Source organism: Eriocheir sinensis, chromosome 5 (assembly GCF_024679095.1).
Source record: "Eriocheir sinensis breed Jianghai 21 chromosome 5, ASM2467909v1, whole genome shotgun sequence".
Classification (NCBI taxonomy): domain Eukaryota; kingdom Metazoa; phylum Arthropoda; class Malacostraca; order Decapoda; family Varunidae; genus Eriocheir; species Eriocheir sinensis.
Window position 1 is genome coordinate 10,848,533 of NC_066513.1, and position 72,089 is coordinate 10,920,621.

General features: G+C 40.9%; 1 protein-coding gene across 1 annotated transcript; it reads left to right on the forward strand.

The window, feature by feature from the left end:
- Positions 1-687: 687 nt before the first annotated feature.
- On the forward strand, positions 688-55,962 carry LOC126984273 (uncharacterized). Its single transcript, XM_050837899.1, has 6 exons — positions 688-715; positions 16,039-16,191; positions 16,742-16,852; positions 20,688-20,881; positions 43,251-43,361; positions 54,616-55,962. The coding sequence occupies exons 2-6, from the start codon at positions 16,039-16,041 to the stop codon at positions 54,695-54,697; spliced, it is 651 nt and encodes a 216-aa protein (XP_050693856.1). The 5' UTR covers positions 688-715; the 3' UTR covers positions 54,698-55,962.
- The last annotated feature ends 16,127 nt before the right edge of the window (positions 55,963-72,089 follow it).

A 72,089-nucleotide genomic window follows, 5' to 3' on the forward strand; every position in this document is an offset into this window, starting at 1 on the left:
TACATCAGGAATGAAGGGCAATGATAAAGGAAGAAACATGGAAAGCATAAGTAAAGGAATAGTGTGGAGGCGTGCAAGAAAGGTCAAATGTAGGCAAGAGTGGAGACTGGAGTTAATGGAAATAATTGAAGGAAATAACGAACACAAGAGACAACAAAGAAAATAAGCAGGAAAAAATAGAGCATGGAAAACGAATGAAAACAGTTGGGCAGGGAATGTATTGGAGGAGTGAAAGGAAGGCAAAGGGAAAAATAAAACGGTAGGAGTAAATATTTTTTTTCGGGAATTGAAACAGCTCAAGGGCAAAGATAGGAAACAAGATAGACCGCTGCCGTTGCTCTTGTAATTGGTGTATCAAAAGAGTTCCAAAGCAAAGAGGCCAGAAGCATTTGCAGAGGTGCCTTTATACAACACCCCTGATGGAAGTGTTCAAGCCGTAAGTCGGAGGATTAAGTATAAGGAACAGGGAGTTACAGAGTTTACCAGCGATGAACGTATGAAGGTGGTAAAGCTGGAAATTACAGGTGTAGGCAAGTCACTAGGTCAGTGTGAGCGGAGGACGATCACCTGAGCACCAGAGCGACAATTTATATTCACGGGGTATCGCGTATTGCGCCTCACCGATGCACCAACAAGAGGCCGGGGGGAAGAAATGGTCCAGGACGCCTCGTATCAGTACAGCGGCGATCTTCTGACTGTAAACATCGAAGGCAAGGTGAGCGGTGTGTGAGCGGTGTGTGTGTGTGTGTGTGTGTGTGTGTGTGTGTGTGTGAAGTGTGTGTGTGTGTGTGTGTGTGTGTGTGTGTGTGTGTGTGTGTGTGTGTGTGAACTGTCTTTCCCTGAAGAATATAACATGACAAAATCGTTGAGTTCATTTTCTTTCTTATATTTCTTTAAATCATATTAGTATTACAACCCTTCTCCACTGATCACCTTGATTAATAAATTATTATTTATTATTCCTTTAACATTTTCTGACGTTCTTTTAATAATAATATTCAAAATATAATTGATTTACTACTATATATTATTTTATAATCATGCTATGTCTTTTGCGGGTAGTAAATTATCTTTATCTCTATTAAACAATCTTCAAAACATACTAACTATGCATTTTCGTGCCTTTTGTAACAATCAGAACACCTTGGTCGAGAGTTTTCCTCTTTCCGGATTTGGTTCAATCCGCAATCCGTTCAGTCCCTCATACATGCCCCCTTCAAACGTGGCTTTTTACTATCGCGGCATATACCGATAAGCAATGCGAATTAACCAAGATTTAATTGCTTCCAATGTTTAAGGTGTATAATATTCATTGTAGCATAATACATATGTTACAGTCTTCATAAGCTTTGTTCATATTGTAATTTCTTCTCTTGTCTGTAAGACATGATATATCATATGTGTGTGTGTATATATATATATATATATATATATATATATATATATATATATATATATATATATATATATATATATATATATATATATATATATATATATATATATATATATATATATATATATATATATATATATGTGTGTGTGTGTGTGTGTGTGTGTGTGTGTGTGTGTGTGAATATATCTTCAGCCAATATCACTCCTATGCAGGACATAGGTTTTCATTCCTTTCTACGATGTGCATTCAGTTTTTATTTCGATGTAGACGTTCAACAAAATTCTTCATTTCATCACACCATGTGCTGAATCACCGTCTCTTGGGTCTTTATATTTTCTATACCAAGAAAACAACAACCTGGCGCGGATAATCTTTTAGTGAGGAACTCGTAGACTTCGGGATCAAGGCATGGGTGATGGTCTCGGGCGTTTATTAGCATATTCTTAACTTGTTCTAACGTGCATTTTGTCTATTTTTTTTATTATCCTTGCAGTCAGGGCTAATAAAAGTAAAATAGATGTTTGCATATAATAATAATAATAATAATAATAATAATAATAATAATAATAATAATAATAATAATAATAATAACAGGTAGACTACTATCTAGTGTTGATGAGACAATAGGAAAAGGAGGGCTTCAGCACCCTCCTCACTTCCCATATTTTCCCATATTTAGGGGAGGCTGTGGCTGAGTCGACAGCGTGACGGCGTTGCGTTCGGGACGACGCGAGTTTAATTACCGCCCGGTGCCACCAAGCTGAGATTTTTCAGCCGCCGCCGAGTGGCTCAAAACTACCCACGTGCTGTCCAGAAGACCACCTATCAACCCGGACTCTAGATTCTAGGATTAAAGATCTCCGGGAGGGCAGCATGAGCCATTGCAAGATGGCGCCAATATAAACACTGGCCTGCGCCACAACGGGCTGGACCATACCACCAGGCCCCTTCAAAAACAAGCCTACGGGCGCCACAGGCGAAGATGTAAAAAAAAAAAAAAAAAAAAAAAAAACTCACCGGGAGTGGCTTGCGCCCGTTCGGTAGGTGTCTTCCTACCTACTCCAGCCTTTAATGCCTCAAAAAACCCATATATCCACTTATGAACTCGACACAATCTTCCAGAAAACTACCCTCGATTCTTCGACAACACTCACCAGTCACCTTCCTCTACATACACACCCTCGGTCTATCTTAACTCAAAATCTTAAAAGGAAGCTTCGTATCCCTTCTCTCGCTAAATCAACCTTTTCGAGGTTGGGCGTTCTTTATCGTCTCCGCTAGGTCTTCTTCCACGCACAGATGCTGTCCATATACAGTGGTTTTGTCCGTCCTCGTATTTAGTAGTAGAACAGCGTAGGCTCCACCCACGCCGTTCTACTAGTGGAGTCAAAGGCTCTTCGTCTCATTAACTCTCCTCTTCGTACTAGTAGTGTTCTTCCTCCTGAATTCCGACTCAATGTTGCAACTCTTTCTATCTTCTAATGATATTTTCACTATAACTCCTGTTCTGAACTTGCTAACTGCATGCCTCCACCCTCCCACGACCGCGCTACACTCGACTTTCTACTCTAGTTCATCCCTTTACTGTCCCAGCCACTTATGCAAAAGTTAACCAGCATCTTCATTATTATATCCTTTTTGCTGGCAAACTCTGGAAAAGCCCCCCTTCGTCTGTATTTGCTCCTGCCTGTGACTTGACCTCGTTGAAGACGAGAGTATCAAGACATCTCTCCACACGAAATTGACCGCACTTTTGGCTACTCTCTACTTTCATCTATTGTAAGAGCAGCGATTAGAGAGTCTTTTTTCCTCCACTTTGCTTTTATTGTTGTTGCCCTTGAGCTCCTTTCTTTCCTGTAATATAATAACACACACACACACACACACACACACACATATATATATATCTATATATATATATCTATATATATATATATATATATATATATATATATATATATATATATATATATATATATATATATATATATATATATATATATATGTATACTCCCAAACTCCCGATAACCATGACCTTTACATTTCCCCCCGGAATCGTGCCAAATCTATTCTTCGACTTACCAAAAACTCCTTTATCCATAGCAAATGTCAACACCTTGCTTTCTCTAATTCTTCCAGAGACTTCTGGCACTTAGCCAAAAATATCTCCTCCAATTTTAATTCTTCCTCTTTCCCGCCTCTTCTTAACCCAGACGGCAGCACTGCCGTCTCTTCTATCTCTAAGGCTGAACTCTTCGCTCAAACTTTCTGTAACAACTCCACTCTGGACGATTCTGGGCATATTCCTCATACTCATCCCCCTCCGACTCCTTTATCCCTGTTATTAAGATTCTTCCTAATGATATTTTCTATGCCCTCTCTGGCCTCAACTCTCAGAATGCTTATGGATCTGATGTAGTGCCTCCTATTGTCCTTAAAAATTGTGCTTCCGTGCTGACACCCTGCCTGGTCAAACTCTTTCGCCTCAGCCTATCAACATCTACCTTTCCTTCCTGCTGGAAATACGCCTTCGTTCAGCCTGTGCCTAAGAGGGGTGACCGTTCCAATCCCTCAAACTATCGCCCTATAGCTTTACTTTCCTGTCTAACGAAAGCTTTTGAATCAATCCTTAACCGGAAGATTCAAAAGCACCTTTCCTCTTCTAACCTTCTATCTGATCGCCAGTATGGGTTCCGCAAGGGGCGTTCTATTGGCGATCTTCTTGCTCTCTTAACTGACTCTTGGTCATCCTCTCTTAGCCGTTTTGGTGAAACTTTCTCAGTTGCACTAGACATATCGAAAGCCTTCGATAGAGTCTGGCACAAGTCTTTGCTTTCTAAACTGCCTTCTTTCGGATTCTATCCTTCTCTCTGTTCCTTTATCTCCAGTTTCCTTTCCGGCCGTTATGTCTATGCTGTGATAGACGGTCACTGTTCTTCTCATAAACCTATTAACAGTGGTGTTCCACAGGGCTATGTCCTATCACCCATTCTCTTCCTGTTATTCATCAATGATCTTCTTTCCATAACAGACTGTCCTATCCACTCATACGTCGACGACTCCACTCTGCATTATTCAACTTCTTTCAACAGAAGACCCTCTCAACAGGAATTACATGACCCCAGGCTGGAGGCTGCAGAAAGCTTAACCTAAGACATTACTATCATTTCCGATTGGGGTAAAAGGAACCTTGTGTCCTACAATGCCTCAAAAACCCAATTTCTCCACCTATCAACTCGACACAATCTTCCAAACACCCATCTTTAACACTAAACATCCTCGGTCTATCCTTAACTCAAAATCTTAACTGGAAACTTCACATTTCGTCTCTCACTAAATCAGCTTCCTCGAGGTTGGGCGTTCTGTACCGTCTCCGCCAGTTCTTTTCCCCCGCACAGTTGCTATCCATATACAGGGGCATTGTCCACCCTCGTACGGAGTATGAATCTCACGTGTGGGGGGGGCTCCACTCACACAGCTCTCTTGGACAGAGTGGAGTCTAAGGCTCTTCGTCTCATTAGCTCTCCTCCTCTTACTGATAGTCCTGATAGTCTTCTACCTCTTGATTTCCGCCGCCATGTTGCCTCTCTTTCTATCTTCTATCGATATTTTCATGCTGACTGCTCTTCTGAACTTGCTAACTGCATGCCTCCCCCCTCCCGCGGCCCCGCTGCACGCGACTTTCTACTCATGCTCATCCCTATACTGTCCAAACCCCTTATGCAAGAGTTAACCAGCATCTTCACTCTTTCATCCGTCACGCTGGTAAACTTTAGAACAATCTTCCTTCTTCTGTGTTTCCTCCTGCCTACGACTTGAACTCTTTCAAGAGAAGGGTATCTGGACATCTCTCCTCCCGAAATTGACCTCTCCTTCGGCCACCTCTTTGGTTTCTTTTTGTGAGCAGCGAGTAGCGGGCTTTTTTATTTTTTATTGTTGTTTACTTTTTTGTGCCCTTTGTTGTACAAAAAAAAAATATATATATATATATATATATATATATATATATATATATATATATATATATATATATATATATATATATATATATATATATATATATACATATATATATATATATATATATATATATATATATATATATATATATATATATATATATATATATATATATATATATATATATATATATATATATATATATATATATATATATATATATATATATATATATATATATATATATATATATATATATATATATATATATATATATATATATATATATATATATATAAATATATATATATATATATATATATATATATATAAATATATACTATATATATATGCTCTTAAAAAGAATCCAAAGAGGTGGCCGAAAGAGTTGTCAATTTCGGGAGGAGAGGTGTCCTGATACCCTCCTCTTGAAAGAGTTCAAGTCGTAGGCAGGAGGAAATAGAGATGAGGGAAGATTATTTCAGAGTTTACCAGCGTAAGGGATGAAAGATTAAAGATGCTGGTTAACTCGTGCGTAAGGGACTTGAACAGTAAAGGGATGAGCCTTAGTAGAAAGTCGTGTGCAGCGTGGCCGCGGGAAGGGGGGAGGCATGCAGTTAGGAATTCAGGAGAGAAGTCAGCATGAAAATAACGATAGAAGATAGAAAGAGAGGCAACATGGCGGCAGATTTTAAGAGGTAGAACACTATCAGTAAGAGGAGGAGAGCTGATGAGACGAAGAGCCTTAGATTTCACTCAGTCCAAGAGAGCTGTGTGAGTGGAGCCCCCCCCCCACGTGAGAGGCATACTTCATACGAGGGCGGACAAGGCCCCTGTATATGAATAGCAACTGTGCGGGGGAGAAGAACTGGCGGAGATGATACAGAACGCCCAACCCCGAGAAAGCTGATTTAGTGAGAGAGGATATTATGAAGTTTCCAGTTAAGATTTTGAGTTAAGGATAGACCGAGGATGTTTAGTGTTGAAGATGGTGACAGCTGAGTGTTGTCGAAGAATAGGGGCTAGGTGTTTGGATGATTGTGTCGAGTTGATAGGTGGAGAAATTGGGTTTTTGAGGCATTGAAGGACACGAGATTCCTTTTACCCCAATCGGAAATGATAGTAAGGTCTGAGGTTAAGCGTTCTGCAGCCTCCAGCCTGGAGTCATGTAATTCCTGTTGAGAAGGTCTTCTGTTGTAGAAGTTGAATAATGCAGAGTGGAGTCATCAGCATATGAGTGGATAGGAAACTTTGTTATGGAAAAAAATATCATTGATGAATAATAGGAAGAGAGTGGGTGATAGGACAGAGCCCTGTGGAACACCACTGTTGATAGGTTTAGGGGAAGAACAGTGACCGTCTACTTCGGCAGAGATTGAACGGCTGGAAAGGAAACTGAAGATAAAGGAACAGAGAGAGGGATTGAATCCGAAAGAGGGAAGTTTAGAAAGCAAAGACTTGTGCCAGACTATCGAAAGCTTTCGATATGTTAAGCGCAACTGTGAAAGTTTCATCGAAACTGCTAGGAAAAGATGACCAATAATCAGTTAAAAGAGCAAGAAGATCGCCAGTAGAACGCCCCTTGCGGAACCCATACTGGCGAACAGATAGAAGGTTGAAAGTGGAAAGGTGCTTTTAAATCATCCGGTTAAGGATTGATTCAAAAGTGAAAAGTAAAGCTATAGGGCGGTAGTTTGAGGAATTGGGGCGGTCACCCTTCTTAGGGACAGGCTGTATGAAGGCGTACTTCCAGCAGCAAGGAAAGGTAGATGTTGATAGGCAGAGACGAAAGAGTTTGACCTGGCAGGGTGTCATATTATATATATATATATATATATATATATATATATATATATATATATATATATATATATATATATATATAATATATATATATATATATATATATATATATATATATATATATATATATATATATATATATATATATATATATATATATATATACACACACAGAGAGAGAGAGAGAGAGAGAGAGAGAGAGAGAGAGAGAGAGAGAGAGAGAGAGAGAGAGAGAGAGAGATAGATATATATATATAGATATATATATATATAGATATATAAATATATATATATATATATATATATATATATAATATAATATAATATAATATACTCGTATATAATATGACACCCTGCCTGGTCAAACTCTTTCGTCCCTGCCTATCAACATCTACCTTTCCTTCCTCCTCTGGCTGGAGTAGGTAGGAAGACTCCTAGCGAACGGGCGTAAGCCACTCCCGGTGAGGTATATATGGGAAATGAGGAGGGTGCTGAAGCCCTCCAAAGACCCTTCCCATTACCTCACTAACCGTTTCACTATTGTCTCATCTACACCAGAGAGTAGTTCAGCATGCTCTCTAAAGACAGATCCTCCCTCTTTCTACACCACACTACATTCACACAACACACACACCTTTTCCTAAAATTCAAAATTCAAAATGGCGTTCAACAACAGTGCCTCCCCGCCTGGGGGGGGGGGCATAAATTCCCCCAGGGAGGGCTTCCCTTCTGGCTGCCGATCTGAGAGATGCCTTGATAACTCCTCGAGCCTTTCTCTTCTCAATATCTGCAACATTCGCGGTCTTCGTTCTAATTTTCATTCAGTGGAACACCATTTCTCCTCCTCTAAACCCCACCTTTTCTTCCTCACCGAAACACAGGTTTCTGAAGCTACTGACAGCAATCTGTATTCTGTTCCCTCCTACAATCTCCATCCTAAATTTCAATCCAAAGCTGGATGTTACGTCTACGTGTGCAACGACATCACTTGTTCTCGTGCCCACGACCTTGACTCTTCAGAATTTTCCACCATCTGGCTAAGACTTCATTGTCATTCTATCACTAAATACATATGTGCTCTTTATCTCTCACCTAACTCTACTGACTATGTAAAATTCTTTGACTATATGAACTCTAAAGTGGAGCACATCTTGACCCACTCTCCATTCGCTGAAATCTCCATCTTGGGAGATTTTAATTTTCACCATCAGCTTTGGCTTTCATCCTCTTTCACTGACCAGCCTGGTGAACAAGCCTACAACTTTGCTCTCCTCAACGATCTAGAGCAGTTGGTTCAGCTCCCTACAAGTATCCCCGACCGTTCTAGGAGACAGGCCCAACATAGTAGACCTCTTCCTTACCTCTAACCCTTCTGCTTACTCTGTCAAACTGTTCTCTTCGTTGGGCTCATCCAATCATAACCTCATTTCTGTTTCCTGTTCTATCACTCCTGTACATCCTCTGGAGTCTGGACACACCGAAGAGGCGATGCTTTGGCATTTTGCTTCAGCTCGGTGGGACGACATGAAGATGTACTTTTCCGATTTCCCGTGGAATGATTACTGCTTCCAGAAGGGAGACCCCTCTTTGTGTGCCCAACGCATCACAGAGGTGATTGTCTCTGGAATGGAGGCATACATTCTACGTTCTTTCTCTACTCCTCATGCTTGTTCTCGTACTATTAAAGATAGAGAGGCAGCTCACAAAAGGTTCCATTGCCTTCGCGCTTCTGCTAACCATCATCTTTATATTTCAGCCCGGAATCATGCCAAATCTATTGTCCGACTTACCAAGAACAATGCCAAAACCTTGCTTTCTCTAATTCTTCCCGTGACTTCTGGCATCTAGCCAAAAATATCTCCTTCAATTTCACTTCTTCCTCTTTCCCTCCTCTCCTTAACCCTGACGGCAGCACTGCCGTCTCATCTGTCTCTAAGGCTGGACTCTTCGCTCAAACTTTCTGTAAGAACTCCACCCTGCACGATTCTGGGCATATTCCTCCTACTCATCTCCCCTCTGACTTCTGTATGCCTTTTATTAAGATTCTTCCTAATGATGTTTTCTATGCCCTCTCTGGCCTCAACTCTCAGAAGGCTTATGGACCTGATGGAGTGCCTCCTATTGTCCTTAAAAACTGTGCTTCCGTGCTGACACCCTGCCTGGTCAAACTCTTTCATCTCTGCCTATCAACATCTACCTTTCCTTCCTGCTGGAAGTATGCCTTTGTACAGCCTGTGCCTAAGAAGGGTGACCGTTCCAATCCCTCAGACTACCGCCCTATAACTTTACTTTCCTCTCTATCTAAAGGTTTTGAATCAATCCTTAACCGGAAGATTCAAAAGCACCTTTCCACTTCTAACCTTCTATCTGATCGCCAGTATCGGTTCCGTAAGGGGCGTTCTACTGGCGATTTTCTTGCTCTCTTAACTGACTCTTGGTCATCCTCTCTTAGCCATTTCGGTGAAACTTTCTCAGTTGCGCTAGACATATTGAAAGCCTTCGATAGAGTCTGGCACAAGTCTTTGCTTTCTAAACTTCCCTCTTTCGGATTCTATCCCTCTCTCTGTTCCTTTATCTCCAGTTTCCTTTCCGGCCGTTCTATCTCTGTGGTGGTAGATGGTCACTGTTCTTCCCCTAAACCTATCAACAGTGGTGTTCCACTGGGCTCTGTCCTGTCACCCACTCTCTTCCTGTTATTCATCAATGACCTTCTTTCCATAACAAACTGTCCTGTCGCAGACGACTCCACTTTGCATTATTCAACTTTTTTCAATAGAAGACCCTCACAACAGGCAGTACGTGACTTCAGACAGGAGGTTGCAGAACGCTTAACCTCAGACCTTGCTATCATTTCCGATTGGGGTAGAAGGAACCTTGTGTCCTTCAATGCCTCAAAAACTCAATTTCTTCCGTGCTTCCGTGCACGGAAGGGCCTTGTCCCCCCTCGTATAGAGTACGCATCTCACGTGTGGGTGGGGCTCCACTCACACAGCTCTTCTGGACAGAGTGGAGTCTAAGGCTCTTCGTTTCATCAACTCTTCTCCTCTTACTGATAGTCTTTTACCTCATAAATTCCGTCGCGATGTTGCCTCTCTTTCTATCTTCAATCGATATTTTCACGCTGACTGCTCTTCTGAACTTGATAACTGCATGCCTCCCCCCCTCCTGCGGCATCGCCTCACACGACTTTCTGATCAAGCTCATCCCTATACTGTCCAAACCCCTTATGCAAGAGTTAACCAGCATCTTCACTCTTTCATCCCTCTCGCTGGTAAACTCTGGAACGATCTTCCCTCATCTGTATTTCCTCATGCCTATGACTTGAACTCTTTCAAGAGGAGGGTATCAGGACACCTCTCCTCCCGAAACTGAATTCTCTTTTTGGCCACTTTACTCTATTTAGGAGCAGTAAGTAGCGGGCTTTTTTTCCCATATTTTTTTACGCCCTTTCACTGTCTCCTCTTTTAAAAAAAAAAAAAAAATATATATATATATATATATATATATATATATATATATATATATATATATATATATATATATATATATATATATATATATATATATATATATATATATATATATATATATATATATATATATATATATATATATATATATATATATATATATATATATATATATATATATATATATATATATATATATATATATATATATATATATATATATATATATATATATATATATATATATATATATATATATATATATATATATATATATATATATATATATATATATATATATATAAGAACGTAAGGAGTCTGCAAGGCCGGTTGGACTATACAAGGCAGCTCCTGTACACTAAACCCACCTTACCTCACCATCCATGGCTTTATCTAACCTCTTCTTGAATGTATCTATGGTATTGGCACCCACAACATGGCTCCCAAGCCTGTTCCATTCGTCCACCACTCTATTAGTGAACCAATCCTTGCCTATGTCTTTGTTGAATCTGAATTTGTCTAACTTAAAACCATTGCCACGCGTCCTACCTGGCTCTTTCACTCTCAAAATTTTATTGACATCCCCTTTATTAAATCCCTTCATCCATTTATAAACTTCGATCAAGTCTCCTCGCACCCTTCGCCTTTCTAGAGAGTGTAGATTTAACTGCTTTAGCCTGTCTTCATAGGGCAAGTTCCTCACCCCCTGAATCATCTTCGTCATCCTCCTCTGTACAGATTCTAACATCTTGATATCCATTCTATAATAGGGGGACCAGAACTGAACTGCATAATCGAGATGAGGTCGAACTAGTGCTAAGTAAAGTTTGAGGATGACTTCAGCGCTCCTATTGCTCACGCTCCTTGAGATGAAACCTAGTACTCTGTTTGCCCGATTTTTAGCCTGAATGCATTGAGCCCTAGGACGGAGGTCAGCGCTCACTAGGACTCCTAAGTCTCTCTCCCGCCCAGACCTGCTTAGAGGAGTGTCATTTAAGGAGTAATTGTGAGGGTTATTCCTACCTACGCTCAAAATGCTACACTTCCGACATTGAATTCCATCTGCCACTTCCTCGCCCAATCATATAGTCTGTCAAGCTCATCCTGGAGAACGGTAGCGTCGCTGTCTGATTGGATTACTCTACCGATCTTGGTATCATCTGCGAACTTACTGACATCGCCACTGATTCCTGTGTCCAAGTCATTGATGTAAATAATAAAAAGCAGAGGGCCCAGCACCGACCCCTGTGGGACTCCACTCGTAACACTGCCCCATTCAGATTTCCTACCATTGATTTGCACTCTCTGCTTCCTACCACTAAGCCACGCCCTGATCCAGCTCAAAACTTTCCCATCTACGCCGTGAGCCTGTAATTTTAGTAATAGCCGGTGATGAGGGACTTTGTCGAACGCTTTACTGAAATCTAGATATAATATGTCATAGTTTTCATCTCTGTCAACCGCCTCGATTACTTTAGTGTAGAAGGACAACAGGTTAGTAAGGCAAGACCTACCCTTTGTGAACCCATGTTGTGAGTCATGAATTAAATTATGCTTTTCTAGATGGTCCCGAATGCTCCTGGCTATAATCGACTCTAACATCTTTCCCACAACTGATGTTAAGCTAATTGGGCGATAGTTTGAGGTGGCTGACTTGTCTCCCTTTTGAAAATCGGCGTCACATTAGCTACTTTCCATTGATTGGGCACATACCCAGAATTTACCGACATTTTAAAGATATCGGCAAGAGGGCCACTAAGGACTTCCTTGCACTCTTTCAGAACCCTTGGGAATACTTCGTCTGGGCCCGGCGATTTGTTTTTCTTCAACCTACCAATCTCATCCTGGACTACTTGCCTAGTGATGATCACATCCCTCAACTTGTCGTTCTCGCCACCCTCATATATCTGAACTCTCTCCGGAATGGTTGTTAGATTTTCCTGCGTGAAAACTGAGAGGAAATAGTCATTCATCATTTGGCTCATATCTTCTCCATTCTCAACGAGCTCGCCCGTGTTTGTTTTCAACGGTCCAATTCTGTCCCTTGTTTTCGTCCTGTACAATTTGAAGAAGCCCTTGGGATCGCTCTTGGCCTCGTTGGCTACCCTAATCTCATAATTTCTTTTTGCAAGGCGGGTGTTCTTCTTCACCGACCTGGCTAGCTCAACATACCTACCCCTGAGGTGGATCTCTCCGTTCTTTATTTTCCTATAAATTCCTCTCTTCAAGCCTATTTCATGCTTGAGTCTGCGGGTCATCCATTTGGGGTCGTTATTTTCCTTCCTACGTGCTTGGTAAGGGATATGCTGTCATTTCTACATGGTTCCCCTGTCTTTCCGGTTCCAGCCCTGAGATCTGGCCCTCATCCAGCCCTAAGGTTTCCCAATTTACCTCCTCAAGGTGTTTTCTGAGCCCCTCATAATCAGCTCTTCTAAAGTCGGGCACCAACACCGGGTTGAGTTCATGGGTCACCGCCCAGTCTAATTTAAACCTAATTTCCTTGTGATCACTGCCACCTAATTCTCCCCCAACATCTAGCTCGCTGATCATGTACTCGGTGTTAGTTAAGACCAAGTCCAGAATGTTGTTACCCCTGGTGGGCTCTGTTACTGTCTGCTTGAGAAAATTATCTTGTATTACTTTCAGAAAATCCTCAGACTCTAGATCACCCACCACGCCTTCCCAATCTATATTCCTATAGTTAAAATCCCCCATTATGCAGACATTTTTGCTCCTGCTCGCCCTGCCTACCTCTTGTAGTAATATATCAGTGTCCTGCCTGCTGAGGTTGGGTGGCCTGTAAAGAATCCCTAGAATTAGTTTGTCCTTCCCTTTGTGGACGTCCACCCAAACTGATTCTGAGTCGCCATTTGTTTGAATAGAGTTGTTAGCGGAACATTTAAGTGTGTCTTTAACATAAAGTGCCACCCCCCCTCCCCTTCTTCCCTTTCTATCTTTGTGAAACATCTGGTAACCATCTATTTCATACTCAGACATGAAGTTTTTGTTGGCAGTATCTACCCATGTTTCCGTGATAGCTATAATGTCGAATTTCTCGACACATGCTTTCCCCCTCAGTATATCTATCTTGTTCCTGAGACTCCTACTGTTGGTGTAATAAGCCGTTAGCCCATCCTTTCTTATATCCTTTCGATTTCTCCTGCGCCCCCTAGTCCCAGTCTGCGATGCACTGACAGGCCCTCCCCCCTCGCCTACTCTAAAAAATCCTGTAGGGTGCTAAGTGATCGCTCGAGGGAGTCTGCGAGAACCTCCACCCCCTGGAGTGATAGGTGCACGCCATCCTTGGCATACAAGGTGCCTTTATTGTAGAAGAGGTCCCAATTGTCAAGGAAAAGCCAACCATTTCGCTTACAGTGGGCCGCCAGCCTGCTGTTTACTGCTAAGGCTCTGGAAAGCCATCCCTCTCCCAACCCTCTCCTCGGCAAAACCCCACAAACAGCCGGCACCCCCCCGAAGTCCCTCACTTTAGCAAACGATTCCCTGAAGCGCCGAAATATCTCTTCGCTACCCACCTTACCGATGTCATTACCACCGTAACTGCAGAAGACGATTGGCTGTGTCCCCTCCCTTGCTAAAATTTCCTCCATTCTGTCAGATACGTGCTGGATGCCTGCCCCAGGAAAGCACACTCGAAGCCTATTTTCCTTATCCCTTGAACAAAAGTACCTGTCAATGAACCTGACTTGAGAGTCCCCAACCACCAGTACTTTCCTCTTATTAACTTTGTCAGTAGACGGAAGGGAAGCCGCTACAGGAGGAGAGGGAGGGGCGGCAGCAGGGGAGTGGGAGGAGGAGGAGGAGGAGGAGGAGGAAGAGGAGGGGGAGGAGGAGGAGGAGGAGGAGGAGGAGGAGGAGGAGGAGGACGATGAGTGGAAGAAGGAGAGAGAGGAAGGGGATGACGTCGAAGGGGGAGGGGGGGAGGAGGAGGTGGCTGAGGTGGTGGCGGAAGTGGTGGGGGAGGCAGGGGAGGAGGGGAGAGGGAGGGATGCGGGGGAGGAGGAGGAGGCGGGGGAGGTAGTGGTAGCAGAGGAGGGGGGAGGTGATGTGGGGGAGGACAAGGAGAGAGAATGCGAGGAAGAGCAGGAAGAGACGGAAGGGAGGGAAGAGGTGGAGGAAAGGGGAGAGGGGGGTGATGAATGAGAGTCAGCGGCGGCAGAAGGGAAGGGAAGTATGGTGGGTGTGGAGTGGGGAGATGGCGGGTGAGGAGAGGGGAGAGGGGAGGAGAGGAGAGAAGCGGTTGGAGGAGTGGAAGGGAAGAGGGAGATGCAGGAGGAGGGGGAAGTGAAGGGAGAAGGCACTAGCGAGGAGGGGGAGGCAGGCAGGAGAAGGGAGGCTGCTGTATGGGGAGAAACAGGGTGGAAGGGGGGGTGAGGTACCCCCGCGAGTAGATGAGCAGGAACACCTGCTACACGCTGTGACTCGCTCCGCCAAATATTTCATGTCCCGCGTTAACGAGTGGATCGTGGATTCCAGGTGCTTGATTTTTCTTTCATCTTGCTCTGCCTTGATGCAGAAACGGCAAGTCTCGCTTGCCCCGTTACTTGTCCTAAAGTACTGCGGAGCTTGGCGAAGGCCACAGTTAGAACAACGTTTCAATTTTGAGGGCATATTGGCTGATCCTTCCGCGGAGCGTGGTGAGACAGAGGGTCCCGGGTGAAACAAAGGGTCCCCTGGGAATACGGCCGGCGAGCGGGGTGTCTGGTGGCCTGGAAATTTCCGTTTAACAAGGAAAATCACAGCCTGAAACAGCACCTAATATGAACACTTCCTGGAAAATGAATAGGAAAAAAAAATACGTGTAGAACGTTTAGAAGGAGCTTGCGTGCACCACTGTGAGGTTGTGAGATGTATGGGGTTAGTACAGCGAAGGAAAGCAAGTGTGTTAAGGTGAGGGTGATGGAATGTAATGAATCAGAAATAACACTTAGCAGAGCAGAGTGTTGGGTAGTAGCAGAGTGTTGGGTAGTAGTAGTTGTTGTTCAGTCACTGCAGCACACTACAGCAACAAAACAGCCTCAGGAACCGCTGGGTAGCAGATAAGGAGCCAAAGCGTCGAAACACTGAGGAGCAAGGTGACACGTGTACCCCCGGCTGAGGCAGGGTCAACTGAAGGCTGGGGCAAGGCAACTATATATATATATATATATATATATATATATATATATATATATATATATATATATATATATATATATATATATATATATATATATATATATATATATATATATATATATATATATATATATATATATATATATATATATATATATATATATATATATATATATATATATATATATATATATATATATATATATATATATATATATATATATATATATATATATATATATATATATATTTATATATATATGACTATCTCAGATGGCTCGTTGGCATCCCCTCGGGGTTGGTGTGGTGGCGGTGGTGCTGTCGTTCGCCTCGGCGCTGGTCACTTATACATTCGTCCCGATGGGCAACGAGGCGCTCGCCGTGGACGATACCGGCGGCCTCATAATCATGCTGGTTCTGGCCAAGGTGAGGATGCCGTGGTGCTGAAAGGCGAGCGGGGCACGTGAGATGAAAGGGCGGGGGAGAGGATGATGGTGATAGTGGTGATGATACTGATAATGAATGGTACTAATTATTATTATGATAATAATATGAGAAAGAATGATCATAATGATAAAGGAAACAATTTAGATGCTAATGATAAAATAATAATAATAATAATAATAATAATAATAATAATAATAATAATAGTAATAATAATAATAGTAATAATAATAATAATGATAATAATAATAGTAATAATAGTAATATAATAATAATGATGATGATAATAATTAAAATAATAATAATAATAATAATAATAATAATAATAATAATAATAATAATAATAATAATAATAATAATAATATTATGTAATAATAATTAATAATAATAATTATTATTATATTAATATTAATAATAATAGTAGTAGTAATAATAATAATAATAATTATAATAATAATAATAATAATAATAATAATAATAATTATCTGGTGTGTGTGTGTGTGTGTGTGTGTGTGTGTGTGTGTGTGCGCAGCTGCTTCTCTTGTCTACTCAAGGTATCTTCCCGGTGGACCTGAACAACGTTTTGTACGACCTGGCGTACCGCTCCCCGCGAGACGCCGACAATAGGAACTCCCTTTACCAGGTGAGGTGAAGGGGTGATGGGAGGCAGGGGGGATGTGAGTGGGAGAGGAAGATTTTAGGGAATAAATACTCGTAAATTTCAAGTTACGGGCATAGGCCAAGGTAAGCGTGGCTCATGTGTTTATTTCCTCCTCATTGGCATATTTTGCTGTGGTGGGAAGGAACTCACTATCCCGGGACATAAGGCAAGTGAGGCACCCGGGCAATCACAATTATTCCCCTCCCTAAACTCTCCCAGCTATCCATTTATCAAGCAGCCCATAAATGAGGGCTGGATGAGCAGGGCGGTGACTGCCCCGGGATGAGGCAGCTGATTGATAACCAGGTGAGATAATAGTGCTGCACTACGGAGCGTATAAGGAAAATGGCAGAGGAAAAGGGAGGCATAAGGACAGAAGTATAGAGAAGACAAATAGCTTGAAGGAAGAAAATTTTAATGATGGGGGGGAGAGTTGAAGATCTGGCTAGAAGATAATGATGATTGGTGCGGTAGGAAAAGCAGGGGAGTGAAGGGGTAGGTAATGGCGCGTGGGTAACAAGTGGAAGGAAGGTATAGACCGTTTAAACCATTATTTCCCAACCTGGGGGAAAGTTCCCCCAGGGGCGAAATTTTATGATTCCAAGGGGGAAATTTAACCTGAAGGAAATATAAATTACTAGCAATTAGTCGGCGGAAACGGGGCGTCAGAGCTATTGATTGACTGATTTGTGTTATTAAGTAAATATTGTGTTTGGCCACTATTTATTAATTATATTATTTGTGTTTTAAGGAAGTAAGTCTCGTGTTTTGGCTACTTTTTTCCTTATCCACATAAAGGGGGACATCCGGGTGGTTGAAGCTGATGGAGGGGGAAGCGACAGAAAAAAGGTTGAAAATCACTGGACTATAAGCGATAAATAGGGAAATGGTTCGGAAGGGAGGAGATAGAAGAGGAGGGGCATTGGAGGGTACGGATGAAATAAGCAATGAGATAGGAAACATTTAGGGAGAACAGGGGAGGGATGGCAAGAACATGCTGAGTCTGGCGTTCAAAAATAGCTAAGATTGGTGTTTTCTTCGTCATTGAATATGTATTTTTAGGTCAAATTCAGGCACACAAAGTACAGCGTATCGCAGTACAAAAGCAATTGAATTAATCTGTCTTGTATTCAGGTAGTATCCGAATACAGGAACAGACAGACAAATAGACTGAGAAGAAGTGACATCAAATTCCTGACACGAAACTTTAATAGACATAAGATGCGAGTGTGGAAAGGGATCCTTTTTTATATATTATTGAAAGTCTCTCTTCAATAAAGATGCCCTTATTCTAACCATACCACGTTTCTAATAATATAGTTATAAACTACACTTTTCTGAGAGCAATTCGCAGCAGTAGGCTATAAAATTATTCACTTGAATTACAACAAACAAACATTCTTTGCCGAAAACACGTGGCGCCCATCAGGTATAATACACCGTATAATGCAATGAGAGACTGGACATGGTTACCTTGGTAACTAATAAGTCTACAGTACACACATGAGCACCTCGGGAGTGTATAAGACATACATAATAGGTTGTATAGTTATACCAATAGGGAAGAAAACCTGTCTGGCGTTGGGAGTGGTAAAGAGGAAAGTGTGTGTAGATGGCGGGGCTGCCTTGCACGTGGCACATGTATGGCATATAAGGAAGGAGGTTACGGTAACCCTTTAATGTGAGAAAGAAGAGGAGGGTGAGCGTGTGCTTGTGTCCCTCTCAGTAGAGTCCCTTGATAGAGAGAGTCCCGACAATCTAAGATTTGGACGCCATTATTGGCCCTGTTTTCGCCCCGCTTTTCAAATGCTATAGCACACGCTCTCTTTTGTATTTGTTTCACAGCCATACGGGTCGTCCAATGAAACTGAGCACACTTGTGTCAGACCTGCACACCTTCCTCTAACAGCCAGCAGGGAGCCAGCAGGGAGCCAGCAGCCAACGAGCTCTGGGAAAGTAAATAAGAGACAGTTTGTGTCTACATCAAAAGGTATCACCAACCCACCATTACGCCCTTATACTTTACTATAATTTGGTCACCAGCCGTTGTAATGTGCCGTAAGAAGGTGACAGGAGATTATTATTAGCCCTACGATCAACCACTGTCTCAGTATAGGCACTCAGTAACCCACGTAGCCTGTAATATATGCGTGTCACGGCGGGCTGCTGACGACCTTGAAAGGCGGCAGCGCTCAGAGGGTACTGAGAGACTTCAAGTCTGGGTGTTTCTCTTTGAGTGTTGCTGCTGTGATGGATGGATTTAACAATACTTATCGCTGTAAAACAGTATCAGCAGCAGCTGGGGAAGTCTTTCTATTATCTACATATCCCGTCATCGCCTGACCCTTGCCTGCAGGGAGGGACGCTACCTCCTGAACTTCATGAGCCTTGATATACTTGCCATGGGCCACGTGGCTGACACACTACAAAAGCTCCATCAGTGCAAAGGCACTTTGCTTCCTTTCCATTACCTGCTTGCAGTAAACTTTAGCATATGGAGAGAAAATTAGTGTAAACTAATTATCTGGGGGTGGAGGGGACCCTGATTTCATTACTCGCCGTGCTGCTCTCTTTATTGTGTTAACAACTTAACACACACACACACACACACACACACACACACACACACACACACACACACTATTGCTGCAATAAATGTTCTGTGCGAGCCCAAGGTATTGTGGAGATAAGTCATCAATGATTATAATTCAATAACATTTAATTTAATTTAAATACTTACTGTTGATTAAAAAAAAAATAATACAGTAAAATACTAATGCCATGTAAACGTGTTTCATTTTGGTTGAGGGTCAAAATAGCTAGGTTTAGAGAATACTGTACGTAGGAAAATGCACGTCTTCAACATATTATAATGACATTGGTACCCATGAAAATGAAGACTGCAACCGTATATATTAGGTTATTAAATAAAGATGCACTTATAACCTAACCTATAGAGGAGTTTCTAGCTGAAGACCCTTGACGTACGTACATGAGCAAACAGTAACCTAACCTATCATTGCTGAAATAGTAATATTTCCCCGCATTTTAAAATCTCATAAACGAGTAATAATAATGGAAACGGTTACCAGAGTGATGATTAGCAAATACAATCTAAACATATTGTATTAACTTTTAGGGTGAGTTGGGTGTGATTCTAGAGCTTTATCAAGACAGGTATGGCTCACCAAAAGCTAGCTCCTGTTCATTAAATTCTTGTAACACGTCCAGTCTATTAGACTGTGGCCTTGATGAGTGTGAAATATCCATTGTGAGTCTGTAATAACAGCTAGAGCCCTGTGGGAGAGATCACATCCAATGATTTTGGCCATAAGGGCCATAGCTTCCCTCATCAGCTTCGATGGTTGAACCTGATGCGAACGATTGTTTCAGTCCTTGTAGCTGTGCCTCTCTCACAAAGATTTCCAATTTTCCATAGACAGTACAAAGGGAGGGCGGTTATGACAGCAAGACACACACAATGGAAGTGTGTGTGTTTTGCTGTCATAACCGATGGTTTCCTCCCAAGACGACTTAACTGTTAGCACACCGCTGTCTGAATTCTCATCGCCCTTGCAGTTAAATTATACACTTTGTATCCCCTCTGTGGCATGTTGCTACAGCCGAAAGCTAGTCAGTAAGGCATTATTACATTAAAAAGCAGCCGAATTCGCCTCCAAAATAGGTAAAATTATGTTTTTATTAACTCAGTTCAAAGTCGGCGCGGTGCTCGAAGGGCCAAAAATGGCGCCCAGCAGCCTTATACACAGGGCCGCCTATGTCGGGACTCTCTTTATAAAGGGACTCTACCTCTCAGGTGCCCAAGGTGGAGGGGCTGCCGTGCACGAGGAGGCTCCTCTGTGAGTTGGAGGCCGCGGCGCGGACAAGTGACAACTACCTGCCTAGGACACCGAAGGAACACGAGGGACGAGACCCCAGCGAGGAGGAGGCCCCGGAGGAGGTGGACCCCATCACCGAGATGCAGATCGAGGCCGTGCGTGCGCTGTTCAGGTGAGTGTACACACACACACACACACACACACACACACACCACATGATAATCTATTTTGACCTAAGAGGGGAAGACAAAGACATTTAGAATGACCCCGTTTATTTATTTTACCAAATCAAGTAATGCACTTCACGAAGGGGCTTCAGATGACTTGGATCCCAGTTTGTTCCTTGTTATGTAAACTCACGTTAATTACAAAAGCGTCTTTTGGAGAGAGAGACTCAAGAGTTTCACGTCCTTCACGCTATCAAGGTTCCTACCTGAGAAGCAGTAACCAACTGAATTGCTTTTTTCACATGTGTCCGAAGTGACAACGATCAAGAAAATATTGCTCGTGCATGTGAAGTGTATATGATTTGACTAAATGAACGGTGTGTCCGCCATACTTACCTATTCACAAATTTTGTTTGTGTCCTGCAGAGATAATATCACTAGTTATATAGAGACAAAAAGATATGTATATATATATATATATATATATATATATATATATATATATATATATATATATATATATATATATATATATATATATATATATATATATATATATATATATATATATATATATATATATATATATATATATATATATATATATATATATATATATATATATAGATATATATATATATATATATATATATATATATATATATATATATATATATTCCCCCAGGGTGGACTCCTCTTCTGGCGGCCGACCTGAGAGGTGTCTTAATAACTCCTCGAGCATTTTTCTTCTCAATTTCTGAAATTTTCGCGGTCTTCGTTCTAATTTTCATTCTCTGGAACACCATTTCTCCTCCTCTAAACCTCACCTTCTCTTCCTCACCGAAAAACAGGTTTCTGAGGCTACTGACAACAATCTCTACTCTATTCCCTCCTACTATCTCTATCCTAAATTTCAATCCAAAGCTGGCTGCTGCGTCTACGTGCGCAACGACATCACTTGCTCTCGTGCACACGACCTTGACTCTTCAGAATTTTCCACCATCTGGCTAAGACTTCATTGTCATTCTATTACTAAAAACATCTGTGCTGTTTATCTCTCACCTAACTCTACTGACTATGTAAAATTCTTTGACTATATAAACTCTAAAGTGGAGCACATCTTGACCCACTCTCTCTTCGCTGAAATCTCCATCTTGGAAGATTTCAATGTTCACCACCAGCTTTGGCTTTCATCCTCTTTCACTGACCAGCCTGCTGAACAAGCCTACAACTTTGCTCTCCTCAACTATCTAGGGCAGTTGGTTCAGCACCCTACACGTATCCCCGACCGTCTTGGAGACAGGCCCAACATACTAGACCTCTTCCTTACTTCTAACCCTTGTGCTTACTCTGTCAAACTGTTCTCTCCGTTGGGCTCCTCCGATCACAACCTTATTTCTGTATCCGGTCCTATCGGTCCTGTACATCTCTCGACCCCCCGAAGATGCGATGCTTCTAGCATTTTGCTTCAGCTCGGTAGGACGACCTGAGGATATACTTTCCCGATTTCCCGTGGAATGATTACTGCTTGCAGGAGAGAGACCCCTCTGTGTGTGCCCAGCGCATCACAGAGGTGATTGTTTCTGAAATGGAGGCATAATTTCCACGTTCATTCTCTACTCCTCATGCTAAAAAGCCTTGGTTTAATCATGCTTGTTCTCGTGCTATTAAAAATAGAGAGGCAGTTCACAACAGGTACCAGAGCCTTCACACTCCTGCTAACGATGATCTTATATTTCTGCCCGGAATCGTGCCAAATCTATTCTCCGACTTACCAAAAACTCCTTCATTAATAGAAAATGCCAAAACCTTGCTTTCTCTAATTCTTCCCGTGACTTCTGGCATCTAGCCAAAAACATATCCTCCAATTTCACTTCCTCCTCTTTCCATCCTCTCCTTAACCCTGACGGCAGCACCACCGTCTCATCTGTCTCTAAGGCTGAACTCTTCGCTCAAACTTTCTGTAAGTACTCCACCCTGGACGATTCTGGGCATATTCTTACCACTCATCCCCTCCCTGACTTCTTTATGCCTATTATTAAGAGTCTTCATAATGATGTTTTCTATGCCCTCTCTGGCCCCAACTCTCAGAAGGCTTATGGACCTAATGGAGTGCCTCCTATTGTCCTTAAAAACTGTGCTTCCGTGCTGACACCCTGCCTGGTCAAACTCTTTCGTCTCTGCCTATCAACATCTACCTTTTCTTCCTGTTGGAAGCCTGTACCTAAGAAGGGTGACCTTTCCAATCCCTCAAACTACCGCCCTATAGCTTTACTTTCCGTCTATCTAAAGCTTTTGAATCAATCCTTAACCAGAAGATTCAAAAGCACCTTGCCACTTCTAACCTTCTATCTGATCGCCAGTATGGGATTCGCAAGGGGCGTTCTACGGGCGATCTTCTTGCTCTCTTAGGGGGGGGGGGGGGGGCTGTACAATCTCAAATCCCATGTTAAATTCCTTATGTTCTAAGTGTATCTCCTCCCTTATTTCTGGGCCGATTTCTTTCATTTAAAAAACATTTTAATCAGGAAGGAGAGGAAAGTAAAGGATACTCTCTTTTGATTTTATACAATAGTAAAATTTTTTTTTTTAAGTTCGATGAAATAATACAAGATTTTTGACATATAAATAGTTTCGAGAGTAGCCTTTATTCCTTACACATACTTTCATAAGCTGCAGTGGAAAATATGTGTATAACAAGAAGTGGAAAATCATGGTTTTGAGATATCAAGCGATGGTGTTTAAATATTTTTTTTTAATTTTACCTATTCCACCTAGGGACTTGAAATCCACAGGATATATACATCAGGATATGAAGAAAAAAGCAGACATGGTTTCCCTTACTTAATTTCATTGATTGTGTACACAGGCTGCTTTGTTTACCCAAGGTTACGTCACGTTTACAGGTCATAAATCCATGTACTCGAATTTTACCATATTTCGCCATATTTCAAAGTTAAAACCAGTGTTCTACTGTGTAAAATCAATAAATATAATGAAAAAAGATATTTGAGGCGGATACATAAAGTATTTTGTTGGATTTATGAAAAAAAATTATTGTTATGGATAAAAATAAAAATATAATAGTGAGTGCTAAAATTTTCCATTTCTCTAGCCAGTGATGAGAGAGAACCTAAGAGTTTCATGACAGACCAGGGAAAAAAATACTATAATTAAAAAGGGGAGAAAACATGGATTGTAGCCTTTAGCGCCGCGCGGAAACTCATTGCAGCACGTTGCATTGCATGTTGCATACCACTGTATTAATTTTTCATCAGATTCATTCATATACCAAAAGAAAGGTAAAAATTCACAGAATGTTATAAGCCAAAGTAAAAAAAAAAAAAAAATTTTCAGGCCGACCATTTACAACCCCACCTTACCTAACTCTTGGTCATCCTCTCTTAGCCGTTTCGGTGAAACTCTCTCTGTTGCGCTAGACATATCGAAAGCCTTCGATAGAGTCTGGCACAAGTCTTTGCTTTCCAAACTGCCCTCTTTCGGATTCTATCCCTCTCCCTGTTCCTTTATCTCCAGTTTCCTTTCCGGCCGTTCTATCTCTGCGGTGGTAGATGGTCACTGTTCTTCCCCTAAACCTATCAATAGTGGCGTTCCACAGGGCTATGTCCTATCACCCACTCTCTTCCTGTTATTCATCAATGATCTTTTTTCCATAACAAACTGTCCTGTCCACTCATACGCCGACGACTCCACTCTGTATTATTCAACTTCTTCCAAAAGAAGACCATCCCAACAGGTAGTACATGACTCCAGACTGGAGGCTGTGAACGCTCAACCTCAGACATTGCTATCATTTCCGATTGGGGTAGAAGCAACCTTGTGTCCTTCAATGCCTCAAAAACTCAATTTTTCCACCTATCAACTCGACACAATCTTCCAAACACTTATGCCCTATTCTTCGACAACACTCAGCTGTCACCTTTTTCAACACTAAATATCTTCGGTCTATCTTTAACTCAAAATCTTAACTGGAAATTTCACATCTCTCTCGCTAAATCAGCTTCCTCGAGGTTGGGCGTTCTGTATCGTCTCCGACAGTTCTTCTCCCCCGCACAGTTGCTATCCATATACAGGGGCCTTGTCCGCCCTCCTATGGAGTATGCATCTCACGTGTGGGGGGCTCCACTCACACAGCTCTTCTGGACAGAGTGGAGTCTAAGGCTCTTCGTCCCATCAGCTCTCCTCATCTTACTGATAATCTTCTCCCTCTTAAATTCGGTCGCGATGTTGCCTCTCTTTCTATCTTCTATCGATATTTTCACGCTGACTGCTCTTCTGAACTTGCTAACTGCATGCCTCCCCCCCTCCTGCGGCCTCGCTTCACACGACTTTCTGATCAAGCTCATCCCTATACTGTCCAAACCCCTTATGCAAGAGTTAACCAGCATCTTCACTCTTTCATCCCTCACGCTTGTAAACTCTGGAACGATCTTCCCTCATTTGTATTTCCTTCTGCTTACGACTTGAACTCTTTCAAGAGGGGGGTATCAGGACACCGCTCCTCCCGAAATTGATTTCTCTTTTTGGCCACTCCTCTATACTCTATTCAGGAGCAGTAAGTAGCGGGCTTTTTTTTTCAATATTGTCTTCTTTTCTTTCCGCCCTTGAACTGTCCCCTCTGCTGTATATATATATATATATATATATATATATATATATATATATATATATATATATATATATATCTATATATATATATATGTATATATATATATTTATATATATAGAGAGAGAGAGAGAGAGAGAGAGAGAGAGAGAGAGAGAGAGAGAGAGAGAGAGAGAGAGAGAGAGATAACTAGTTAGTAAGACACCTACCGAAACGGGCGTAAGCCACTCCCGGTGAGGTATATTCGGGCGGTGAGGAGGGTTTTGGCAGCCGAGCAAAAACCCTTCCTGTTTCCTCACCTTCCGTTTCCCTATTGTCTCATTAACACTAAAGAGTAAATCAGCATGCTCTCTAAAGTTTTTTTTCCTTTCTATACTACATTCACTTTACACACACACCAATCCCTGATTTTTTTTTTTAAATAAAAAATTGGAATTCTACACACAGCTTCGGTGTCCCCATCTGGGGGGGGGGGGGGGGAGACCACAAATGCTCCCAGAGCGGGCTCCATTTTCGGCCCTCGATTCAAGAGGTGTCTTGATACCTCTTCGAACTCTCTCTTCATTAACTTCTGCAACATTCGCGGTGTACGTTCTAATTTTCATTCTGTGAAGCAGGACCTCTCCTCCTCTAAACCTCACATTCGCTTCCTCACCAAGACACAGGTTTCGTTAGCTACTGATAGCAACCTCTACTCTGTTCCCTTCTACTATCTCTATCCTAAATTTCAATCCAAAGCTGGATGTTGAGTCTACGTACACAACGATATCTCTTGCTCTCGTGCCCATGACCTTGACTCCTTAGAGTTTTCCACCATCTGGCTAAGACTTCATTGTCATTCTATTACTAAATATATCTGTGTTGTTTATCTCTCACCTAACTCAACTAACTATTTAAAATTCTTTGACTACTTGAACTCTAAAGTGGAGCACATCTTAACTCACTCTCCCTTTGCTGAAATCTCCATCTTAGGAGATTTCAATGTTCACCACCAGCTTCGGCTTTCATCCTCTTTCACTGACCAGCCTGGTGAACAAGCCTACAGCTTTGCTATCCTTAATGATCTAGAGCAGTTGGTTCAGCATCCTACACGTATTCCCGACCGTCTTGGAGACAGGTCCAACATACTAGATCTCTTCCTTACCTCTAACTATTCTGTCTACTCTGTCAAACTGTTCTCTCCGTTGGGCTCCTCCTATCACAACCATATTTATGTATCTTGTCCTATCGTTCATGTACAGCCTCTGGACCCACCGAAAAGGCGATGCTTGTGGCATTTTGATTCCGCTCGGTGAGACGGCCTGAGGATGTACTTTTCCGATTTCACGTGGAATGATTACTACTTCCAGGAGAGAGACCCGTCTGTGTTTGACCTGCGCATCACAGAGGTGATTGTCTCTGTAATGGAGGCACGCTCTCCACGTTCTTTCTCTACTCCTCATGCTAAAAAGCCTTTGTTAAATCACACTAATGCGTAGTATGTAGGAAGACACCTACCGAAACGGGTGTATATATGGGAAGCTTTCTGCAACATTCGCGGTCTTCTTTCCAATTTACATTCTGTGGAGCACCATCCCTCCTCCTCTAAACCTCACCTTGTCTTCCTCACCGAAACACACGCCTCGTCGGCTACTGACAGCAACCTCTAATCTGTTCCCTACTACTATCTCTATCCTAAATTCCAATCCAAAGCTGGATGTTGCGCCTACGTGCGCAACGACAGCACTTGCTCTCGTGCCAACGACCTTGACTTTTATAATTCTTCCGGAGACTTCTGGCACCTAACCAAAATATATCCTCCAATTTCAGTTCTTCATATTTCCCTCCTCTCCTTAACCATGACGGCAGCACCGCTGTCTCTTCTCTCTCTAAGGTTGAACTGTTCTCTCAAACTTTCTGTAAAAAACTTAACTCTAGACGATTCTGGGCATATTCCTCCTTTAGGCATGTTATTAAGACTCTTAAGAATGATGTTTTCTATGCCCTCTCTGGCCTCAACTCTCAGAAGGGTTATGGACCTGACGGAGTGCCTCTCATTGTCCTTAAAAGCTATGCTTTTGTGCTGACACCCTGCCTGGTCAAACTCTTTCGTCTCCGCCTATCAACATCAACCTTTCCTTCTTGCTGGGAGTACGCCTTCTTACAGTCCTTGCCCAAGAAGAGTGACCGTTCCAATCCTTCAAACTACCGCCCTATAGCTTTACTTTCCTGTCTATCTAAAGCTTTTGAATCAGTTCTTAACCGGAAGATTCAAAAGCACCTTTCCGATTTCAACCTTCTATCTGATCGCCAGTACGGGTTCCGCAAGGGGCGCTCTACTGGCGATCTTCTTACTCTCTTAACTGACTCTTGGTCATCCTCTAAGTCGTTTCGGTGAAACTTTCTCAGTTGCGCTAGATATCTCGAAAGCTTTCGATGGAGTCTGGCACAACATTTAGCTTTCTGAACTGCCCTCTTACGGTTTCTATCCTTCTCTCTGTTCTTTTATCTATAGTTTCCTTTCCAGCCGTTCTATCTCTGCTGTGATAGACGGTCACAGCTCCTCCCCTAAACCTATCAAAAGTGGTGTTCCACAGGGCTCTTGCCTATCACCTACTATCTTCCTTTTTTTCATCAATGATCTTCTTTCCATAACAAACTGTCCTATCCATTCATACGCTTACGACTCCACTCTGCATTATTGAACTTCTTTCAATAGAAGACCCTCTCAACAGGAATTACAAGACTCTAGACTGGAAGCTGCAGAACGCTTAACGTCAGACGTTGCTATTATTTCCGATTGGGGTAAAATTAACCTTGTGTTCTTCAATGCCTCAAAAACCTAATTCCTTCACCTATGAACTCGATACAATCTTCCAAACACCTACTTTCTATTCTTTAACAACACTCAGCTGTCACCTTCTTCAACACTAAACATCCTCGGTCTATCCTTAACTCAAAATCTTAACTGGAAACTTTACATCTCTTCTCTCACTAAATCTGCTTCCTCGAGGGTGGGCGATCTGTATCGTCTCCGCCAGTTCTTCTCCCCGAATAGTTGCTATCCATATACAGGGGCTTTGTCTGCTCTCGTATGGAGTATGCATCTCACGTGTGGGGGAGGCTCCACTCACACGGCTCTATTTGACAGATTGGAGTCTAAGGCTTTTCGTCTAATCAGCTCTCCTCTCTCTTTCTATCTTCTATCGATATTTTCACGCAGACTGCTCTTCTGAACTTGCTAAGTGCATGCCTCCCCCCCTCCCGCGGCCCCGTTGCAAACGACGTTCAACTCTAGCTCATCCCTATACTGTCCAAACCCCTTATGCAAGACTTAACCAGCATCTTCACTCTTTCATCCCTTACGCTGGTAAACTCTGGAACAGCCTTCCTTCGTTCTCGTGCTACCAAAGATAGAGAGGCTGCTCACAAAAGGAACTAGAGCTTTCGCACTCCTGCTAACTATGATCTCTACATTCTTTCCCAGAATCATGCCAAATCTACTTTCCGCCTCACCAAAAGCTCTTTCATCCATAGAAAATGTCAAAACATTGCTGTTTATAAATATTCCAGAGAACTCCTGCACATAGCCAAAAATATCTCCTCCAATTTCACCTTTTTATCTTTCCCTCCTCTACTTGACTCAGACGGCAGCATCGGCGTGTTATATATCTCTAAGGCTGAACTCTTTGCTCAAACTTTCTGTAAAAACTCTTCTCTGGACGATTCTGGGCATATTCCTCCTTCTCATCCCACCTGTGAATCCTTTATGCCTTTTATTAAGATTCTTCAGAATGATATTTTCTATGCCCTATCTGACCTCAACCCTTAGAAGGCTTACGGACCTGATGGAGAGCCTCCTATTGTCCTAAAAAACGGTGCTTCCGTGCTGACACACTGGATGGTCAAAATCTGTCGCCTCTGCTTGTCAACATCTACCTTTCGTTCCTGTTGGAAGTACGCCTTCAAACAGCCTGTGCCTAAGAAGGATGACCGTTCCAATCCTTCAAACTACCGTTCTATAGCTTTACTTTCTTGTCTATCTAAAGCTTTTCAATCAATCCTTAACCGGAAGTTTCTTAATCATCTGTCCACTACTGAACTTCTTTCTGATCGCCGGTATGGGTTCCGCAAGGGGCGTTCTACTGATGATCTTCTTGCTTTCCTAAATGACTCTTTGTCATCCTCTCTTAGCCGCTTCGGTGAAACTTTTGCTGTTGCGCTGGACATATCAAAAGCCTGTGATAGGGTCTGGGACAAACCTTTGCTTTCCAAACTAGCTACCCTCCTACGGTTTCTTTCCTTCCATCTGTACCTTTATCTCCAGTTTCCACTCTGACCGATCTATCATTGCTGTACTAGGTCACTGGTCTTCCCCTGAATCCATCAACAGTGGTGTCCCCACAGGGCTCTGTCCTATCTCCCGCTCTCTTTCTGTTACTCATTGATGATATTCTTTCCAAAATGAACTGTCCTTTTCATTCTTGCGCCGATGACTCTACTCTGCATTACACAACTTCTTTTCATAGAAGGCCGGCGCAAAAGGAAGTATACGATTCCAGGCTGGAGGCTGCAGAACGCTTAACCTCAGACCTTGCTATCATTTTCGACTAGGGACAAAGAAACCTGGTGTCTTTTAACGCCTCAAAAACTTAATTTCGTCACCTATCAACTCGACACAACCTTCCAAACTCCTATCCCCTATTCTTCGACAACACTCAGCTGTCACCTTCTCCTACACTAAACATCCTCGGTCTATCCTTTACTCAAAATCTCAACTGGAAACTCCATATCTCCTCTCTCACTGAATCGGCCTCCTCGAAGTTGGGTATTCTGTATCGTCTCCGCCAGTTCTTCTCCCCCGCACAGATACTGTCCATATAGTTAGTTAGTTTATTGACCAAAAAGTGCAAATTTACAGTATACAGTGAAAGGTACAAAATTCCCATTGGTCCAAATAAAGAAATATACTTTAACAAGCTTAAATCAAAACACTGTCACTTAAATATTCTTTTAACACTAGGCGATGCAAAAACAACAAACAGCCGTCATATAGCTACCACCATTACCACTATAACTAATATAAACACAGCTCGACATGACACTTAACACAATGTGACTAACATAAATGCAGTGTGTAGTATGCATATCATTCCAATAACGTATTGTTTTATCTTAAGTCCTATAAATATTTAAAACTTCATACACGTACCTACACAAAGTTTTTACGTCTTTTATTTCATTTAATAATGCATCAAAATTTTGTTTGTTTACCATATCATATTTTTGCCTGGTATGTCTCGATAGTGCGCACTCCATCAATACGTGGTTCTCACTCTGTGTGGCCTGCCCGTCACACGGGCACACACGCAAGTCCCGCGGAGTGCGACTCCAACGGCCGGTCTCGATCTTTAGGTCATGGGACATCAGTCGAATCCTAGTAAACGCCCTACGTGTAAAATCAGGGATATATATGTGATCTGAGTAAATGTTGTGGACATCAAGAATGGGATTCAACACTGCTTGTATGTGTGGTACTTTGTTGCGTCTTCTGGCTTATTTGTAACCAAGTTAATGATGCTCTCAAAAGGGTTTACATTACTATTATACTAAATGGCACTTTGAATTAACTTAAAAATAGGGGTGTTAGATTCTCTGCACAAATTAGATACTATATGAAATGGTTCATTTCTATCAAGTGAAGCAAGTTTCCTCTCCAAAAACCGTTTTCGTCGGACACACACATGGTAAACTGGCTTAATTCCTGATTCAATATGACATACGTTTGAACTTGTGTTATTTCTTACGCCCAAGAGACATTTCATTAGTTTATTGTACTGACTGGTTAGTGACAAGCAGTTGTTCGTCAGCCACGACTCGCAGCAGTATGTCAGTTTAGCCAACACAGCAGCGACAAGGGCCTTGTCCGCGATCGTATGGAGTATGCATCACATGTGTGGGGAGGTTCAACTCAAACAGCTCTTTTGGACAGAGTAGAGTCAAAGGCTCTTCGTCTCATCAACTCCCCTCCTCATACTGACAATCTTTTTCCTCTTAAATTCCGCCGCCATGTTGCCTCTCTTTCTATCTTCTATCGATATTTTCATGCTGACTGCTCTTCTGAACTTGCTAACTGAATGCCTCCCCCCCTCCCGCGGCCCCACTGTACTTGACTTTCTACTCTAGTTCATCCTTATATCGTCCAAACCCCTTATGCAAGAGTTAACCAGCATCTTCACTCTTTCATCCCTTACACTGGTAAACTCTGGAACATCCTTCCTTCGTCTGTATTTCCTCCTGCCTATGACTTAATCTCTTTCAAGAAGATTGTATCAAGATACCTCTCCACCAGAAATTGACCTCTCTTTTGGCACCTCTTAACTTTTGTATGTTGTGGGAGCGGCAAGTAGCGGGATTTTTTTCTACACTTTTTGTATGTATGTATCTCTCTCTCTCTTTATATGTATATATATATATATATATATATATATATATATATATATATATATATATATATATATATATATATATATATATATATATATATATATATATATATATATATATATATATATATATATATATATATATATATATATATATATATATATATATATATATATATATATATATATATATATATATATATATATATATATATATATATAGATATATATATATATATATATATATATATATATATATATATATATATCTATATATATATATATATATATATATTATATAGGCATCTTCCCGGTGGGGCCTGATGGTCGGCCCAAGGCTTCTTCCAGGTGGGGCCTGATAGGCGGCCCAGCCCTTTTTGGCGCAGGCGAGTGTTTATAGTGGCGCCATCTTGCAATGGCTCATGCTGCCCCCCGGAACTCGTTCCTGATTCGCTTGGACGGCTTCCTCCAGAGTCCGGGTTGATGGGTGGTCTTCATGACAGCATGTGGGTAGTTTTAAGCCACTCGGCGGTGACTGAAAAATCCGCGTGGTAGCGTGAGGATTCGAACCCGCGTCGTCCATCACGCGGCGAATGTGGGTCCAGTACGCTATCACTTCGGCCACCGGCTACCCATATATATATATATATATATATATATATATATATATATATATATATATATATATATTTATATATATATATATACAGAGAGAGAGAGAGAGAGAGAGAGAGAGAGAGAGAGAGAGAGAGAGAGAGAGAGAGAGAGAGAGAGAGAGAGATACATACATCCTGTATATACATCCTCCTGTGTATTCAGGAGGACGCGGGTTCAATCTCCGCCCGGTGCCACCAAGTTGGGATTTTTCAACCGCCGCCGAGTGGCTAAAAACTACCCACATGCTGTCCAGAAGACCACCTAGCAACCCGGACTCTAGATTCTAGGATTAAAGATGAGCTCCGGGAGGGCAGCATGAGCCAATGCAAGATGGCGCCAATATAAACACTCGCCTGCGCCAGAACCGGCTGGGACGACCATCGGGCCCCACCGGGAAGAAGCCTACCGGCGCTATAGGCCGTGACGTAAAAAAAAAAAAAAAAAATATATATATATATATATATATATATATATATATATATATATATATATATATATATATATATATATATATATATAATGATTTCTGGTTTCAGGAAAGAGACCCGTCTGTGTATGCACAAAGCCTCACTGAGGTGAGGTCTCTGGAATGGAGGCAAACAATCCACATACTTTCTCTACCCCTCATGCTATAAAGTCTTCGTTTAATCACGCTTCATTTCTTGCTATCAAAGACAGAGAAGCTGCTCACAAAAGGTACCATAGCCTTCGCACTCCTGCTGATTATGATATCTACATTTCCACCCAGAATCGTGCCAAGTTTGTTCTTCAACTTACCAAAAATACTTTCATCAATAGAAAAAGCCACAACCTTGCTTTCTCTAATTCTTCCAGAGACATCTGGCACCTAGCCAAAAGTATCTCCTCTAATTTCACTTCTTTATCTTTCCATCCTTTCCTTAATCCTCAAAGTATCGCTAAAAAACTTCACTCTGGATGATTATGTGCATATTCCTCCCACGCATCCCCCCTCTGACTCCTTTATGCCTGTTATTAAAATTCTTAAGAGTTATGTTTTCTATGCCCTCTCTGTCCTCAACCTTATGTGTCTGATGGAGTGCCTTCTATTGACCTTAAAAACTGTCCTTCCGTGCTGACACCCTGGCTAAACTCTTTCGTGTCTGCCTTTCAACATCTATTATTCCTTCCTGCTGGAAGTACGTTTACATACACCCTGTGCCTGAGGAGGGTGTCTGTTCAAATCTCTCATACTACCGTCCTATAGCTTTACTTTCCTGCCTTTCTGAAGCTTTAATCTATCCTTAACCGGAAGATTCATAAGCATCTATGCACTTCTGACTTTCTATCTGATTGCCAGTATGGTTTCCCCAAGGGACGTTTTAATGGGGATCTTCTTGTTTTCCTTACCGATGCCTGGTCATTCTCTCTTAGCTGTTTCGGTGAAACTTTCTCAGTTGCGCTAGATATCTCGAAAACTTTTGATAGAGTCTAGCATAATTCTTTACTTTCTAAATTACCCTCATATTGATTCTATCCTTATCTCTGTACTCCAATTTCCTTTCCTGCCGCTCTATCCCTGCTGTGGTAGACAGTCACTGTTCTTCCCCTAAACATATAAACAGTGGTGTCTTGCAGGGCTCTGTCTTGTCTCCCACTCTCTTCCTGATATTCATCAATGATCTTCTTTCCACAACAAACTGTCCTATCCATTCATACGCCGACAACTCTGCTTTGCATTATTCAACTTCTTTCAACAGAAGACCCACGCAACATGAATGACAAAACTCTAGACGGGAGGCTGCAGAACGCTTAACCTCTGACCTTGCTATTATTTCCGATTGCGGCGGAAGGAACCTGATGTCCTTAAGTGTCTCAAAAACTCAATTTATCAATCTATCAACTCGACACAATCTTCTAAACTTCTGTCCCCTATTCTTCGACAAAGCTCACCTTTCAACTTATTCTATGTACACTAATCATCCTCGGTCTATCCTTAACTCAAAATCTTAACTGGAAACTTTACATCTCTTCTCTCACTGAATCAGCTTTCTCGATGTTGGGCGTTGTGTATCGTTTCCGACAGTTCTTTTCCCCCGCAAAGTTGCTCTCCATATACAGGGGCCTTGTCCGCTCTCATATGAAGTATGCATCTCACGTGTGGGGGGGCTCCACTGACACAGCTCTCTTCGACAGAGTAAAGTCTCAGGCTCTTCGTCTCATCAACTCCCATCCTCTTACTGATTGTCTCCTACCTCTGAAATTCCACTACCATGTTGCCTCCCTTTGTATCTTATATCGATATTTTCACGCTAACTGCTCACTAAACTTGCTAACTGCATGCCTCCCACCCTCCCCGGCCCCGCTGCACACGACTTTCTAATCAAGCTCATCCCAGTACTGTCCAAATCCCTTACGAAGAGTTAACAAGCATCTTCACTCCTTCACCCCTCACGCTGGTAAACTCTGGAACAATCTTCCTTCATCTGTATTTCCTGCTGCCTACGACTTGAACTCTTTCAAGAGGAGAGTATCAGGACACCTTCCCTCCCTGAATTGACCTCTCTTTCGGGCAAACTCCTCTTGACCCTTTTTTAGGACCAGTCATTAGCTTTTTTCATTATTGTTTCCCTTGCCCTTGAGCAGTTTCCTTGCTGTAAATATATATATATATATATATATATATATATATATATATATATATATATATATATATATATATATATATATATATATATATATATATATATATATATATATATATATATATATATATATATATATATATATATATATATATATATATATATATATATATATATATATATATATATATATATATATATATATATATATATATATATATATATATATATATATATATATATATATATATATATATATATATATATATATATATATATATATATATATATATATATATATATATATATATATATATATATATATATATATATATATATATATATATATATATATATATATATATATATATATATATATATATATATATATATATATATATAATCCGTGACTCAAGCAATGGACGGCTTGCTCTTTTGATTTTGCGGCGCCCTTGTCAAGAAGCCACAAATTTTGGAAAATCAACCGCTTTTGTGCGAATCGCCATAACTCCCTCATTTCTGGGGCTACAGAAACGTTTTTGGTATCAATCGACGGTAAAATGAAAGGGCTATATTGTTTAATTAGCGATCGAGCTCGAAAATCGACTCGGAAGGGTCATAAACCGAGTAAATTAGCAAAAAACGACTCGGAAAAACTATTTTAGAAGTCCCAACCTTGAAACCCGTTCATCTTTTGAGAATTTCAAAACATTTATTTAACAAATGATTTAGCCCCGCCAATGTGGTACTCCCAGTAGTTTCGTCGGTAGAGCTCGAAACGTAAACCCTGTCGAGAGAGATTTTGACGAACTCCAGACACTTTGCCGGTTTCATCAAGTGTGGCCTTGCTATTGCCTCTAGAAGGCTGTAATTTGGCACGTAGCCCCTCTTGTCAATGTAGTCTGCCCAACTCGAGGCATGTTTTGATAGCTCTATTCCAAGTTCGTCGTAGAGCCGTCACAAAATAGCCTGTTTTTCGGCTCTTTTGCCGCGATTTAGACACGTCCTAGTTTTTTGCTTATAAGTTGTTGTTTTTTATTTAATGCTTTTCAATTTTCTTTTCTGATTATTAATCTGTATCAAAAGAGCTTTCATATCCCACCAAGCACGCTCTCCTAGCTTCCGTAGTTTTCGCTCGAGGTCGACCATAAGTCGCGACGAACATTCGCCGAATCTGACTCATTTCACGCGCCGCGATGAAAAACCTTCCTGACGCCACAAAAATTGATACATCTGCATACAAAATCATATATGAACACTTCAATATGTTGAATACCTTAATTGCAATAAAACCATTTTAAGATATCTATATAAAAAGTTACTATTATTATATAATCATTTCACTATATAAATCAACCTATATCAAGGGCATTGTTATACATGTTATTTCTTTTTTTTTTTTTTTGTATTCAACCATATTTATTTTCATTTATGAATAATACATTTAATTTGCTCGAGCGAAAACTACTGAAGCTAAGAAGGCGTGCTTGGGGGCAAATGAAAGCTATTTTATTACAGATTAATAATCTGTAAAAAAAAATGGAAAGCATTAAATAAAAAAAAGTATAAGCAAAAAGCTAGGACGTGTCCAAATCGCGGCAAAAGGACCGAAAAACAGGCTATTTTTTGATGGCTCGACGACGAAACTGGAATCGAGCTATCAAAAATTCCTTCGGACTGGGCAAACTACATTGCCAAGAGGGGCTACATGCCAAACTACAGCCTTCTAGAGGTAATACCAAAGCCACACTAAATAAAAACGGCAGTGTCTGGAGTTCGTCAAAATCGCTCTCGATAGGGTTTACGTTTTGAGCTCTAGCGACGAAACTACTGGGAGTAGGGAAATATTATGCACCATATTGGAAAGCACATTGCCAGGGCTAAATCATTTGGTAAATAATGGTTTTGAAATTCTAAAAAAAAATGAGCGGGTTTCAAGGTTGGGAACTCAAAAATAGTTTATTTTTCAGTCATTTTTTTGGCGAATTTATTCGATTTTTGACCCTTTCGAGTCGGTTTTTGAGCCCAGTCACTAATTAAAAAATATAGCCCTTTCATTTTGCCGTCGCTTGATACTAAAACGTTTTCTGTATCCCCAGAGATAAGGGAGTTATGACGATTCACACCAAAGCGGTTGATTTTCCAAAATTCGCGGCTTAATGACAAGGCTGGGGCAAGTGTCCGTTTCATAGTATAGGGTTCATTGATATATATATATATATATATATATATATATATATATATATATATATATATATATATATATATATATATTTTTTTTTTTTTATGTCGCGACCAATTGTACCGGTAGGCTTTTTCCCGATGGGGCCTGATGGTCAGCCCAAGGCTTCATCCCAGTGGGGCCTGATGGTCGGTCCAGCCCGTTCTGGCGTAGGCGAGTGTTTATAGTGACGCCATCTTGTGTTGGCTCATGCTGCCCCCCGGAACTCACCTTTGAGCCTCTCTTTGGAGAGATTATCTAGAGTTCAGGTTGATGGGTGGTCTTCAGGGCAGCATGTGGGTAGTCTTAGGCCACTCGGCGGTGACTGAAAAACCTCAGCTGTGCGGCGGCCAGGTTTCGAACCCGCGTCCCTCCTGGAGCTCCTGAACGCGGGGCCGTCACGCTAACCATATATATATATATATATATATATATATATATATATATATATATATATATATATATATATATATATATATATCGATAGATAGATAGATAGATAGATAGACAGATAAAACAAAAATAAATATAAGTAGGTGGGTGGACAGATAGAGATGGATATAAATAGATAAATAGAGATAGATAGATATAGAAAGACATAAATTAACAGCTAAATAGATGGATAAATAGTTGGATGAATTTATAACGTTGGCGACACAGTCATGCCGAGTACCGAGCTGTTGTATTAAGGAAACATGCTCCATCTGTTTCTGTCCACGTAGGAGGGGATGTTATGATGATGAGTGAGTAAAGTCGAAAGCCTGCCTTATTTCCATGTCGCCTTGGATGCATAAGTGCTAGGTAGACTAGCTTCTGCGGATAGTGGCCATAGCCTGGTTTTACCAAACACTGGCGGAAGGAGTAACGAGTTTAACGCGAATCAGTAGTGATCCTCCCTATATGGAACAGGTCGAATAGGAGACACTGGGAAGGACGCCGAAGGGCTGCGTAATGGTGTGTGAAGGATGTCATCATCTGACCGTGTATCCAGCAGGGGCACAATCACAAGCCCAAACATATTATCTGTCCGTCATTATATCTACCAACCTTTACGTAAATTTTTTCAATGTTATGCTATCTTCCTTCTGACCCTCTTACATTTAAAAAAAAAAATTTACGTTCTGCCTGTTCGCTTTCTTGAGGGGCCTCTTGGGCGACCCCAGCCTGTAAGTAGCTCAGGCGAATAGTGGCTGCCGTGGCGTATGACTCTTGCTTGACCCATGCTGCCACCCGGTGCTCCTCTTGAACTAAATCGCTGAAGTTAGGGTTGATTGAAAATCTGGGCAGCATGAGGGTAATGTTCTGCCACGGTGATGGTTTGGAAAATCAGCGTGTTTCGGTGGAACTCGACACCTCGCTCCACGGGCTCACCACTCCCGCACGCTGACCACTCGGCCACCGACTCCTCAGTCGCATGGTCGCAGGTTCCAAGAACAAAAAAAAAAAAGTGTTTGAACATCGTAATAAAAAGGTCACGATAGTATCCAGGTTCGCCTTGAAACCATGACGCACACTCAAGATATTGAAATTACACGGAACTACGATGTGACTGAAGTACTTTTTGTCTGAGATTTTTTATATCAAACCTATCAACCAATTAGAGCATACACCGATTGGGGGAGGGATGGGAACGCGTTGCTTCGTCCACCCTACGACGCCATCCTTGACATTTGACTGTATGACCGGAGTTATCTTTTCGTGGCTAATGTGGCTTTTGGCGAGTAATAGGCCTTGATTCAGTCTCACTAAGAAATTCTGCGAAGACACGTATTACCAGAGGCATTGATTCGTTCCTTCACCATTTAGCGTCCATGTCTCACAGTCATAGAGAAAGACATGAATCACAAGGATCTTGAAAATCCGAATCTTCGTCCTTCTTTGAATGTATCGGCAACGTCATATACTCGTACTGAGCGAGTCCATAGCACTGTAGGCCAAAATCTTTCCCCATAAGACATTTGATGAGACCCGCCGAAGCACCAAAGTATGTTAAAATTTTAAAAATATCAGTCCTTGACAAAAGTTTGTTTCACCCAGAAAACGTCCAGACACCTATATGTTGGTCTTGATCCAGGAGACCTAAAGTTCAGAAAGTTTTCCTTCCTCTGGCAGCTCCTCGAAAACTATCATCAGTACCTCCAGGTGTTGCTGACTTTGGTATTACTAATATATACTCTATTTTGACGGAACAGTTTTACATTTTTGGCGGTCCTTTTCCCCTTTCCAGATTGGAATGACACAAGTGGCGATGGCTGAGTGGTCAGAGTGCTGGCACGGCGGCCAGAAAGATGCCGCAATAAGCTGACAATTTTCAATCATCGCCGAGTTGCCTATGACTACCCACATGGTTTCCCGAAGATCACTTATCAACCGGAACTCTAATTCTTCTCTGAAAGATGATCAAAGTGAACTCCTGGGGGCTCCATGAACCAAGCAAGATGGTGCCACGACAGACACTTGTCTGGGGCTACCTACCCAGCCTTATCAAGAAAACCTACCGGGGCCATAGGGGAAACGTTAGCAAAAAAGCCAGGAGGATTGGTACTAGAATGCCACATGTCAAAAAACGAAACGCATGAAAACCACTGATCACATTAGCACTTCAATTTTTGAGCAGTTCTGAACAAATATTATAAACAATAGCTGCCTTTCCACTCCTCAGCCTTACCGCAGCGTTTCTGACCTCGTCAACGAAAAGATCGGCTTTCGTCAACGGATGGGTCAGCATCCACGAATTGTAATTTAGTAGTTGGATGCTGCCCTACTCAGCCTAACGGACTCTTTGCTCATCCATACCTGACACAAGACAATCAACTGCTCTTCGGATAGCGCCAACCTGGAAGGGATACTTGGAATAGGTCTTCTTAAAGGTTCAATGTGACATGTGAAAAAATGAGCGGAGAAGGGGGAAAGGGACAAAAAAGATTGGCAACCACTGCCCACGTGGAAGTGGATGCAAATTTCTCTTCTGGAAACGCTATTATATACCTTTAACCATCAGTAGGTTAAAAACAAATAATAAATGTTTAACTTTCAACGCTACAGTTGCTTCCATACATTATATTATAATATATATAAGAACATAAGAACATAAGAACGTAGGAGTCTGCAAGAGGCCGGTAGGCTTGTACAAGGCAGCTCCTTTGAACCTAAGCTCCCATGTATCTAACCCCACCTAATATCGCTGTCCATGAATTTATCTAATCTATTTTTGAATGTGACAATTGTATTGGCACTCACCACATGACTACTAAGCCTATTCCACTCATCCACAACCCTGTTTGTAAACCAATTTTTGCCTACGTCCCTGTTAAATCTGAATTTATCAAGTTTAAACCCATTACTTCGTGTCCTGCCCGGTTCTCTTACCAACAAAACCTTATGAATATCCCCCTTATTAAAGCCCTTCATCCATTTATAAACCTCAATCATGTCTCCACGCACCCTTCACCTTTCTAGAGAATGCAAGTTTAACTGTTTGAGTCTTTTCTCGTATGGTAAGTTTCTCAACCCATGAATCATCTTAGTCATCCTCCTCTGCACTGATTCTAACATTTTGATATCCATTCTATAGTAAGGTGACCAGAACTGAACCGCATAGTCAAAATGAGGTCTAACTAATGCTAAATAGTTCGTTCGAGGAAGACTTCGGCGCTTCTGTTCCTTACGCTCCTTGAAATAAATCCCAGTACCCTATTTGCTCGATTTCTAACTAGAATGCATTGTGCCCTTGGACGGAGACCAGAGCTCACTAAGACCCCTAAATCTCTCTCGCACCTAGACCTGCTTATGAGAGTGTCATTTAAGCAATAGTTATGAGAAGGGTTGTTCCTACCTACACTCAGAATACTGCACTTCCCTACATTGAACTCCATCTGCCATTTATCCGCCCAGTCATACAATCTGTTTAGTTCATCCTGGAGAATACTAGCGTCCTGATCAGACTCAGTTACTCTACCGATCGTCTGCAAACTTACTGACATCACTACTAATTCCTGTATCTAAGTCATTGATATAAATACTAAACAAAAGTGGATCTAATACCGAACCTTGTGGGACCCCACTCGTAACACATCCCCAGTCAGATAATTTTACCATTGATTTGCACTCTTTGCTTCCTATTGCTAAGCCACGCCTTGACCCAGTTAAAAACTTTACCCTCTACTCCGTGAGCCTGTAATTTAAGCAACAGTCGTTGGTGAGGAACTTTATCAAACGCTTTACTAAAATCAAGATAGATTACATCATAATTTTCATATCTGTTTACCGCCTGAAATACTTTATTGTAAAATGACAAGAGATTGGTGAGGCATGACCTACCTTTAGTGAACCCATCCTGCGAGTCGTGAATTAAGCTATGTTTCTCTAGATGCTCCCGAATGTTCCTGGCTATTATGGACTCCAGCATCTTGCCTATAACCGATGTTAAGCTAATTGGGCGATAGTTTGAAGCAGCTGACCTGTCCCCCTTTTTGAAAATCGGCGTCACATTAACTACTTTCCATAGGCTGGGCACATAACCAGTATTTACCGACATCTTAAAGATGTCGGTTAGTGGGTCACTGAGTACATCACCTAATTCCTTTAATACCCTCGGAATTATCTCGTCAGGACCTGGCGACTTATTCTTCTTAAGCTTATCTATCTCATCCTGAACTACTTGCCTGGTAATGATTATATCCCTCAATTTATCGCCATCCCCGCCCTCGTACACTTGAACCCTTTCCGGAATAGTCGTTCGACCCTCTTGTGTGAATACTGAAAGGAAGTAGTCGTTCAGCAATGTGCTCATATTTTCGTAATTTTCCACTAGCTCCCCTGTGTTTGTTTCCAGCGGTCGAATTTTCTCCATTGTTTTTGTTCTATACATCTGAAAGAAGTCCTTAGGATTACTTTTCGCCTCATTTGCTACTTTGATCTCATAATTCCATTTTGCTCTCCTGGTGTTTTTCTTCACTAATCTAGATAGTTCGACATACCGGCCCCTGAGATGTGTTTCACCATTCTTTTTTTCTCATAAATTCCCTTCTTTAACCCTATCTCGTGTTTTAGTCCACGAGTCATCCACTTAGGGTCATTGTTTTCTTCTCTAAGTGTTCGCTGTGGTATATGCTGTCCTTGCCCCTCTACTATTACTTTAGCTAAATTATTGTAAGACACTTCTACCTGGCTCTCCTGGCTCTCCAACACACAGTTCTGGCTCTCATGAATCCCTAAATTATCCCAGTTTACCCCTTCAAGATGTCTTCGAAGCCCCTCGTAATTTGCTCTTCTAATATCTGGCACTAACACTGGGTTTGGTTCGCGGGTTACCGCCCAGTCTAAGCTAAAACGAACCGTTCTGTGGTCACTATTTCCTAACTCTCCGCCCACCTCCAGCTCACGTAGCAAGTTTCCACAATTAGTTAGGACAAAGTCTAATATGTTATCTCCTCTGGTAGGCTCAGTAACTACCTGCTTAAGGAAATTATCTTGTATAACTACAAGAAAATCCTCGGCTTCCAGGTCACCCACTACGTCTTCCCAGTCTATATTCCTATAATTAAAGTCCCCCATTACGTAGACATTTTTACTCCTACTCGCCCTGCCAGTCTCCTGTAGAAATATACTCGTGTCCTGCCTGTTGAGGTTGGGTGGCCTGTACAGAACTCCTAGAGTTAGTTTTTCTTTCCATTTATAAACATATATATATATATATATATATATATATATATATATATATATATATATATATATATATATATATATATATATATATATATATATATATATCGCCGAGGCGAGCTATCGTCATGCCCGATTTGCCTCACTGCTCCCTTCTGACTCCCCTTCTTTCTCCAGGGAGGAGGATCCGACGGGTGAGCTGTCTCACAGGGGCCGTCGTGCCGTGAAGGTGGTGGAAAAGCTGACCGGCGCCGCTTGTGAAACAACCTACCGCTTATGTCCCGGCAGGTGTGTGTGTGTGTGTGTGTGTGTGTGTGTGTGTGTCGTGTAAGTGTGTTTTTGTGTATATGTGTGCGTTTTGTGTTTGTGTTATGTGTGTGTTTTGTGTCTGTTCCTTTTGTGTGTGTGTGTGTGTGTGTGTGTGTGTGTGTGTGTGTGTGTGTGTGTGTGTGTGTGTCGTGTAAGTGTGTTTTTGTGTGTATGTGTGCGTTTTGTGTTTGTGTTATGTGTGTGTTTTGTGTCTGTTCCTTTTGTGTGTGTGTGTGTGTGTGTGTGTGTGTGTGTGTGTGTGTGTGTGTGTGTGTGTGTGTGTGTGTGTGTGTGTGTGTGTGTGTGTGTGTGTGTGCATATATATGTGTGTGTCTGTGTGTGTGTGTGTGTTTGTGTGTTTGTGTGTGTCTGTGAACGTAAATGTATTTATTTTAGGTGAGTGTGCAGAGCGTGTGTGTGTGTGTGTGTGTGTGTGTGTGTGTTGGTATTGGGCGTCTTTTATTACAAATAATAATTTTCTACAGAGTGATTAAAACATTTTAAGTCACTACTCATTTAAATTTTGTGTTTTCTGTTTTGCTTGCCTCTCTCTCTCTCTCTCTCTCTCTCTCTCTCTCTCTATATATATATATATATATATATATATATATATATATATATATATATATATATATATATATATATATATATATATATATATATATATATATATATATATATATATATATATATATATATATATATATATATATATATATATATATATATATATATATATATATATATATATATATATATATATATATATATATATATATATATATATATATATATATATATATATATATATATATATATATATATATATATATATATATATATATATATATATATATATATATATATATATATATATATATATATATATATATATATATATATATATATATATATATATATATATATATATATATATATATATATATATATATATATATATATATATATATATATATATATATATATCAAATGTCAACACCTGCCTTTCTCAAAATTTTCCAGAGACTTCTAGCATTTAGCCAAAAATGTGTGTGTGTGTGTGTGTGTGTGTGTGTGTGTGTGTGTGTGTGTGTGTGTGTGTGTGTGTGTGTGTGTGTGTGTGTACGTAAATGTATTTATTTTAGGTGAGTGTGTAGAGTGTGTGTGTGTGTGTGTGTGTGTGTGTGTGTGTGTGTGTGTGTTGGTATTGGGCGTTTTTTATTACAACGAGGAACAGAGGAATAAATAATAATTTTCTACAGTGATTAAAACATTTTAAGCCACTACTCATTTTACTTTTGTGTTTTGTGTTTTGCTTGCCTCTCTCTCTCTCTCTCTCTCTCTCTCTCTCTCTCTCTCTCTCTCTCTCTCTCTCTCTCTCTCTCTCTCTCTCTCTCTCTCTCTATATAACTATATATATATATATAAATATATATATATATATATATATATATATATATATATATATATATATATATATATATATATATATATATATATTATTTTTTTTTTTTTTTACAACAAAGGAGACAGCTCAAGGGCACACAAAAGAAGAAAACAATAATAAAAAAAAGCCCGCTGTTCGCGGGAGGAGAGATGTCCTGATACCCTCCTCTTGAAAGAGTTCAAGTCGTAGGCAGGAGGAAATACAGATGAAGGAAGATTGTTCCAGAGTTTACCAGCGTGAGGGATGAAAGAGTGAAGATGCTGGTTAACTCTTTCATAAGGGGTTTGGACAGTATAGGGATGAGCATGAGTAGAAAGTCGTGTGCAGCGGGGCCGCGAGAGGGGGGAGGCATGCATAGAAAACATAATTTGGAAGAATCTTAATAACAGGCAGTCAGTCAGAGGGGGGATGAGTAGGAGGGATATGCCCAGAATCGTCCAGGGTGGAGTTCTTACAGAAAGTTTGAGCGAAGAGTTCAGCTCTAGAGATAGATGAGACGGCAGTACTGCCTTCAGGGTTAAAGAGAGGAGGGAAAGAGAAAGAAGTGAAATTGGAGGAGATATTTCTGGCTAGTTGCCAGAAGTCACGGGAAGAATTAGAAGAAGCAAGGTGTTAACATTTCCTATTAATGAAAGAAGTTTTCGTAAGTCAGAGAATAGATTTGGTACGATTCCGGGCTGAAATGTAAAGATCAAAGTTAGAGTGAGTTCGAAGGCTCTGGAACCTTTTGTGAGCTGTCTCTCTATCTTTAATAGCACGAGAACAAGCATGATTAAACCAAGGCTTTTTTGCACAAACAGAGGGGTCTCTCTCCTGGAAGCAGTAATCATTCCACGGGAAATCGGAAAAGTATATCCTCTGGTCGTCCCACCGAGCTGAAGCAAAATGCCATATATATATATATATATATATATATATATATATATATATATATATATATATATATATATATATATATATATATATATATATATATATATATATATATATATATATATATATATATATATATATATATATATATATATATATATATATATATATATATATATATATATATATATATATATATATATATATATATATATATATATATATATATATATATATATATATATATACGACTTGAACTCTTTCAAGAGGAGGTATCAGGACACCTCTCCTCCGAAACTGACTTATCTTTCGGCCACCTCTTTGGATTCTTTTAGGAGCAGCAGTAGCAGGCTTTTTTATTTTTATTAATGTTTACTTTTTGTGCCCTTGAGCTGTCTCCAAAAAAAAAAAATATATATATATATATATATATATATATATATATATATATATATATATATATATATATAGATATAATTATTTATATATCTATCTATGTATTTAATTTATATATAGAACGAATATATAATATATATATATATATATATATATATATATATATATATATATATATATATATCTATATATATAGATATATATATATATATATATATATATATATATATATATATATATATATATATATATATATATATATATATATATATATATATATATATATATATATATATATATATATATATATATATATATATATATATATATATATATATATATATATATATATATATATATATATATATATATAGATATATTTTCTTCAATGTATTTTGTCTTAGTAGTTCTTTTGATAGGAGCTGTATGACTTCGCCGTAGCTTGTCATTTGGCTGGATCCGGATTTCGGGTTCTTAACCCTTCATCAGCAGCTAGTAGAGAGATGTTCCTTCCCCTGGTGTTGAGGTGAGAATGGTAAGTGGATGGCGCGCGGCTCCTTTTAAGCTGGAGCCTCGCTGCTACTCTCCTCTGGGCGGGACGCTGATTGGCTCGTCCCGCGTCCCTCGTGCGCGCGCATCGATGATTGATGGCTGCCTGTTTGTCGGCGCATGCTCGGTAGGGCCTGTAGGTCCTCAGCCTGAATGTTGAGTTTTGGCTTGAGTTCTTGTATGTACAAGGCCTCCAATATTGGGAGTCGTCGTCTATCCTGGCAGGTATCCAGAATTTCTGTGTTTTCTTCCAGGGTGTTTCTTGTTATTGTCTCTCCGTGTTCTTCTCGAAGGTGTCTTTTGGGGGCTCCGGCAGATAGATGGAATGTAAGTCGCCGAGACAGCCTCATTGTCGTCATGCCGATATACGAGGAAGAGAGGACTTCGCAGTTTCCTCTTGTGCAGTTGAACCTGTATATGACGTCAGACTTCTGGGTTGTCTCTTTAGCCGGGCGAGTATTGTTTTTCAGTAGGAGGTGGCTTGTTTTCTTGTTTTTGTAGTATATTCGGAGGCTGATCTTCTTCTCCTGGTTTGTGGGTTTTAGGTTGCGGTGCACTATCTGCCTCATGATCCTTTCTTCTTCCTTGTGTGCTGTCGAGAAGAATGCTCTGTAGAAGATGGTAATTTCTTGCTTCTTTTCTGTTGTTTTTGGATTGTGCCAGCTATCCATGATCTTCTTGGTGTGGCGGTTGATTTCAATCTCGCTGAAGCCGTTATTGAGTAGAACTTGTGTTGAGCGCTCTATTTCGCTGTGCACTTGCTGCCATGTGCTGCAGTGAGTGAGTGCCCTTCTGACATATGCGCCGATTGTCGAATCTTTGTACCTTTGTGGACACTCACTCCTTCCATTGAGGCAGTGTCCGGGGTTTGTGGGCTTGACGAATACTTCTGTGTTGAAGGATTGCTCTTCTTGCTTTACGAGTATGTCCAGGAATGGGATGGAGTTGTTGACGCTCTTTTCTATTGTCAGCTTGAGGCCGGAAACTTCCTGTAGGCAAAGTCTGAGCCGCTCGGCGTCGTCGTCATTCTCGGTCTTGATGAATATGTCATCTATGTAACGGCAGTATATATCTGGTTTGTCGAGCTTCTTGAATACTTCTTCTTCGACGCAGCCCATGAAGAAGTTTGCCAGCAATACTCCGAGGGGTGAGCCCATGGCTACTCCGTCAATCTGGCAGTACTTGTTTCCGCGTGGGCAGGTGAATGGAGCTTCTTTTGTGCAGCATTCCAGGAGATCTCGTAGGACGGCTTCAGGGATGTCGATGGGGGTGTTAGAGTTGTCATGGTATACCCGTTCGATGATGTAGTTGATGGTGCGGTCCACAGGTACGTTTGTAAAGAGCGACTCGACATCAAGGGAAGCAACTCTTCCTCTTGTGTTGCTGGTCTTCAGGATGTCGAGAAAATCTGACGATGCTTGTAGGTTGTGTGTGGAGGGTACGTAGGGGGTCAGGAGGGTGCACAGTTGTTTCGCTAGGTTGTAGGTCGGCGTCGGTATTTGGGATATGATAGGCCGGAGTTTGTTGCCTGGTTTGTGGGTCTTGACGTTCCCATAACAATAACCCATGCTGAACTCACCAGAGAGCTTTTCTAGTTTGATACTTCTGCTGGCAATGTTGTTTTTGACTATCAGTTTGTTTACTTTTTTCTTGAGGTCTTCCGTTGGGTCCCTGGTTATTCTTTTGAATTTTGTAGTTTCGTTGAGTATGTCATCAATCTTCTGTAGGTATTCGGAAGTTTCCATGATGACGTAGGTGGCAGCTTTGTCTGCTTTCCTGATGGTGATGTTGTGGTCTGCTTTCAGTTGTTTTGCTGCGTCCCGGTGTCTTGATTCAATTATCTTGCTGTTGTAATGTCCTCTTGTTTTTCCCGCCTCCGCGATGACTTCTTGTTTAAACGTCGGCTCGATGGTAATTTCGCCTTTTTTCGCAAGTCTCTCCGCGTCGTCCAGTAGTACTTCACACTCGAGCCGTTTCTGGAATTTTCTTGGTTTTGACATGATATGGCAATTTAGGCCCATGTCAAAAAGTTCTTCTTGGTCTGCTGTGAGTGTCTTCTCTGTTAAGTTGATGTAGCCCTTAATGGGGCGGGGATGCTTGATGTGGCCGCCATTTAGTTTCACCAATTTCATTTGGTTAGCTCTGATGATAGAGCTTTTATGTTGGTCTATTATCTCCTTGTAAAGTTTGTCTATGTTCTCTTTCAATGCGGCGTCGATGTCTGTGTTGCCCCATTGTTCTTCCAGCGCACTGTGTATAGGTCTGAGTTCTTGTAGCTTCCTCTGGAGCTCCAAAACCCTCTTTTCCATGAAGGTCGTTCTTTCTTCGTCGCTTGGCCTCTGTCGCCGTCTTCTATTGTGGTTAACTGCCCCATCACAGCTAGTATTTAGGGTGTATATAGGCAGGAGATTTTCTCTGATACATGTTTTGTTAAAAGTGATGGCTAGGTCGGCGTTTATTATTTTCTTCAATGTACTTTCTTTTTGTCTTAGTAGTGTTCTATTCTCTTTTGATAGGAGTTGTATGACTTCGCCGTAGCTTGTCATTTGGCTGGATCCGGATTTCGGGTTCTTAACCCTTCATCAGCAGCTAGTAGAGAGATGTTCCTTCCCCTGGTGTTGAGGTGAGAATGGTAAGTGGATGGCGCGCGGCTCCTTTTAAGCTGGAGCCTCGCTGCTACTCTCCTCTGGGCGGGACGCTGATTGGCTCGTCCCGCGTCCCTCGTGCGCGCGCATCGATGATTGATGGCTGCCTGTTTGTCGGCGCATGCTCGGTAGGGCCTGTAGGTCCTCAGCCTGAATGTTGAGTTTTGGCTTGAGTTCTTGTATGTACAAGGCCTCCAATATTGGGAGTCGTCGTCTATCCTGGCAGGTATCCAGAATTTCTGTGTTTTCTTCCAGGGTGTTTCTTGTTATTGTCTCTCCGTGTTCTTCTCGAAGGTGTCTTTTGGGGGCTCCGGCAGATAGATGGAATGTAAGTCGCCGAGACAGCCTCATTGTCGTCATGCCGATATACGAGGAAGAGAGGACTTCGCAGTTTCCTCTTGTGCAGTTGAACCTGTATATGACGTCAGACTTCTGGGTTGTCTCTTTAGCCGGGCGAGTATTGTTTTTCAGTAGGAGGTGGCTGATCTTCTTCTCCTGGTTTGTGGGTTTTAGGTTGCGGTGCACTATCTGCCTCATGATCCTTTCTTCTTCCTTGTGTGCTGTCGAGAAGAATGCTCTGTAGAAGATGGTAATTTCTTGCTTCTTTTCTGTTGTTTTTGGATTGTGCCAGCTATCCATGATCTTCTTGGTGTGGCGGTTGATTTCAATCTCGCTGAAGCCGTTATTGAGTAGAACTTGTGTTGAGCGCTCTATTTCGCTGTGCACTTGCTGCCATGTGCTGCAGTGAGTGAGTGCCCTTCTGACATATGCGCCGATTGTCGAATCTTTGTACCTTTGTGGACACTCACTCCTTCCATTGAGGCAGTGTCCGGGGTTTGTGGGCTTGACGAATACTTCTGTGTTGAAGGATTGCTCTTCTTGCTTTACGAGTATGTCCAGGAATGGGATGGAGTTGTTGACGCTCTTTTCTATTGTCAGCTTGAGGCCGGAAAGTTCTACTCAATAACGGCTTCAGCGAGATTGAAATCAACCGCCACACCAAGAAGATCATGGATAGCTGGCACAATCCAAAAACAACAGAAAAGAAGCAAGAAATTACCATCTTCTACAGAGCATTCTTCTCGACAGCACACAAGGAAGAAGAAAGGATCATGAGGCAGATAGTGCACCGCAACCTAAAACCCACAAACCAGGAGAAGAAGATCAGCCTCCGAATATACTACAAAAACAAGAAAACAAGCCACCTCCTACTGAAAAACAATACTCGCCCGGCTAAAGAGACAACCCAGAAGTCTGACGTCATATACAGGTTCAACTGCACAAGAGGAAACTGCGAAGTCCTCTCTTCCTCGTATATCGGCATGACGACAATGAGGCTGTCTCGGCGACTTACATTCCATCTATCTGCCGGAGCCCCCAAAAGACACCTTCGAGAAGAACACGGAGACAATAACAAGAAAGACCCTGGAAGAAAACATAGAAATTCTGGATACCTGCCAGGATAGACGACGACTCCCAATATTGGAGGCCTTGTACATACAAGAACTCAAGCCAAAACTCAACATTCAGGCTGAGGACCTACAGGCCCTACCGAGCATGCGCCGACAAACAGGCAGCCATCAATCATCGAGGCGCGCACGAGGGACGCGGGACGAGCCAATCAGCGTCCTGCCCAGAGGAGAGAAGCAGCGAGTCTCCATCTTAAAAGGAGCCGCTCGCAATCCACTTACCATTCTCACCTCAACACCAGGGAAGGAACATCTCTACTAGCTGCTGATGAAGGGTTAAGAACCCGAAATCTGGATCCATCCAAATTACAAGATACGTCGAAGTAATACAACACCTATCAAAAGAGAATAGAACTCTACTAAGAAAAAAAGAAAGTAAATTGAAGAAATTAATAAACGCCGACCTATCCATCTCTTTTAACAAAACTTGTATCACACAAAATCTCCACAATATATACACACAAAATATATATATATATATATATATATATATATATATATATATATATATATATATATATATATATATATATATATATATATATATATATATATATATATATATATATATATATATATATATATATATATATATATATATATATATATATATATATATATATATATATATATATATATATATATATATATATATATATATATATATATATATATATATATATATATATATATATATATATATATATATATATATATATATATATATATATATATATATATATATATATATATATATATATATATATATATATATATATATATATATATATATATATATATGCCTGTTGCGAGTGTTTATAGTGGCGCCATCTTGCATTGGCTCATGCTGCCCCCTGAACTCGTTCTTGATTCGCTTGGACGGCTTCCTCTAGAGTCCGGGTTGATGGGTGGTCTTCAAGACCGCATGTGGGTAGTTTTAAGCCACTCGGCGGTGACTGAGAAATCCGAGTGGTAGCGTGGGATTCGAACCCGTCGTCCATCACGCGGTGAATGTGGGCCCAGTACGCTACCAGTTCGGCCATATATATATATATATATATATATATATATATATATATATATATATATATATATATATATATATATATATATATATATATATATATATATATATATATATATATATATATATATATATATATATATATATATATATATATATATATATATATATATATATATATATATATATATATATATATATATATATATATATATATATATATATACACACACACACACACACACACACATATATATATATATATATATATATATATATATATATATATATATATATATATATATATATATATATATATATATATATATATATTTATTTTTTTATTTCATTTAAACAAAGGAGACAGCTCAAGGGCACAAGAAAGGAAACAATAATAAAAAAAAGCCCGGTACTCGCTGCTGCTCAAAATAATCCAAAGAGGTGGCCGAAAGAGGGCTCAATTTCGGGAGGAGAAGTGTCCTGATACCCTCCTCTTGAAAGAGTTCAAGTCGTAGGCAGGAGGGAATACAGATGAAGGAAGATTGTTCCAGAGTTTACCAGCGTGAGGGATGAGAGAGTGAAGATGCTGGTTAACTCGTGCGTAAGGGATTTGGACAGGAAGGGGATGAGCTTTAATAGAAAGTCGTGTGTAGCGTTGCCGCGGAAGGGGGGGAGGCATGCAGTTAGCATGTTCAGAAGAGGAGTCAGCGGGAAAATAACGATAAAAGATAGAAAGAGAGGCAACATGGCGGCGGAATTTAAGAGGTAGAAAACTATCAGTAAGAGGAGGAGAGTTGATGAGACGAAGAGCCTTAGACTCCAGTCTATCCAATAGAGCTGTATGAGTGGAGACTCCCGAGACGTGAGAGGCATACTCCATACGAGGGCGGACAAGGCCCCTGTATATGGATAGCAACCGTGCGAAGCAGAAGAACTGGCGAAGCTGATACAGAACGCCCAACCTCGAGGAAGCTTATTTCGTGAGAGAGGAGATGTGAAATTTTTTGTTAAGATTTTGAGTTAAGGATAGGCCGAGGATGTTTAGTGTTGAAGATGGCGACAGATGAGTGTTGTCGAAGAATAGGGGATAGGTGTTTGGAAGATTGTGTCGAGTTGATGGGTGGAGAAATTGTTTTTTTGAGGCATTGAAGCACACAAGGTTCCTTTTACCCCAATCGGAAATGTTAGTAAGGTCTGAGGTTAAGCGTTCTGCAGCCTCCAGCCTGGAGTCATGTAATTCCTGTTGAGAGGGTCTTCTGTTCAAAGAAGTTGAATAATGCAGAGTGGAGTCATCAGCGTATGAGTGGATAGGACAGTTTGTTTTGGAAAGAAGATCATTTATGAATAATAGGATGAGAGTGGGTGATAAAACAGAGCCCTGTGTAACACCACTGTTAATAGGTTTAGGGGAAGATCAGTGACCGTCTACCACGGCAGAGATAGAACGGCTGGAAAGGAAACTGGAGATAAAGGAACAGACAGAGTGATAGAATCCGAATGAGGGCAGTTTAGAAAGCAAAGACTTGTGCCAGACTCTATCGAAGGCTTTCGATATGCCAAGCGCAACTGAGAAAGTTTCACCGAAACTGCGAGAGGATGACCAATAATCAGTTAAGAGATCAAGAAAATTGCCAGTAGAACGCCACTTGCGGAACCCATACTGGCGATCAAATAGTAGGTTAGAAGTGGAAAGGTGCTTTTGAATTGATTCAAAAGCTTTAGATAGACAGGAAAGTAAAGCTATAGGGCGGTAGTCTGAGGGATTAGAACGGTCACCCTTTTTATAGGCACAGCCTGTACGAAGGCGTACTTCCAGCAGGAAGGAAAGGTAGATGTTGATAAGTAGAGACAAAAGAGTCTGACCAGGCAGGGTGTCAGCACGGAAGCACAGTTTTTAAGAACAATAGGAGGCACTCCATCATGTCTATAAGCCTTCTGAGAGTTGAGGTCAGAGAAGGCATAGAAAACATCATTATGAAGAATCTTAATAACAGGCATGAAGGAGTCCGAGGGGGGATGAGTAGGAGGAATATGCCCAGAATCGTCCAGAGTGGAGTTATAACAGAAAGTTGAGAGAAGAGTTCATCCTTAGAGATAGATGAGACGGCAGTGCTACCGTCTGGGTTAAGAAGAGGAGGGAAAGAGGGAGAAGTGAAATTGGAGGAGATATTTTTGGCTAAGTGCCAGAAGTCTCTGGAAGAATTAGAGAAAGCTAGGTGTTGACTTTCGGTATTATATATATATATATATATATATATATATATATATATATAGAGAGAGAGAGAGAGAGAGAGAGAGAGAGAGAGAGAGAGAGAGAGAGAGAGAGAGAGAGAGAGAGAGAGAGAGAGAGAGAGAGAGAGATTTACAGAGAAAATCAGACCAAACAGACCCCATGGTCCAGACTAGGTGGTCTGTATTTAAACCTAAGTGATTCTACATTAATTAGATGGCTCCAAAACGTTGTATTTCAACTCTAGTTAATATTATGTTCAAGGAAGTGACGGTCGATCTTGTTTTTAAAGGAGTCAATCCTGTTACACTGGACCACTGAAAGTGGGAGCTTATTCCATTCTCGCAGTGTAACGTTGGTGAAGAAAAATTTGGTGCAGTCTGAATTTACTTGTATACATTTGAGTTTTATGAGAGAGAGAGAGAGAGAGAGAGAGAGAGAGAGAGAGAGAGAGAGAGAGAGAGAGAGAGAGAGAGAGAGAGAGAGAGAGAGACTATATGAATCACTTAGTAATTTTGTATCCATGGTCAATTACTTCACTCTGGTGTTTTCTGTTGTTTTCTCCACGCTTCATCGCATCATTTTCCTTTCTATCCCTAGGTTCTCGGCGCCTATGTTGTACCGAGCCATCTTTGAAGAAATGAATGTCAAGGTCCACGACCATGACCTGTTAGAGAAATAAAGGACCAAAAATAACCTGAGTGACATGACATGCGGTATTATAGGAACCAGGACCAGCGATGACAGACTGCAGTTATAAACCACAGCTGAAATAAGGAAAGGAGATGACATGAATCTGATGTGACATATATAACAGAACCAGAAAACCACAGCCATGAGCAGGACCAACGGTTACGTACACCACAACTTTGACAAAGACCAACGAGGTTCATATGGACAAGGCTCACAGTGGCCTCGGGAGTACAGTGACACTGAGGATATTGGCAAACTCACCCGAACGTGGACCACGGAATGACATAACTCTGCGGACCTAAGAAATTGCAAGAACAATGCCGACCAACTGGACCAAGGGCTGACGAAAACATTTAGGACCATATCGACGAAAGAGACCAAAGTGAACCATGGAGGAGGAGGGTAACCGAGGCCAAAGGAAATGACAATGGACCAGTGACGCCCAAAAGCATACTTGTGACCAACAGTTGCATAACTACCACTGGGCCTGTCAGATTTCAAAGACTATAAAGATTACAGGTATTACAAAGGCTGCGAATTACAAGGACAAAGAAAACGTACTAATAATGAACTACATGGTGTTTAATAAATTGCTGCTGCACTGAGGGTAAGCTGTTAATCAAAGATAACCAAGAGCTTGACCACTCGCCAAGGCAACCAACATAATAGAAACCAAGGGTGGTGTTGAAAAACACAAAGAAAAAAGCACAAACAAAGACACCTAAGGAAAAGAGAAAATACATCTTCACTGCATACCCTTGCAGCCCAGACTCCTGACACGTTCGCGCGACATTCAGGGGCAGAATTGCACAAAACTGGCACCACGATATTTATGAAGGGTCATGGACAGGTGTGACGATATTTTTTGTGGACTGATCGATGATCTACACCTTCGTTCATGTAATGTACAACAGACAAGGGCATTATTTCCAACACCACCTAAGAATGGGAGGTGTTCAGTGCGTCTCTCCTTTCTCACCACGTTTCACGTTCAGGAATCACACACACACACACACACACACACACACACACACACACACACACACGCACACACACACACACACACACACACACACACACACACGCGGTAAATCAGGTAAGCTGCGGGCATTATCTTTCTTAGTTACACGCTTGCCTTGTTGCCATTTCTTGTGCAGCATTTTGACATGGGCAATGCAAGCCTTCTGAGGGTTAAGTAAAGGTTTGACTACATTATATAAATCCTTCAGCAATATTGTTAAATAAAATGTCTTATAAAAACATGGAATATTAATGTTGCCCTTTTAAGTTTGGTGCTAGAGTCTTAGGGGAGATGCTGTAGAGATCCAGGCTCAATATCACAGAGCTCTTCGTCTCAGCTAGACCGTCACCTCACGACAAGTAGCAGGCTCATGTTGATTCAGCTAATACTTTTTAGGGGTTTATTAATATATATATATATATATATATATATATATATATATATATATATATATATATATATATATATATATATATATATATATATATATATATATATATATATATATATATATATATATATATATATATATTTTTTTTTTTTTTTACAGAAAAGGAGTGTTCAAGGGCGTGAAAAAAAAAACAATAATGAAAAAAAGGCCGCTACTTACTGCTCCTGAATAGAGTACAGAGGAGTGGCCAAAAAGAGATGTCAATTTCGGGAGGAGAGGTGTCCAGATACCCTCCTCTTGAAAGAGTTCAAGTCGTAGGCAGGAGGAAATACAGATGAAGGAAAATTGTTCCAGAGTTTACCAGCGTAAGTGATAAAAGAGTGAAAATGCTGGTTAACTCTTACATAAGGGGTTTTGACAGTATAGGGATGAGCTTAATTAGAAAGTCGTGTGAGGCGAAGCAGCGGGAGGGGGGGAGGCATGCAGTTAACAAGTTCAGAAGAGCAGTCAGCGTGAAAGTATCGATAGAAGATAGAAAGAGAGGCAACATCGCGACGGAATTTAAGAGGTAGAAGACTATCAGTAAGAGAAAGAGAGCTGATGAAACGAAGAGCCTTAGACTCCACTCTGTCCAATAGAGTTGTGTGAGTGGAGCCCCCCTCACACGTGAGATGCATACTCCATACAAGGGCGGACGAGGCCCCTGTATATGGATAACAACTGTGCGGGGGAGAAGAACTTGCGGAGACGATACAGAACGCCCAACCTCGAGGAAGCTGCTTTAGTGATAGAGGATATGTAAAGTTTCCAGTTAAGATTTTGAGTTAAGGATAGACCGAGGATATTTAGTGTTGAAGATGGTGACAGCTGAGTGTTGTCGAAGAATAGGGGATAGGTGTTTGGAAGATTGTGTTGAGTTGATATGTGGAGAAATTGGGTTTACCCAAACGGAAATGATAGTAAGGTCTGAGGTTAAGCGTTCTGCTGCCCCCAGTCTGGAGTCATGTAATTCCTGTTGAGAGAGTCTTCTGTTGAAAGAAGTTGAATAATGCAGAATGGGGTCATCAGCGTATGAGTGGATAGGACAGTTTGTTATGGAAAGATCATTGATGAATAACAGAAAGAGAGTGGGTGATAGAACAGAGCCCTGTGGAACACCACTGTTGTTAGGTTTAGGGGATGAACCGTCTATCACAGCAGAGATAGAACAGCCGGAAAGGAAACTGGAGATAAAGGAACAGAGAGAGGGATAGAATCCGAAAGAGGGCAGTTTAGAAAGCAAAGACTTGTGCCAGTCTCTATCGAAGGCTTTCGATATGTCTCGCGCAACTGAGAAAGCTTCACCGAAACGGCTTAGAGAGGATGACCAAGAATCAGTTAGGAGAGCAAGAAGATCGCCAGTAGAACGCCACTTCCGGAACCCATACTGGCGATCAGATAGAAGGTCAGAAGTTGAATCTTCTGGTTAATGATTTATTCAAAAGCTTTAGATAAACAGGAAAATAAAGCTATAGGGCGGTAGTTTGAGGGATTGGAACGGTCACCCTTCTTAGGCACAGGATCTACGAAGGCGTACTTCCAGCAGGAAGGAAAAGTAGATGTTGATAGGCAGAGACGAAAGAGATTGACCAGGCAGGGTGTCAGCACGGAACTACAATTTTTAAGGACAATAGGAGGCACTCCATCAGGTCCATAAGCCTTCTGAGAGTTGAGGCCTGAGAGGGCATGGAAAACATCACTATGAAGAATCTAAATAAGAGGCATGAAGGAGTCAGAGAGGGGATGAGTAGGAGGAATATGCCAGAATCGTCCAGAGTGGAGTTGTTACAGAAAGTTTGAGTGAAGAGTTGAGCCTTAGAGATAGATGAGAAGGCAGTGCTGCCGTCAGGGTTAAGAAGAGGTGGGAAAGAGAAAGAAGTGAAATTGGAGGAGATATTTTTGGCTAAGTGCCAGAAGTCTCTGGAAGAAATAGAGAAAGCAAGGTGTTGACACCTTGCTATGAATAAAGGAGTTTTTGGTTAGTCGAAGAATAGATTTGGCACGATTCCGGGCGGAAATATAAAGATCATAATGGATGGTCTTCTATTGAAAGAAGTTGAATAATGCAAGGTGGAATCGTCGGCGTATGAATGGACAGGACACTTTGTAATGGAAAAAAGATCATTGATGAATAGCAGGTAGTGAATGGGTGATAGGACAGAGCCCTGTGGAACACCACTGTTAATAGGTTTAGGGGAAGAACAGTGACCGTCTACCACCGCAGAGATAGAACGGCCGGAAAGAAAACTGGAGACAAAGGAACAGAGAGAAGGATAGAATCCGAAAGAGGACAGTTTAGAAAGCAAAGACGTGTGCCAGACTCTATCAAAGGCTTTCGATATGTCTAGCGCAACAGAGAAAGTTTCACCGAAACGGCTAAGAGAGGATGACTAAGAGTCAGTTAAGAGAGCAAGTAGATCGCCAGTAGAACCCATACTAGCGATCAGATAGAAGGTTAGAAATGGAAAGGTGCTTTTGAATCTTCCGGTTAAGTATTGATTCAAAAGCTTTAGATAGACAGGAAAGTAAAGCTATAGGGCGGTAGTTTGAGGGCTTGGAACGGTCACACTTCTTAGGCACAGGCTGTACGAAGGCGTACTTCCAGCAGGAAGGAAAGGTAGATATCGATAGGCAGAAACGAAAGAGTTTGACCAGGCAGGGTGTCAGCACGGAAGCACAGTTTTTAAGGACAATAGGAGGCACTCCATCAGGTCCATAAGCCTTCTGAGAGTTGAGGCCAGAGAGGGCATAGCAAACATCATTATGAAGAATCTTAATAACAGGCATAAAGGAGTCAGAGGGGTGATGAGTAGGAGGAATATGCAGAGAATCGTCCAGGGTGGAGTTCTTACAGAAAGTTTGAGCGAAGAGTTCAGCCTTAGAGATAGATGAGACGGTGGTGCTGCCGTCAGGGTTAAGGAAAGGAGGGAAAGAGGAGGAAGTGAAATTGGAGGAGATATTTTTGGCTAGGTGCCAGAAGTCACGGGAAGAATTAGAAAAAGCAAGTTTTTGACATTTTCTATTTATGAAAGAGCTTTTAGTAAGTTGAAGAATAGATTTGGCACTGTTCCGGGCAGAAATATAGAGATCATGGTTAGCAGGATTACGAAGGCTCTGGTACCTTTTGTGAGCTGCCTCTCTATCTTTAATAGCACGAGAACAAGCATGATTAAACCAAGGCATTTTAGCATAAGGAGCAGAGAAAGAACATGGAATGTATGCCTCCATTCCAGAGACAATCACCTCTGTGATGCACTTGGGCACACACAGAGGGGTCTCTCTCCTGGAAGCAGTAATCATTCCAAGGAAAATCGGAAAAGTACATCCTCAGGTCATCCCACCGAGCCGAAGCTAAATGCCAGAAACATCCAGAGGATGTAAAGGAGCAATAGGACAAGATACAGAAATAAGGTTGTGATCGGAGGATCCCAACGGAAAGAACGGTTCGACAGAGTAAGCAGAAGGGTTAGAGGTAAGGAAGAGGTCTAGAATGTTGGGCCGGTCTCCAAGACGGTCGGGAATACGTGTGGGGTGCTGAACCAACTGCTCTAGTTCGTTGAAGAGAGCAAAGTTGTAGGTTTGTTCACCAGGCTGGTCAGTGAAAGAGGATGAAAGCCAAAGCTGGTGGTGAACATTGAAATCTCCCAAGATGGAGATTTCAGCGAAGGGAGTGTGAGTCAAGATATGCTCCACTCAAGAGTTCAGATGTATTTAGTAATAGAATAACAATGAAGTCTTAGCCAGATGGTGGAAGATTCAGAAGTCAAGGTCGTGGGCACGAGAGCAAGTGATGTCGTTGCGCACGTAGGTGCAACATCCTGCTTTGGATTGAAATTTTTGATAGAGATGTTAGGAGGGAACAGAGTAGAAAATGCTGTCAGTAGCCTCAGAAACCTGTGTTTCGGTGAGGAAGAGAAGGTGAGGTTTAGAGGAGGGGAGATGGTGTTCTACAGAGTGGAAATCAGAACTAGGACAGCGAATATTGCAGAAATTAATAAGGAGGAGGTTTGAGCAGTTATCAGGACATCTCTCAAGTCGGCAGCCAGAAGGGAAGTCCTCCCGGGGGAATTTATGGTTACCCCTCCCCCCCCAGGCGGGTACTCCAAGGAAGTTCGTTTATGTGCCATTTTGAATTTTAAATTTTGGGAAAAGGTGTGTCTGCTGTGTGAATGTAGTATAATGTAGAAAGAGAGAGGATCTGTCTTTAGAGAGCATGCTGAACTACTCTATGGTGTTGATAAGACAAAAGGAAAACAGTTAGTGAGGACATGGGAAGGGTCTTTGAAGGGCTTCAGCACCCTCCTCGCTTCCCATATATCCTCACCGGGAGTAGCTTACGCCCGTTCGGTAGGTGTCTCCCTACCTACTCCTGCCAATTTGAATTTTATAAGCATTTTGAATTTTATAAGAATTATATGTTCAACATTCAATGGTTTTGGAAACTAACTACTCAAATTTTGCATTCGTGATGGTACTGCATGTTTGTGATTGTGATATTGTCCCCTTCTTCCCAGTGCTGCTGTTGCAAATGCTTGCGACCACTATTGTTGCTGTTGCTGTCGCTGCCGGGGTAAATTTTATTATGAAAAGGCGATAATGAATACTGATTATGATAATGCCGATGATAGAGATTATGATGATGATGATGATAGCTGCGCCATAAGGATAGTGGCTTGTTTTTCATGTAATGTATGTGTCAACTTGTTGCTTGTCAAGTTAATTGTCACTAAACGAGAGAGAGAGAGAGAGAGAGAGAGAGAGAGAGAGAGAGAGAGAGAGAGAGAGAGAGAGAGAGAGAGAGAGAGAGCATTTAAACATAATAGTTATCATAAAAACATAATAATAACACACGGCGTCTACAAGAGATCGAAAAGCCTACTGTATAGGTCCTGATAACCTTGCCCGACCTTATTTATCTAATCTTATTTTTTGAAAGTGTCTAAGACATAGGCTTTCACCACATGGTCTGTTCCACTCATCCACCACTCGGTTAATAAACTACACCTTTTCACCCTCAAATTAAAAATGTTGAATTTCAAATTAAAAAAGTTGAAATTCAAATTAAAAAAGTTGAAATTCAAATTAAAAAAAGTAAAAATTCAAATTTAAAAAGTTGAAATTCAAATTTAAAAAGTTGAATTTCAAATTTAAAAAGTTGAATTTTAAATTTAAAAAGTTGAATTTCAAATTTAAAAAAGTGAAATTCAAATTAAAAAAGTTGATTTTCAAATTTAAAAAGTTGACATTCAAATGAAAAAAAGTTGAATTTCAAATTAAAAAAGTTGAATTTCAAATTTAAAAAGTTGACTTTCAAATTTAAAAAGTTGAATTTCAAATTAAAAAAAGTTGAAGTTCAAATAAAAAATTGAGATTCTATTAATAGATGAAGTGCAAGTCATAGAAAGATATATGTGCATGCCTACATACATAAATGCATACATCCACAAACTTATATATATATATATATATATATATATATATATATATATATATATATATATATATATATATATATATATATATATATATATATATATATATATATATATAATCTACGTATGTGAAGGTATTCTATGTTTCATTATTTTACGTTGCTACGTATAGCGTAATAGTGCGCCTCTCTCCGACTGAGCTCTAATACACATGGAGGGGTTATCTCCCCCGTCAGCGTTCGGCCGCCGGCCGCTATATTGAATGACCCGCACTCGGCGCCTCCACCATAGTAATTGAATGGGAACTCCGTAGTTATTTTGTTTCCTTTGTCTCACTCATTCCACATTCGCTCATTCCAAGGACTCATTCCAGACCCCCTCATTCCACACGCATTCATTCCACTAACACTCATTCCACAAACCCTCATTCCACACACACTCATTCCACACGCACTCATTCCACAAACCCTCATTCCACAAACACTCAATCCACACACACTCATTCCACAGGCACTCATTCCACAAACACTCGTTTCACACGCACTCATTCCACAAGCACTCATTCCTCAAAGACTCACTCCACACGGACTCATTCCACAAATATTCACTCCACACGCACTCATTCCACAAACCTTCATTCCACAAATACTTATTCTACACGCCCTCATTTCACAAGCACTTATTCCACAAATACTTATTCCGCAAGCACTCATTCCACAAGCACTCATACCACACATCCCCTCCACACACACATAAATACATACATACATGCATACCGTACACACACACACATACACACACACACACACACACACACACACACACACACACACACACACACACACACACTGCCCGATGGCTCAGTGGTAGAGCTTAGGGTTTCCACCTTAGGGGACGCAAGTTCGATCCACGCCGCTCACGCAGCTTTTTTAATATATATATATATATATATATATATATATATATATATATATATATATATATATATATATATATATATATATATATATATATATATATATATATGATAAGTTTGTGGATGTATGAATTTATGTATGTATGTATGCACATATATCTCTTTCTATGACTTGCACTTCATCTATTAATTTGAACTTCAACTCTTTTAATTTGAAATTCAACTTTTTTTAATTTGAAATTCAACTTTTTAAATTTGAATTTCAGCTTTTTGAATTTGAATTTCAACTTTTTTTTAATTTGAAATTCAACTTTTTAAATTTTAAATTCAACTTTTTTAATCTGAGGGTGAAAAGGTGAAGTTCATGTCCATGTCTTGTTCCACTGAGCAGTCACATATCTATTAAACCAATTCGTGCTAATGGAAAAATTCTGATAGTTATTCTCGATTTTTTTGTAAAGCATTCGACAAAGTGCTTCACCAAAGACTCCTTACCAAAAGAAAAGAAAAAAAAAAAAAACTCATGGGGTGGAGGGTAAAGTTTTGAAGTGGATCGAGGCGTGACTTAGAGACAGAAGCAGATAGAAGCAGGGTTGAGGGTTGATAAATTGGATTGTGCCCGAGATATTAATGAAGTCCAACAAGGATCAATTCGGAGTTCATATATGTTTGTCATATACGTACATAAAGGATGTCGAATATGCTACTACGGTATAATATATGCAAGATTGTTGGTGACTCAAAAAATAGGAGACTGATCAGCTTAGAAACCATACTAAAATTCTCCTGGAGGAATTAAATGCCTTGTATAAATGGACCAACAAATATATGATGAAATTCAATATCAGCAAATGTAACGTCCTTAGTGTGGGAAGAAATAACCCCCCAAGTAATCAATCAATCAAATAATGGGGGCATACGCCGAGGGGCGCGTCGCTTCACCCACCCTACGACGCCAAGCCCTGGTATCTCTCCGGGCGAGTCTCCATGCAGGCCCCCTTCCCAACTCGAGTACCTCCCGGCAGGATTTATCGACTTGCTCAATCCACGAGCTCCGTGGGTGTCCCCTTGGCCTCCTCCACTCAGGATTCTCTCTTACAGAGACAGCCCGATGAGCAGGATCAGCTTCCGGAAAACGTGCCACGTGCCCGTATAGCCGGAGTTGGCGTTGACGGACTATGCAGGTCATATATACATAGGAAATACATAGGAAATACATAGGAAGAACAAACACCAGAAGACCTATCGGTCTATGACGAGGGTGTCTGTTTACTACCGCTACTACTAGTAATCTACGTGTGGTAGGACAGGACATACTAGATGAAGGCTCCTCCCCACCCACCTCTCCCTCCGGCAACGTGCCGGCAGGAAATAGTTAGAAGAGAACACCATGTACCTTTAAGGAAGAAAGGGCCATGGAAATTTTACAGTAAAAAGAGAAATAAGAGGAAATTACTACCCTTAACTTACACCACTGGTAACCTAAGCTGTGGGGGAAAATGCCTTCATTACATAAGAACATAAGAACATAGAAATACCTCCTAATTTGGTGTCGTCGGTGAATTTGGCTACTTTTGATAGGATATCAGTTTCTAAGTCGTCCACGTAAATTATGAATAGTGTTGGCCCCAGGACCGAACCTTGGGGCACGCCACTGGTGACGGGTTGCCAATCCGATGCTTCACCATTAAGAACTACACGTTGTTCTCTGTTGGTGAGCCAGTCATGAATCCACGCACATAGATGGTCGTTAATACCGTGGGAACGCAGTTTTGAAATAAGCCTAACGTGAGGAACTTTATCAAACGCTTTCTAGGTAAATTACGTCATATGGGCTTCGGGCGCCCCAACATGTATAAACATCGTTGAAAAAGGTTAGTAGGTTGGTAAGGCAAGACCGATTACTACGAAATCCATGCTGACTATCAGTTATCAAATCATTTGTTTCAAGGAAAATGATCATTTTATCCCTGATTATTTTTTCGAATAGTTTAATTAGGACAGAAGTAAGGCTGGTAAGACAATAATTACTGGCTTGTTTTTTTGTCTCCTTTTTTAAAGATCGGGGTAATATTGGCCTTTTTCCACTCGAAAGGCACACTGGCCTGTGCTAATGACTTGTTGAATATTAATGTTATGGGTATGATCCTGTGGATTATGTGTCAGTCTATATATCTTATAGAGTTTTCTTTTTTCGACGATGATTTTTTGTAGGTAATTATTCATCCACAACGGTTTTTGATTATCAGTCCTTCGTGGCTTGAGTGGAATTAATTTATTTACACTCGCTGTGATTTGTGCAGTAAAACGATTATACATTTTTTGAACGCTGACGTTGTTAAGCAAATGATTCCAATTTACTGAAGCCAGTTCTCTTTTTAGGTCCGTAAAATTTGCTTTACTATAATTAGGTATTAAGAGTGAGTTTGCTCGTGCTTTTGTTTCAATATTCAAAGCACATCTTATTATGTTGTGGTCGCTGCTTGCAAATGGCTCGCCTACCTCACAGGCAGTTATGAGATGAATATCGGTCGCGAAGATTAAATCAAGAATATTATTTCCGCGTGTCGCCATGGTAACAGTTTGATTAAGAAATTAATTTTGTGCAAAGTTAATTAATCTCTTGCCTTCTCTGTCGCCAGAAAGTGTATTCCAGTTAACGGAGGGGTTATTGCAGCCACCGCATATTATTGCATTTTCATTTCTGATAACCCTATTTATCTCTGCGTAGAGATTTCCATCAATGTCTTGGTTTGATTTAGGAGGTCGGTAAATTACGCCCAGAACATACTTTTCATTATTGATCGTTGCTTGTACATACAATGAATCATAAGCCTCTGTTTCGGCATTGTTTAGCTGAATGACTTCTAAATTATTTTTCGCATATATTATTACACCTCCTCCTTTTTTGTGTAAACGACACTTAGCAAACGCATTGTAACCATTTATAGCTACTTCACCTACTTGATGTTTATCGAACATATTCAGACATGTTTCCGTGATCAAAATGAAGTCGGGTTTTTCAGTAATTGCATGTATTATCAGTTGGCTCGCTTCTGAATGATGCTACGGGCATTTACATAAAAGATGTTTAATTTATTCGTCGACTGTGCGCCATCTATCAACTGTCGTTTCACTGGAATTGGAATAGCGCGTCAGACCTGACTATCCTCAATTACCCCTACCTCACCAACCACCTGCGTGGCTGTTGATCTCACTGCTGCCTCAGTACCACTAACCTGTGGGTCTGGTGACCTGACATCCTGGGCAGTTCTGTACACCTGCGGCCTGACCTCACTATCAGGGTGTGGTTTCCTCCCGGCTAAGCCGGAAGCTACCTCACCTCGTTGCTGCATCTTTTTCTTTCTTTTTTTTACAACAAAGGAGGCAGCTCAAGGGCACACACAAAAAAAGAAAACAATAAAAAAAAAAAAAGCCCGCTACTCGCTGCTCCTAAAAAAGAAACAAAAGAGGTGGCCGAAAGCAAGATCAAATACGGGAGGAGAGGTGTCCTGATACCCTCCTCTTGAAAGAGTTCAAGTCGTAGGCAGGAGGAAATACAGATGAAGGAAGATTGTTCCAGAGTTTACCAGCGTGAGGGATGAAAGAGTGAAGATGCTGGTTAACTCTTGCATAAGGGGTTTGGACAGTATAGGGATGAGCATGGGTAGAAAGTCGAGTGCAGCGGGGCCGCGGGAGGGGGGGAGGCATGCAGTTAGCAAGTTCAGAAGAGCAGTCAGCGTGGAAATATCGATAGAAGATAGAAAGAGAGGCAACATTGCGGCGGAATTTAAGAGGTAGAAGACTATCAGTATGAGGAGGAGAGCTGATGAGACGAAGAGCCTTAGCCTCCACTCTGTCCAGAAGAGCTGTGTGAGTGGAGCCCCCCCACACATGAGATGCATACTCCATACGAGGGCGGACAAGGCCCCTGTATATGGACAGCAACTGTGCAGGGGAGAAGAACTGGCGGAGACGGTACAGAACGCCCAGCCTCGAGGAAGCTGATTTAGTAAGAGATGAGATATGAAGTTTCCAGTTGAGATTTTGAGTTAAGGATAGACCGAGGATGTTTAGTGTTGAGGAAGGTGATAGCTGGGTGTTGTCAAAGGATAGGGGATAGTTGTTTGGAAGATTGTGTCGAGTGGATAGGTGGAGAAACTGTGTTTTTGAGGCGTTGAAGGACACCAGGTTCTTCTTGCCCCAATCGGAAATAATAGTAAGGTCTGAGGCTAAGCGTTCTGCAGCCTCCAGCCTTGAGTCGTTAAGTTCCTGTAGGGTGGATCTTCTATTAAAAGAAGTTGAGTAATGCAGAGTGGAATCATCGGCGTAGGAATGGATAGGACAGTTCGTTTTGGAGAGAAGATCATCAATGAACAACAGAAAAAGAGTGGGAGATAGGACAGAACCCTGTGGGACACCACTGTTAATAGATTTAGGGGAAGAACAGTGACCGTCTACCACGGCAGAAATAGAACGGTCAGAAAGGAAACTGGAGATAAAGGTACAGAGAGAAGGATAGAAACCGTAGGAGGGTAGTTTGGAAAGCAAAGATTTGTGCCAGACCCTATCAAAAGCTTTTGATATGTCCAGCGCAATAGCAAAAGTTTCACCGAAACGGCTAAGAGAGGATGACCAAGAGTCAGTTAAGAAAGCTAGAAGATCACCAGTAGAACGCCCCTTGCGGAACCCATACTGGCGATCAGATAGAAGGTCAGAAGTGGAAAGGTGCTTTTGAATCTTCTGGTTAAGGATTGATTCAAAAGCTTTAGATAGACAAGAAAGTAAAGCTATAGGACGGTAGTTTGAGGGATTGGAGCGGTCACCCTTCTTAGGCACAGGCTGTATGAAGGCATACTTCCAGCATTTGGGTAGGCGGTGGCTGAACTGGTAGCGTACTGGGCTCACATTCACCGCGTGATGGACGACGCGGGTTCGAATCCCCACGCTACCACTTGGATTTTTCAGTCACCGCCGAGTGGCTTAAAACTACCCACATGCTGTCCTGAAGACCACCCATCAACCCGGACTCTAGAGGAAGCCGTCCAAGCGAATCAAGAACGAGTTCCAGGGGGCAGCATGAGCCAATGCAAGATGGCGCCACTATAAACACTCGCCTGCGCCAGAACGGGCTGGGCCGACCATCAGGCCCCACCTGGAAGAAGCCTTGGGCCGACCATCAGGCCCCACCAGGAAGATGCCTACCGGCGCAACAGGCAACGACGTAAAAAAAAAAAAAAAAAAAAAAAAAAAAAGAAGGAAAGGTAGATCTGTCTTAGCTCTTTCGAAATTTCCTCATCTAACGCTCTGCCTAGCCTCGCCTTTCCCACACAATTTAGATGAAGGCCATCGTTAGCAAACAGGCTTCTGTCATGAATGAAATGATCCCATACGTCCACAAACATGACTCCCTTACTATTACACAAATCCCTGACACGTTCGTTTATCCCCAGCATTCTACTGAGAATGAAGGAGTTAACATCGTGGCGAGGGATCAAACCACACACTACAGAGCGTCTCCTGCTTTCTTTTAGTTTTCCGACAAATTTCCTATATTTGTCTACAATTTCCTCTGATCTATCTTTCGCTACATTGTTTGTTCCTACCACGTAGACAAACATTGTCTCCTCTGAGGTAGTAGCGACTAAGTCGTCAACCTTCTCAGCTACGTCCTCAATTCTGGTTCCTGGGAAAACAACATGGCGACGCCTCGCTCATTTCCAACAAAACTCACGGTCCTGCTGTCTAACTAAGCTGTCCCCGACAAAAACGATGCTAGGATCATTCTCAACTCGATCTCCTAACACCTGAAACCTGTTTCTTGTCACGACCCCACTGTAACTAACATCTACTGCTACAGCCTTTCCCCCTTTTCTAACAGGCTGGAAGGAATCTAATGTATCTACCTCCTTCTCTACCTCACCCACTCTATCTTCCAATCTCTCGAATCAGTCTCACGGAGTAGTCGCCGGTTTGACACATTGTCATTCCAGCGATACCCCATGATTCTGCGTAGACACTTATCACCAAAGGCATCAATCCGCACAAGGGACTTGAAGATCCGGATCTTTGTTCCAAGTAATCACACATTAAATAACACCCCTCGACCACTCCAGCTGCGAAAGAGATTTGTAAGTGCGCATAGCTCTGACCTTGGACCCAGAAATCAAAGTTCTATCGCTAGAAACCTCACAAATATAGTCTTGGGCTTTATTTCGAGAAGCGTATGCAAAGGAGCTCAGAAGTCACACCAGGACTATGCTGTTCAGCTTTTACGCCCCTATTAAAGGAAGGATATAGATTCCTTTGAAGCAATACAGAAGAGAATGACGAAAATGATCCAGAGACTTCGGAACTTACTGTGCGGGGGATAGACTCAAGGGTAGACTCTCATGGTTTTCGACTAAAAATGGCTTATCAGAAAACTTGAATAAAGTATAACTATAATTATCTAAAAATGCATAATAAGTACTAACATTGGCGGGGAAAATTTTTTGTGCGTCTCTACGAGGTTTTGAATGGCAAAGGGGCGGAATCCAGTGGGCACCCGCTTTCCGGAATGCGACCCTAAACTTTCGTGGAATAGGTTTGATTTTGGTGTGTTAGGCAGCGCCAGGATAAAGTTTTACCACATAGTGACATTTGGCAAATCTGTCTCACAGCTATATGTTTGGAGTCAGTGACAAGCAAAACACCGAGAGGGACAGTACTGATTGTACAATTTTCAGCTTTGTGTTTGCTTGTTGCTCGTCTTATGAATTGACTCATCAATGATCCCCAGCTGTGAGGTATAAAGAAATATAGCGGCAACGGCACAGAACACGGAAGTAATATAGCACAAGCGGCGAGTGGTCGCGTTCCGCGGCCACCGGGGTTTCCGCGATGTTGCAAATTAGAAAGTATTTATGGTAGGATAATTATTATTTTTACGGTGCTTTACCACACTGCAATAACATGTGAGCTGCATACATGTGTGAGATAGACATATGTGGGATACAAACATTTCGGATGGTGGTTACGGAAATACAAACATCTTCAAACTTCAGAGGCCTCGAAAGTGTAAAATTCGATTTTTTTAAAATTATTATTATCGTTGTGGTAAACGATGGAATAGAGACAGTTTTTCGATGAACCAAAGCTAATCAGAAACGACGCCAACGAAAGGTGAAAAATTCCAGTAGCGGAGATTTGGCGGGAAAGTATGTAGACATGATGGCGACGTTAGATAGCGTAAGGACAATTTTGAAAATCCGCCTCTATTTTGTGATGCGGAATACAATGAACTGTTTATATTGGCATGGACAAATTAATTGGATAAATATTGCGGCCGCAAAAATACAAGAAAGTAGGCCTATGTGAAATGACATGACAATCATGTCATTCATACTCACGGTAAAAAGCTAATACCATTATTTGCTATCTAGAAATCATGAAGTTAATAAGATAAATACTTATTATTAAATAATATTATTTGAAAGTATGAGAGTCTACCCTTAAGCCACTTAACATGCACTCCTTGGAAAGGTGTAGACTGCGTGAGGACTACAGTGAGGTATTTAAATGGATTAGATGGAGTAACAAGGGCGGTCTAAAAGATTGTTCAATTAAAAAGTCAGAACACGCACTACCGGGTATAAGTTAGATACGTTCAAGTTTAGAAAAGATATAGTAAAAAAAATTGGTTCACGAACACAGTAGTGGAAGAGTGGAATAAATTGAGTAGGTACGTATATGAGGCAAACACAATTGAAACCCTCAAACGAAGATTATATTAATTTATTGATGGGAAAGGAATACGATGAGCAACCTATCTTCAGGAGCTGCCATGTGTAGGGCGTCTGGCCTTTTGTTGTCTCCTTATGTCCTTGTGTAACTTTGTGTATCTTTGTCTTTGGTGAATCTGAAGTTATTCATCTTAAATCATTACTATGTGTCGTACCAGGCTCTCTTACCATAAGAACCTCATTCAAATCAGTTTTATTAAAGCCCTTCATTATATTTTTTACAGGAAAGGAAGCAGCTCAAGGGAATAAAAAAAGTGTAGAGAAAAGGCCCGCTAAACGCTGTTCCTAATATATATATATATATATATATATATATATATATATATATATATATATATATATATATATATATATATATGGCAGACAACACCCAGCTATCACCTTCCTCAACACTAAACATCCTCGGTCTATCCTTAACTCAAAATCTCAACTGGAAACTTCATATCTCATCTCTTACTAAATCAGCTTCCTCGAGGCTGGGCGTTCTGTACCGTCTCCGCCAGTTCTTCTCCCTGCACAGTTGCTGTCCATATACAGGGCCTTGTCCGCCCTCGTATGGAGTATGCATCTCATGTGTGGGGGGGCTCCACTCACACAGCTCTTCTGGACAGAGTGGAGGCTAAGGCTCTTCGTCTCATCAGCTCTCCTCCTCATACTGATAGTCTTCTACCTCTTAAATTCCGCCGCAATGTTGCCTCTCTTTCTATCTTCTATCGATATTTCCACGCTGACTGCTCTTCTGAACTTGCTAACTGCATGCCTCCCCCCCTCCCGCGGCCCCGCTGCACTCGACTTTCTACTCATGTTCATCCCTATACTGTCCAAACCCCTTATGCAAGAGTTAACCAGCATCTTCACTCTTTCATCCCTCACGCTGGTAAACTCTGGAACAATCTTCCTTCATCTGTATTTCCTCCTGTCTACGACTTGAACTCTTTCAAGAGGAGGGTATCAGGACATCTCTCCTCCCGTATTTGATTTTGCTTTCGGCCACCTCTTTTGTTTCTTTTTTAGGAGCAGCGAGTAGCGGGCTTTTTTATTATTGTTTTCTTTTTTGTGTGTACCCTTGAGCTGCCTCCTTTGTTGTAAAAAAAAAAAAAAAAATATATATATATATATATATATATATATATATATATATATATATATATATATATATATATATATATATATATATATATATCAGTGGTGGGCACCGATCACTTTTTTGCTGTTCCGATCCCCGATCATCCGATCAGTTTGGGCAACTGATCCGATTCCGATCATCCGATCATTTTTTAAGTACTGCTGTTCCGATCACCATTCCGATCATCCGATCATTAAAACTTATAATAATTACTATTATTTTTTTAAATAATAATTACAAGAAACACCTATTTTAGGCGTTCTTTAAGTAATAATTTCAAATAAGTAATAACTTAATTATTTGCTTATAAATATCTTTATTTTTCCTCTTTCTTTTGGTATACAGGACATGGTAAAGAAAAAATGTTATCTTAACTTCTTATTTTAGGCATTTATTTAAGTCTACTCTTTTTATTCAATTTCTGAAAGTATGAAAAAGGAATAACGTTCGCTATTTTAACTTTTGTTTGAAGTTGATTTAGATTTTTGACAAACATTTTTCAACTTTTTAAATATTTTATCATCGATATCTAGGAAATATTTTTTACTATTCTATAAAAAACGAGTGATAGTGATCATTAATCTCCTATCCTTCCTGATTAAATAGTTTTCTGAATAAAAGATATTGGTCCATAAATAAATTAGTTACAAGAAGAACATAAGCAATAAGGTT

Excerpts from the sequence above, each read along its gene's own strand:
- LOC126984273 (XM_050837899.1), top strand. The coding sequence starts at position 16,039 with ATGGCTCGTTGGCATCCCCTCGGGGTTGGTGTGGTGGCGGTGGTGCTG. Across the intron at positions 20,882-43,250 it reads GCCGTGCGTGCGCTGTTCAG|GGAGGAGGATCCGACGGGTG; the intron begins GTGAGTGTACAC and ends TTCTTTCTCCAG. Across the intron at positions 43,362-54,615 it reads TACCGCTTATGTCCCGGCAG|GTTCTCGGCGCCTATGTTGT; the intron begins GTGTGTGTGTGT and ends TTCTATCCCTAG.